Here is a 60,948-nt window from a genome sequence, read left to right as displayed (position 1 = left end):
TCTAATACCAACTCAAATTACAATGAATTTTGTTCTTGATGGAAGTGAAAGAAGAGAGTTGCTTTTAGTTTAAGGGTTTAATTTCCTAGGTAGGTATGGAAAACTATGCATCATTGGGTTCTAAAGTCAAGAGGGACGGATTTCGTCATATATCATGATAGGGTTGAATTCGTTGTGTCGCCTCAACAAGTTCCCGAAGAATAATGTAGACCTCATTGAATCAAAGATAATTTGATAAATTGTAGCTAACAGCTAGCTTAGTTTAGGAAGGAGAGTTAGGGTTTAGGGTTCGAAAGGCCAAGAACAAAACATCCAACACCTAGGAGTACTGACCGATTGGACTTTTAATGATGTCGGGGTACGAGAGAGAAGTCCTTGTGAGCAGGTGATTTCGACTTACAATCCCATGTACTTAATCGATCCCCTAGTGGTACGGCACGATATTACCTTATGTGAAGTCATGAGTTCGGACCCATTTGCCATAGCAATGCATGCATCTCACTTTGGTGAATGCAGTCTAAATCTCTAGCACATCGTTACAGGTGCAATGTCGTGACACATGTACCTCCAAACGACGAATCTCAAGTAATCCTAAGTGAAGACCTCTGCGCAGTTCTAAACCAAACATCTAATAGAGAGAGCTTTTGTTATACTCACCACAATGGGAGAAACAAATGCTCGCTAGTGAGGTTCACGGATTGGCTAGAAACATGCCATGTACCTCTTTTGAAAATCTTCTTAGTCAAATCAAATTAATTGACTCACCTTAACTATATTTGGTATATGCCATTAATTGCAGAGTTCTTGGCACAAGTTCGAGTTCAACTAGGAGTTTTTGAACTTGTAAGTCACACTGGAGGGTGGTCACAAGAATATTGCTCGACTGAAATTGTCGTAGTTATAGCAAAACCTAAGAAAAACCATGGGTAGAAAAAATTTGCACCCCAAAATCTCAAGGGTCGACGCGCAATTGCCGATATGATTGTTACAAATTTAAATAAGGATTCTATTAACAAATGCAACGATACGAGGAAATAATAGTTCGACCGAACAATTGACATTCCGACGGATTAATGGACAATTTTAGAGCTTAAGGTCGGACCTCTTCTGCCAGACACATGCATGATCAAGCAAAGCGTATCAAACAAAATGGGCAAAGTTACAAGGTGGAGAAAGCAGCATCCTTATGAATCATTAGACCAACAGACCAATGATTGACCGTCTTTATTGTTTGATCCAAGCTCTCAGTGATTGCGAGCCAGTGTACATTTTGCTTAAGAATCATACTGGACATATTAAACGGTAAATTGCAAACCAACTTTTGAATAAGTGAGTCATATTTAGTTCCGCACCACTAAAGATCCGTCACATCGGTTAAGAAACATTAATTTCGTAAGCTAGTTATATTCAGGTGAAACGTGTATAGGCCCAATAATGTTGAATAGGGTAATGTCTACCTTGCTAAGAAAAATCTTAGAATGAAAATTGATAAGATAAGAGTTCTAAACTCTAGGGCCATGCTAACCAAGATTGCCACAAATTCCAGCGCCAGGGTCACCCTAGTCGTCTTAGGCTCGCGGCAAACATCTATTCACATGCCTCATGATTCAGCCCACATCATTAACTATATTGGGGATTTGATTGAAGCGTCGGGCTGAAATTTTTACTTTTTCGTATTTCATTTCATTTTGCACGAATGCGTGTGTGACTCATTTAGATGAATCAAACGTAATGTGAAAAATCAGATAATTGTCTATTACAGTCGAGAAACATTTACGAAAACAAAATCTAAGAGTCAAATTTTAATCCCTAGAGTAAAAGCTGTCACTTGGATAGTTGAAGAACTAGAAGCACTATGAGTTGGAGAACCACAGTTAGGAAAACGATTTGGTCAAGTCTCGGTAGTATTGAGAGATCCAGCCCGAAATGATCTCGATCTCCTTCTTCCTCACATCTTGAAGCCACTCGGGATCTTCGCTAGTCGAGTATCGCAGGTCGACATGGTGAGCCCCTGTCATCGATAACTTACCAAGGTTAAAAATAACTTGTTGTATGTCCTAGAAAATCAATTTCATCACTTGTATCTAATGATGCGATTGTACGTATTGTGGACAGCCTAGCATTTATGTGAAGATAGTCCCTCACTTCTTGCATTGAAGGGATACACTAATATCCTTTCGTGGTATCGTTTAGTCATAAAATGAAGAGTCACTTATGCTAAGTTTCAGAGACGGTGAGCTGACCTTTTTCGGCCACTATTGCAACAATGCTCTTGGAAATGCTCTTCAACACCCTGCCATTTTTACCACTGAGACAGGATTATCAAATCATTGATTCCCACTATGAGAGAGAGAGAGAGAGAGAGAGAGAGAGAGAGAGAGAGAGAGAGAGAGAGAGAGAGAGAGAGAGAGACCCTCCACCACTCCAAGGGTCTCTTAAGCCATTGAAGAAGATGATGTTGCCCCCAAATCTCTTCAAGGTCCTCCTTATGTTCTGTTCATTTTTTAAGTAAACACAATCATGGACACAGAAATTCAGGTTAGATGGCAGGATAAACAGATTTTGAAATTCGCTAAGTAAGGATCTGGGAGATATAAAAACTTTTGTGAAACTTCCTAAATTATCATGTACACTCGTATAAAGTTACCCACGTGGCCGCCAAACTCGGTAGGGATCCAGGCTGGCCTGGGTACGACGCCGAATCGAGGTGCACAGTAGGCGACTCTATCATTGTAGTCATACTTGTGAGCTGGGAAGATGCTCATCTCTCGATTGCCCCCTGTTGGCAATATCATTTCCGTGCATGCCTGCGGGGAAAGAAAACGAATCACAACAACGGTCACAAGCGCTCGCATTAAAAATAGGTTGGAGACTATGAAATGGTACAAAAAGGACTCACCATTTCGACATTAATTGAGAGGATACCACAAAAGTATAGTTAATTACTTAAATTGATAAGACCCGCGAGATTTCGCGCATTTAGAATAGTGAGATTCACATTCAACTTTAACTTTGCATAACTCCCAGAGATCAAGCGAAAATAGCACTCTTGTCTTTGGGGGTGAAAAAAATAACACTAGCCGAGCTCTCCAATTTCGACACGTATGATTTGTGCTAGATTATATTGTGAAGATGGGCTATATATGATAATTAAGAAACTATTCTACCCCTGATGGCAACGTTAGAAGCGAAAAGACAAAAACCTAATTCAAGAAATCTTTGTTGATTTTAAACTTTTCATGGGCTGATTTTGATTGGGTTAGGCCCAACCTGCACATAGCTTCCATGGGTTTTGTTGGGCACGGTGGAAATGAGTGGGTGTCACCACAATAACACGAAAGAAAAACACATTAATATTTAAATTACATACACATTATAGTATATATATATATACACACACACGCATGAAATAGAGTGAGGTGTGTAAATCCAAATACATCATGATCCTTAAATTTGGTGATGTCTGCTTCTTACTTATTTCCAAGATCTATCATATTCTATGGTTCAAATAGATTCGGGGGTGCATGCACCTGATGGCATTTTGTTGTTTACATCTTTTTTAATCGTTGCATGCTGTAGCTTGGATTTCCTTAATCAAAATGGAATTAATAAATGAAAATTACTTTTTATAAAAAAAAATAAATCGAATTGACAATCTAAGATCCAAAGGACCTATAAGAACGTGGGAACAATAACCAGACACTGGATGCGTTTGGTAGCTACTTTCCCAAGGGTTTTAGGATGGGTAAAATATTAGAGTGTTTGGTGAATTTTTTTTTAAAACATTTTTGGGAAAATTTTGGTTTACCAAAGCTAAAAACCCTGGGAACTACTTTCCCAAGGGTTTTGGGACAGGAAAAAATTAGAGTGTTTGGTGAATTTTTTTAAACCATTATGGCAAAAAATTGGCTTTAGCAAAGTCAAAAACCCGAGTCAGGTGGGTATCTACCTTGGGCTTTCAGTATTTTTAGAAGACGGATTCCAAAGTTAATAAACCTTACTTTTTTTCCAAAATTGGCCTCTCAAATCTTTTCAGATTTTGATTTTGCCCTCGCTTGCCACTGTTCATTGTCGTAGATCTGGGTCGCCTATGAAGCTCCGCCGAAGGTTGGGAGAGGCCAATAGACAGTTGCGAATGGTGGCCAAGAATCAAATTTGTAATCAGCCCCAAATTGGAACGGATAGAAGTTGAAGTTTAGGTCGAAGCTCTGGAACTTGAAGTCGAAGCCCATGGTGGCCTTTTTGTCAATCACGAACTCGAAGCCCTCGGTGTTGATCAGCTTCACGGTCGCCTTGCCGAGGTCGTGCAACCTAGGCGTGGTGACACCAGGGTCGCACGACCCCAAGCGAGACAACCGCTGGGCTCATGCAACCTTGGCGCCGCCACGCCTAGGTCCCGAGACCCCAAGCGAGGCGAACTCTGGGGTATTTTGAATAAATACCAAAAATCACTAACCAAACGGTATTTATTTTGAATAAATACACCTTGAGCGAATCATTTTCGAGGAAATGATTCATTTCCTCAAAGTTTTGCCAAAGGCGGCCACTTTAGGCTCCTCTTGGATACTCTCTCCATTTGCTTTTTTTGGTAATTATTGGTCCTCCCCAAACGAAGCGAGCCCACTTTTTAATCCAAAAAGTAAAGATGCGAGGACATCTCATCACCAAAGAAGATTGAGACTTCACAAGTTAATTCACTTGCAATGGGGTTGCGCTCTCATCTTCTTTCCTCCACCTAGGACACAATGACTCAAAGCTACAAATTTGACGGAGAGCCATAGATATCTCATGGAAACTTCTTTCGATAAACCGAGTCATTTCTCAATAGTCAGAGAAAGAAGTTATAATGCTAATCGACCAGTAAATCGTATGATTATTAATTCTTGTCCTTCCTACCTTCTTAATTACTCAACCTACCAAAAAGAAAGAGCTCATGAACTAAATGGATTTACTAAATTTTAAGTTGGTATGCCCATCGAAGCACTCAACAAAAATTGGTCACATAATTTAGTAAACCCATTTCATATATGAGTCTTGCCATCTCTAGCATCATTGATATGATAATTTGCAAGCATCTTGGTTGATAAGGTTTTTAGTTGGAAACTCAAGCAACAAATAATTCGTACGGAGAAATTTTTCTTTTAAGAGAGTGAAAATTTGTGGGGTACCTGCCACGCCCAACCGCCGAGGCCATGAGGATCGGAATCATCCATTAGATCAAAGCACGAGACGCCACCGCTATAGTTGTAGTAGATGTTCGCCGCGCCATACAATTTCGCGAAATCATCATCTCCTTTGCTCGGATCATCTATCACCTTGCACATCTGCGCAAAATAAAAACAGAGAGCATAAACGTTCGTCTCGCGTCCAATTGCCTGTCCAGCCATTGAGCTGTTTAATTCCGAGACTCAATTAGTACTATATCTTGTAGAATTAACAGAAAAGCGTTTCCCAAAATGGTGCCATCACGCGTCAACATTGGTGCGACGGGGCGAGCTAACTAAGTTCTTGCGAACCGATTGTGAATTATCGGGACCAAGTCGCCTTATGCTGGAACAAAGTATGCGAATCCTTCGCTAGACTTGGTTAATCACGCGCGCGACAATACAATCCTTGAAGATCAGATCTGCTTCACAAATTGGTCATATACTACAATAATTCTTTCAGTTTTATTGTCGAGTTTACTAAGACTTGAGAAACAAGATTGGTTAATTCGAGAAGTAACTTTAATGCCCCCTTAAGATCAGATCCGTGTGCCCCAAAACAATGTGAATTTGACTTAGAAATGCTAGAAAGTATGATCTTGAAGATCTTGCTTATATTACACTGCTAATATAGGTTATTATTTGTTAAGCAAACTATACCTGTTTGACGGGGTAAGCAGGCAAGGGATTTAAGAAATTGGAAGGAGTTGGATAATCGGTCATGGCGGTGTAAACGAGAGCAGTTTCGAGCCAACTTTTGAGATAACCCGCATCCATGGAGTTCCTGCAAAGGGGTAAATACATAAACAAAGAACACTCCAAAAAGAATGAATTAAATCCATGAGAAGCTAATATTGTTTAGGCGTCATCTCTTACTTGCACAGTCCAAATGATTTTCGCAGGATCTGGAGTCCGCCACGTTGCTTCGCTGTATCTTCGATCTTCTGCCATGATCGCTTGATCACTTTGTAGCAATTCTCGCTCTCGCTCTGGATATTCACATCAATCGTGCTCTTAGACTCGCATGATTCTCGTATAGTTACGGATCACTTAAAATCTACATGATCGCGCGCCATCGAGAACACATACATTGGATTGATGGTGCATGTAAAATAAGTAGGTTACACGGTGTTATGGTGTACAAAAACGATAAGTTATAGGTCTGATAGAAATTCCATACATAATTGAACATACCAAATAGAATGAACAGTAACATTTGATATGTTTTAGAAAAAGAATTTGAATACATAGAATGATTCAAGATATTTAGTAAATCGAATTGTGTGGTTCTCCGGAATTCTTCTGAATTGCATATTGAAGAGTATGCAGTGGCTCTTATGGAATCTTTGACTAGAAAGTTGAGGGTAGTAGGACCATCTTCGGATTCGTTCTGTCATGCAAATTTTCTCACCGAACCTTATCCCTAATCCTCATCTCTGTAAAGTCTTTGCAATCCAAGAATAACCAAAAACAAACACAAAATGAGAAAGAGAGAGAGAGAGAGCGCACCCTGAAGTCTCGAGTGATGATGTCGTTGAAGCTATAAGGCGAGGTGATGTTGACAAAGTTGAGGATCGGAGAAGAAGAAGACAAAGCGCCAACTGCAATGTGCGGATACTTTAGCCTAAACCATGCTGCCAACACTGCAATATTTTCAATAAACAAAACCATTCATCAGAATAAGTTTTAACTCTATTTTCCTATTTCCCTATCAAACCAGAAACCTCCATGCACAACCAGCTATGTACATAATCCATTATAATAGGACAAACACATTAATTTATTAAATTAAGCTGTGAAGGGGCGAAAACCCAGCATTTGTTTTTCTCTATTAACAGTGTGAGAGAGAGGGAGACAGCAGCATACTTCCACCGTATGAACCTCCAAAAACCACCACAGGCGAATGCTCGGCTGTCAAGTTCTTCTTCAGATCGGTGATCAGCATCGCGTAGTCTGCCAATGCTTGCGTCGAAGAGAGATAGCCCAGCGTGCTTGCGTTGCTGGACGCCACCTCTTTGTTGCCCCCGAATGGATTCGATTTCCCGTAATACCGATGCTTCAAGGAAACCAACAAGGATGATAATCTCTATATCCTTCTTCTAATGTAATTGGCGACAGCAAAATAAAATGACACAAGTCCTATCCCCATGTCGCTTCTGTATATGATGCTACAGCTTAAGTATTTAGATCGGTTGGCAATATACCTCGATGAACACAAGAAGGGCATTGAAGCGGGGTGCAGTCTCGAACATGAAGCCCGTGTTCTGGGCGAACCACTCGATGTTGCCCTCGTTCCCAGTGTAGACAAAGATCGGGGCATTCCTCCGCGGGCCGCCCCAGAAGGTGGAGTTGATCAGGTACCTCTGCTGGAACGTCTGGTAGCTCTCGGGACGGAAGCCGAAGTGGTCGAGAGTTTGCGTGAAGTACCTGGACTGGTAGAGCCCATTGTTGCTGCTCTGGTCGTTAGAGAGCGATGGTTGTTGAGAATTTTCTGGATGAATGAGAGGAGAAGGAAAGCGAGGTATGATATTGCCAAATGGCGAGACAGCGAAAGAGCATCGAAAGATCAGAGAGAGACAGAGAACTATGCTCAATGGTAGTTGTGTTGTACTCATGATCTTCTGGTCTCTAGTGTTTGCAGTTGCAGAGGAAGTGAACGAGTGTGGAGTTTTCAGTTCAGAGAGAGAGAGAGAGAGAGAGCCTTTCTCCATGATTGTGTAAAAGATTGAAGGAGGTTGGGGTCTTGCCTAAAATGTTGGGTCAACTTATTTGGTGGACCATCATTGATTGTTATATATATAATCATTGATTGTTATATTAGCTGGCATTAGAAAGATATAGCATTATATTTATGAAGGTTTTTATTGAGGGTAAGGGAGATGATATGATTGCTAATTTTGAGTAGTAGCTCTTCCAAATTTAATGAGTGAAAAGCTATTCTTGAATTCCACTAAGTGCAATTGTTGGGGCGGTGTTCCGGGGGGCGCGGGGGCGAAACGCGTAGGTAAGCTTATTTGGCTTGGGCTTTTGGTGGTTCATTGATGGATTTGGGCCAAACTTACCCATTGGTCCTCCTAAATGGTCAACAGTCCATATGTCTAATCCTGATCCAAATCAACACCTATGGTTGCGTATGGTAATTCAGATTTGAATTGGGATACGATAAGATAAGGTGGGATGAGAAATTCTCTAAATATCTTTCGGATTGTAGAACATTTCATCATATGTTTGGTACAATCTAAGATAAAATTGAAAATCTTTGAAAATTCTCTTTCATGTCTAATTGCTTCGGCCATAGTCACACAAGCTTAAGCCAAAAGTAACGCCGCAAACAAGATTTTATGAAATATAAGAAGTTTGTGGTCATTCCACCACATCCATTTCAGATGCTATTTGGACATGAAAATTGTTTCCTCTTGTTACCACTTGGGAAGGTACAATACCTCAGTGAATTAATCTGGAAATGTCACAATATGGTATCAGAACCGGACCCCCTCTAGTAGGTGTGTTGTTCAGGGATGAACCAGGCGAAAGGTAATGGCCCTGTAGCAATCTAGTTCAATGAGGGCAAGGAGTGGTTGTCGGGGCTAAAGGGCGTGGACAAATAGCGACTCATAACAGATTTCTAGGATGGCAAAGGGAACAAAAATACACCGAACTGCACAATGAACACGGGGAGAGCGATCATGAGATATTTATGCGAAAACTTAAATTAACTCATGAAAGCGCCTTTTGACGTAACAGCAACGCTAGGAACACTTCCAGGATGGATGACTTCATGGGAATGTGTTCGCCTATATACCAAATGACAAAACCGTGAGGCTCGGATGGGACGGGCCAAAGTGGATAGTATCTCAGTGAGTTAATTCAGGGATGTGATACGACCAAAAACAAAAAAATTCAGGGATGTCGCACCTCCATTAATGATGATGGACAGAATAAAGATGCCAATATAAATTCCTAAACATAACAATCTCATCTCTCCTAAATCAAGCCATGACTAAATGTTGATGGCTAATTCTCTTCTTCTTCCAGAAACCTCCTGCGACTTCTCCCAGACAACCACAAATTGACACATCCAGCAGGAAAAACCTAACTGAGAAATAAATGACTGAGGAAAACAAACAGTAACAAGTAGATGGCCCTAGAGATAACCGAGAACAGATCGTTGGAGGCCATGAGGTCGAAGTCATAAGGGATGACGAGGGAATTGACAGTGAAGATGGAGAGGTTGTAAGGGACGGTCTTCTGGGCTCGAGCAGGGTGGCATTGGAGGGAGAGTAAAGGGTAGGGAAGGTTACCCAATCAGTTCAAAAACCTATTGTACAATGTCAATTCAGTCATAAACTTTCTAATTTTGCTAATTTGATCCGGTGAGGTCGACACTTGCTCAAGGGTGGCCCTCGCCTGTGGCTGGAGATCTTTGCTAGCCATCGACAAGGTCCGGCGGCATGCGAGAAAAAAGAAAAGAGAAAATAAAAGAAAAGAAAAAAGAAAAAATTCAGAAAAAAACTTTAAAAAAATTTATTTACGTCAACGCCGACCAAACCATATAGGATGGCAAGCGCTAAATGGACCGCCATATCAGCAATCCTAGTTAAAATTGGCCGGAAAAACTATATTGGCATAGCGTTAAAAGGTTTAAAATTAAATTTATTGAATTAACATCTATACAATAGATGTTAAAACTTTTTTGGTAAATTTTCCTGTAATAGCTCGACCAAATAATCAGCATTCTGACTTGGATTGATGGATGATTTTAGAGTTTCTGATCAGACCCTAACCTACATCCACGCGGTGGACAACACACATATCAGGTATATACGCACCAATTATGCTGTCATACTTACCGCATATAGTTAATAGAACGTGCATTCTCGCATGCACATGCATCGTTTAAACCAGGTCTTAAACGATATCCATTTTGCTTGTGGATCGACACGTGAAACTGATCAGCAAATCCATGGTTGTTTGGGTAAAGTACCAAGTATCCGTACACAAGCACTCCTAGCAGACACATGCATGATCAAGTCAAACATCTTGAATTAATGGAGCAAAAGTGACGAGGTCGGGCAAGCAATAAACTGACTAATGGTTTGACTGTCGTTAGTGTTAGATCCAAACTCAGAGTGTTCTTGAGGCCGTGTACATTTTGCTTAAACATTCGTAATGGATACATTAAGTTGCAAATTGCAAATGATTATTTGAGCAAGCGGGTCATATTCGCTCCCCGTCAGTAAGAGCCCGTGACATCAATTAGAAGTACTAATTTCATAAGCGAGTTTTAGCGTACCTACAAATTGCTCTTTTCACCGATGCTAGCTTTTATTAAAATTCTTGTTCGGTTGTATACGGTGGAAAATTTGAACGACCAAATGCAATCCGAAGTGCTTATAAGCTACTCTCGGTTAGCATGGGGAAAATTCAAAGGCAGCTCCCAAGAGACTAGTTAAAGATGGTTAAAAATAGGATTGCACAATATGGTCGGTCTTATTCTGACAGTACTATAACTATATAGGGGATCTGATCGAAATGTCAATTGTAGTATTTGCTATGTCATTTTTCATTCCATTTCGCATGAACAGGTATATGACTCATTTACATGATTTAAACTTAATATGACAAATTGGATAATCGTTTATTGATGTCGGGAATCATTTAAGAAAACAAAGTCTAAGAGCCAATTTCAATTCCAAGAGTACAAGTTTTCACTTGGATAGTTGAAGAACTAGAAGCATTATGAGTCACAAAACCGAAGTTAGGAAGACGATTTGGCCAGGTCGAGGTAGTATTGAGAGATCCAGCCTGAAATGATATTGATCTCCTTCTTTCTCACATCTTGAAGCCACTCGGGATCTTCGCTGGTCGAGTATCGCAAATCGACATGGTGAGCCCCTATCATCGATAACTTAAGATGGTTAAAACTAACTTCTTGTATCTCCTAGAAAATCAATTTCATCACTTGTATCTAAAACTGTGATTGCACATATTGTGGACGACCTAGCATTTATGTGAAGATAGACCCTCACTTCTTCCATTGAAGGGATACACTATTATCTTTTTGTGATATCGTTCATTCATAAAATGAAGAGTCACGTATGCGAAGTTTCAGAGAGGGTGAGCTGACCTTTTTTGGCCACTATTGCAACAATGCTCTTGGAAATGCTCTTCAAGACCCTGCCATTTTTACCACAGAGACAGGATTATCAAATGATTGATTCCCACTGTGAATGAGAGAGAGAGAGAGAGAGAGAGAGAGAGAGAGAGAGAGAGAGAGAGAGAGAGAGAGAGAGAGAGATACCCTCCACCACTCCAAGGGTCTCTTAAGCCATTGTAGAAGATGATATTGCTCCCAAATCTCCTCAAGGTCCTCCTAATGTCCTGTTCTTTTTCAAGTACACAACGAGGGACGCAAAAATTTTAAGTTAGGGTCGGGAAAAACAGATATTGCAATTCCCTAAGTAAGGATGTGCGAGATATAAAAAGTTATGAAACTTCGTAAATCATCATCATCATCATCATCATCATATATATATACTTGGATAAAGTTGCACCAAGCATAGAACGATGGAATACGGGTTACCCACATGGCCGCCGAACTCGGTAGGGATCCAGGTGGGCCTAGGGACGACGCCGAAGTAAGATGCACAGTTGGCAACTGTATCATTGTAGTTATACTTGTAAGCTGGGAATATGCTCGTCTCTCGATTGCCCTCTGTTGGCATTACCATTTCCGTGCATGCCTGCGAGGAAATGAATCACGCCCACTATGACATGCGTTCGCGCAAAATAAAACAGCTTAGAGACCATGAAATGATATAAAACGGGCTTACAACTTCGACATGAATTGGGATGATGCCACACAAGTATAGTTAATTATCTAGATTTGATCAGATGCGCAGGATTTCCCATCTCAAGAAACGTGACATTTCACATCCACTTTTTAACTTTAATTCCTGGACATCAAGCGGAAATATCACTCTTGTTCTCGGGGTGAAAAATATAAACTAGTCGAACTCTTTAATTTCGACACGGATAATTTGTGCTTGATTATGGTGTGACGAATGGGCGAAATATGATAATTAAGAAACTATACTACCACCGATGGCAACGTTAGAAGCGAAAAAACAAAAACCTAATTCACGAAATCATTGTTGATTATAAACTTTTCATGGGCTGCTTTTGATCGGTCTAGGCCCAAGCTGCACAATAGTTTCCATGGGTTTTGTTGGGCACAGTAGAAATGGTTGATGTCACCCCAATAACACGAAGAAAAAACATATTAGTATATAAAATAACAATTACTACGTACATACATGTATACATGTATGGATTAGATAGATTGAGGCAACTGGGTGTGTGCAACCAAATACATCAAGATCCTTAAATTTGATGAGGTCCACTTATTACTCACTTTGCAAATTATATATGCAAGATTTATCGTTTTAGATAATTTAAATAGATTCACAGTGTATACACTCAATCCATCCGATGTCATTTTGTCGTTTACAACCTTTTTTAACTATTGCTCGCTGTAGTATGTATTCCCTTAACCAAAATGGGGTTAATAAATGAAAACTATTTTCGGAAAAGAAAAAAAAACGAAGCAAATTGACAATTTAGGATCCAAAGGAAGGAACAGAACTTGGGAACGATGTATAACCCAGACATTTGAGGCTCCTCTTGGATGCTCTCTCCATCCGTTTTTTTATGGTAATTATTGGCTCCTCCATATGCGAAAGCTAGCCCACACTATTAAGTAAAAGAAGAGGACATATGATCACCAAAGAAGAAAGGGAGCTCACTAGTTAATTCCATCGCAAAGTTCCACCTGGCCAAAGGGTGATTTTCCAAGTTATAGATGCTATAACGAGAGATATACGAAAGATCTAATGAGGACTCCTTGACTACAAAGCTACAAATTTGGCAAAGAGCCACGGAGACCTCATGAAAACTTCTTTCGACGAACCGAGTCGTTTCTCAAGAGCCATAGAAAGAAGAAGGAACAATGCTAAACGACCAGTAAATAATATGACTATCAGTTCTAGTCCGTCCTTAACTTCTTCATTACTCCACCAACCAAATAGAAAGAGCTTAGGACCTTCACCTCATCACAAGTATTATCTCCACATTGGATCAATGTTCAAAGATATTAAGACTCATATACTAGATAGATTACTCAATTAAGTTAATATGCCCTTATAAATACTCAACAGTATTCTGCCACATCATTTAGTAAATCCATTTAGTATAAGAGTCTTTTCATCTCTAGCATTATTCGCGTGATAAATTACAAGCAGCTTGGTTGATAAGGTTTCAAGTTGAAACCAACATAACAGATAATTCTTCCGAGGCATTGCTTAGGAGAGTTTTTATTTTAAGAACGTGTGGGGGTACCTGCCATGCCCATCCATCGAGGCCGTGAGGATCGGAATCGTCCATTAGATCGAAGCACGAGACACTGCCGCTGTAGTTGTAGTAGATGTTCGCCGCGCTGTACAATTTGGAGAAATCATCATCCCCTTTGCTCGGATCATCTATCGCCTTGCACATCTGCAAAATTAAAGGGGAAAATTACCAAGAAAGTTCTAAACTTGTTGCACTTATACCAGTTCAGTCCTAAACCTTTCGATTTGGCCAATTAAGTCCTAAACATGTTGACGATTTGCCAATGTAGTTTAACTGGTCAATTTTAGCCGAAAATCACTGACGTTGATGATGGCCATTGTACATAATATGATCAGCGCTGATGTGGATGATTTTTAATGATTTTTTTGAGCTTTTTTTCCTTTTTTTCCCTTTTCTTTTTGCCAATGGTCGGTGAGGGTCGGCCTCGCTTGGGCGAGGGTCACCCTTTCTCGCCACAAGCGAGGGTCGGCCTCGCTAGATCTGGCAAGGGTGGCCTTCGCCTCAAATGAGGCCCGGCAAGGGTCGGCCTGGCCAAATCTGGCGAACGAGGCCCTTGCTGGCCATCAGCAAAAAGAAAAGTGTAAGAAAAAAATTAAGAAATTTTTTTAAAAAATTCCAAAATTATCCACGTCAGCGCCGGCTGTGCCGCGTAGGACGGCTAGCATATGCGTCAACGATTTCCGGCTAAAATTGGCCGAATAGACTACATTGATAAATTGTGAAAAGTTTATAACTAAATTGGTCAAATTGAAAAGTTTAGGACTGAATCGACACAAATACAATAGGTTTATGACTTTCTTTATAATTTTGCCAAATGAAAAGAGAGCATAAACGTTAGTCTCGCATCCGATTATCTTGAAGAATTAACGGAAAAGCGTTTTGCACAATGGCACCACCACGTCTCAATATCAGCGCAACGGAGCACTCTTAACTAAATTTTCGGGAATCGTTTATTAAGTATCGGGACTAAGTCGTCTTGTGCTGGAACAAAGCATGCCATCCTTCATTTAACTTGGTCAAACACACATGCCACGATACAGTCCTCCACCAAGATCAGATCTACCTCACAAATTGGTCATACACTACAAGAAGTCTTCCAGTTTTAATGCCGAGTCTACTTAGACTTTGAAAACAAGATTGGTTCCTTCGAGAAGTAACTTTATTTTCCCCCTTAAGACCAGATTTATGTGCCCCGAAATAATTTGAATTTTGACTTGAAATACTATAAAGTTTGATCTTGAAGATATTGCTTGGATTACACTGCTCATACAAGTTATTGTTTGTTAAGCAAACTATACCTGTTTGACTGGATAAGCAGGCAAGGGATTCAAGAAATTGGAAGGAGTTGGATAATCGGTCATGGCGGTGTAAACGAGAGCAGTTTCGAGCCAACCTTTGAGATAATCCGCATCCATGGAGTTCCTGCAAAGGGGTCATTACATAAACAAAGAACCCACCAAAAGGAATAAATCAAATGAATGAGAAGCTTATATTGTTTATGCGTCATGTCTTACTTGCATAGTCTGAATGATTTTCGCAGGATCTCAAGTCCGCCTTGTTGTTTCGCCGTATCATCGATCTTCTGCCATGATCGTTTGATCACTTTGTAGCAGTTCTCGCTCTCGCTCTAGACATTCACACCAATAGCGCTCTTAGACTTAAGTGATTTTCGTATAGTCACGACTCTAGTGAAATCTATATATATGGTCGGCATCAAGAACACAAATGTTGGATTGATGGTGCATGTAAAATACGTACGTCAATACCGTATCGTGGCGTTTATGAAGTTTTGACTAAAAAGTCGAGATAAGGACCATCTTCGGATTTGTTTACTCATGCAAATTACTCAATACAAATTCCAGTCCGTGGCCGAAGAAGACCTTTATTGTTATCGGGCCTATCGGCTGACCTTATTCCTAATTCCAATCTATCGTTAAAGTCCTTGTGATTCAAGAACAACCAAAAACAAAATAACAAAATTGCCGAGAGAGAGAGGAGAGAGAGAACCCTGAAGTCTCGAGTGACGATGTCGTTGAAGCTATAAGGAGAGGTGATGTTGACAAAGTTGAGGATTGGAGAAGAAGAAGACAAAGCGCCAATTGCAATGTGCGGATACTTCAGCCTAAACCATGCTGCCAACACTGCGAAATTTTCCATGAACATCTACATAAGTTTCAACTCCATCGTTGTCTTCGTTTTTCAAACAAGAAACCTCCATGCACAAACAGCCACGTAGTTAATCCATTATAAAGACAAACACAACAATTAATTAAATAAAGCTCTGAAGAGTGAAAACCCAGGATCTGTTTTTTTTTCTCTATTCACATATGAGAGGGAGACGGCAGCATACTTCCACCGTAAGAACCTCCAAAAACCACCACTGGCGAATGCTCGGCTGTCAAGTTCTTCTTCAGATCGGTGATCAGCGTTGCATAGTCCGCCAAGGCTTGCGTCGAAGAGAGATAGCCCAGCGTGCTCGCATTGCTGGACGCGAGCTCTTCGTTGCCCCCGAACGGAATCGATTTCCCGTAATACCGATGCTTCAAAGAAACAAATAAGAATGATGATCTCTATATCTTTTCGTAATGTACTTCGCAAAAGCAAACATAACGACCCAAGTCCTATCCTTTATTGCTTAAATATGATACTACAGCTTGAGTATTTGGATTAGTTGGCAGTATACCTCGATGAACACAAGAAGGGCATTGAAGCGGGGCGCCGTCTCGAACATGAAGCCGGTGTTCTGGGCGAACCACTCGATATCACCCTCATTCCCGGTGTAGACAAAGATTGGGGAATTCCTCCGCCGGTCGCCCCAGAAGGTGGAGTTGATCAAGTATTTCTGCTGGAACGTCTGGTAGCTCTCGGGACGGAAGCCGAAGTGGTCAAGGGTTTGCGTGAAATACCTGGTCTCGTAGAGCCCATTGTTGCTGCTCTGGTCGTTTGAGAGCGATGGTTGAGAATTTTCTGGATGAATGAGAGGAGAAGGAAAGCGAGGGATGATCTTGCCAAATGGTGAGACAGCGAATGAGCATTGAAAGATCAGAGAGAGACAGAGAAGAAGGTTCGATAGTAGTTGTGTTGTACTCATGATCTTTCGGGCTTGGTGTTTGCAGTTGCAGAGGAATTGAACGAGTGTGGAGTTTTCAGAGAGAGAGAGAGAGAGAGAGAGAGAGAGAGAGAGAGAGAGAGAGAGAGTCTTTGTAAAGAATACCAAGACTACGGTTCAATAACTGTGTACAGGATGGGAGGAAATCGGGTTCTTGCCTAAAATCTTGGGATAACTTATTTGGTGGACTATCATTGACAAAAATACACTGGTAGTATTAGAATATCCTATATGATATATGGTACATAGTATTTCTATATGGTATTCTAATTCTACCATATACCGTATAACATATAGGGCATTCATATAGGGAATTCTAATACTACCACCTAACCATATAGGGTATATCTACCATAGACCACATAGGGTATTCTGATACTACCACCATATACCATATACCATATTAAGTATTCTAATATTACCACTTTCTTAGCACACATATACATATAGCATTTACATAAATCAAAGTGGTAGTATTAGAATACCCGATATTCTAGTGCTGCGACCGATTTTCTAATACTGCCACTTTCTTAACACACGCATATGTATAGCATTTACACAAAAGGAAGTGGTAGTATTAGAATACCCTATATGGTTATTCAAATACTACTACTACTTTCTTAACACACCACATTTAGGGTATTCTAGTACTGCTACTTTCTTACCCTCTCCCTCCCCCCCACACACACACAAGGTCTTTCAAATTCCTTATTTATGTCTGTTGTTGCATTTGATAGGACTCAATTTGATAAGTGAAAAGCTATTCTTGAATTCCAGTAATTGCAATTAGAGGTGGCAAACGTGTAGGTAAGATTGGGCTTAGGCTTTGGTGGTTTTTTCATAGATTCAGACCATACTTACCTAATGGCGTCTAAAGCCCAGCAACCCCAACCACCCCGCCGCCCCCCGCCCCCTCCCGGTGTCTCTTTGTGACTTCGAAACTTCGAAGCTCATTAAGGCGTTAACCCTATAGAGCCATAGATTAAGTAAGGTGCGACTCTAAAACCGGATAAGTGGCTCATATATGGAATCGTTTACACTTGGTGTTACGTACGTTTAATTTACAAAAAAAAAAAAAAATCTCTTTCTTTTTCGCTCGCACGGGGAGAGAGAGAGAGAGAGCCAAGAAATTTCGTTATCTCAAATTAACAAAACGTATCACAAGGTCGATAGTAAAAAGATGTCACCAGGTCGATAAGTAAAGAGATGAATATTCAATGTAAACCCCACTTATAAATAAGATGGGAGAATTTGCTTTACAGTATAAAAGTTCCTTTTTTCATAATCTAACAAGTACTTCACCCATCCATGGGTAGCTCAGTTGATTAGGGCGTACTTGAGATTGTGTGGTTAGGCGTACTGGTCCTAAGTTCGATTCCCCAGCTAAGCACTTGTGATTTAAGTGGGGGGCCGTGGCGGTGGGTTGCTGTGCTAGTCTCCCCCGAGGAATAGTCGAGGTGCGCGCAAGCTGGCCCGGACACTTCGGTTACCCAAAAAAAAAAACAGGTACTTCAAGACATTTGTTGATAAAAGTTCTAAACATATATACACAGCCCTGTGACGTTAGAGTGCATGAAGATTGAAGCTGGTTCCTCCTATTGATTTGTGCTTAAAGGTTGCAGAATCTATGCGGGGAACCAAAGTAAATTCGTCGTGCCCTATGTTCTCCAAATATATAAGGCAATATAACTGGTGCATTAACTACTCCGGAATGCCATAGGAGCATTACTTAGGCTCCGTTCGTTTGGCGAAAAATATTTTTCAGGAAAATATTTTCCGCATTTTTCAGTGTTCGGGGGGCGGAAAATAACTTCCCACGGAAAACATTTTCCCTCCCATGGGCAATTTTGCCTTCACTTTGGGGGAAAATGATTTCCTCTTTTTCACAAAGAGGAAATCATTTTCCCCCAAAGTGAAGGCAAAATTGCCCACGGGAGAGAAAATGTTTTCCGTGGGAGAGGAAGTTGATCGCCGGTCACCGCCGTCGGTTGCCGGTTACCGCCGCCGGTCGCCGGCCGCCGCTGCCGGTTGCCGATCGCCGCCCGCCGTCGCCAACTGCCGCCGGTTGCCGATCGCCGCCGCCGCCGGTCGCCGCCGCCGGATCGGCAGTCGCCGAACACCAGAAAATATTTTCCAAAACTTTTTCAGATTTTAGCTGAACACCAGAAAATTGTGTTCCAGGAAAACATTTTTCAGGAAAATGACTTCCGGGAAAATATTTTCCAAAAGGAGAATATTTTCCGCCAAACGAACGGAGCCTTAGATTGGGAAGAGAATGCCTAGAAGTAGGAGTGTCAAAAAGACCCAAGCCGGCCCGGCCCGACCCGTGCCGGCCCGGCTCGGCCCGACCCGTGCCGGCCCGGCTCGGCCCTAAAATTTGGGGTATTTTGGGATTGGGCCTTAGCTTTTTTAGGGTAGGGCTTTTAGATATGGGTATTATTAAAATTAGGGTAGGGTCAAGCCCGACCCATTGACATTTCAGAACTCCCTTTTCTCCCTTTTCTCTCTCCTCCCTCTCTTTCTCTCTCCACGTAAAAATCCATTTCTCTGCCTTTTCTCTCTCCTCTCTCTCTCTCTACGTACAAACCCTAGAACTAGACAGAAGTTGCAGAACCACCAAACCCCACTCCCTCTCTCTCTCCTTCTCCCTCTCTAACCCTAGATCTAGACGAGGTTGTGGTCTGTCAAACGGCATGAAACCGGCGAGGAGGACGAAGAGGATGGCGCCGCAGACCGGCGTCGGCCTTGGAGCCATTGTGGCCGCGGCGGCGACCACCTCCGGGGGCAAGTGTCGGCGGGGTCCCGCAGGCCGTGTGGAGGAGCCCGTCCCGAGGCTGCTCAAGAAGTGCCGAGAGGCCGAAGTCGAGACCTTGAGCGCGCTGCAAGCATCCGGGAGTAGGTTCTATGGCTTGATGTCGCGGTGGAGAAGAGCTCGCCGTGGCCAGCGAGCTCCATGACAAGGTAGATCTTGGTCCGATCACCGCGGTAGCGCCGGGGGTTGGAGGAGGGGGAGCCGGCAGCGGGGACTCAGCTGACCACCGTCCAGGTCATGCCCTCCCGGAAGTTGGGAGCTGCTGGAAACGGCGGCGCGAGGCGGAGGGGCCGCCCCATCCATAGACCCTTCAAGCAAGAGAAAGGGGTGTCGGCGCCGGACAAAGACTGAGTAGGAGGATGTTTTGGCGTTGTGGCACCGGCACTGACCCGACCCTACCCGACCCATCTCCTGAGCTAAATGCTGAATAGGGTCTTGGTAGGGGCGGGGTGGGTCAAGCACGACCCTCTACGTTTCGGATCGGGTCGGGTATCAGGAAAGCCCGACCCGACCCGATCCGATCCATTGACACCCCTACCTAGAAGTTTCCAGCCTCTAATCATTGTCCCCAAAAATGCCCCAAACAACCACAACATCCGAACTGCCCCCTTCAATTGATAGAACTCAATAAATGGAGAACTGTTTCACGAGACATAAGGACCTCAAACCAATTCCACCTTCTAGTTTCCAATCATGTACCATTGTTATCCTTGTCTAGTAATCATATATGTCTGTTAAAATTCCTCTCGAGACGGGCCAAGGATATTGCTTTCCTTCAGCATTAAAAAGTATCTCTTCATAAGACTCGGAAAAAAAAATTGGAATAAGTGCGCTGAAAGTTTCAAACCTTATCACGAAAATATAATTGGGTCCTAAAACTTTCAAAAATGAAATCAAGTCCTAAAATTTATTACGAAAGTGCAATCGAATCATAAACATTTCAAAAAGAGCAATCAAATAAAGGACTTGATTGGATCAATATGACAAGTTTTAGGACTTGATTGCACTTGTTGAAAGTTTTAGGAGTCAATTGCACTTTTATGACAAGTTTTAGGACTTAATTCACTTTTTGAAAGTTTTAGGACTCGATTTTACTTTTACGATAAGTTTTAGGACTTTCAATATACTTATAAAAAAAAAAATTAATCATTCTTTATAGGATAATAGAATGTAAAAAGCCTTTATCTATGGAGATGAGATCCTCTAACCCGACAGGTACTGAGCAGGGTAGTTGATTCTTGCCCCTTCATCGCATGCAAGTGTCCGAGATGTCTCCTTTCGATTTTGTTAACTTTTGTCATCCAATTCTGCCCCGTTTGTTGAATTGGATATTGCACAGGAAAAGTCCATGGTGCAATTATTGGCTGGTGAACTTTTACATAATGTTTGGGAGAAAAATCAAAAGAGGAAACTAAATCGAAAGCATGAATTCGAGGCGCAAAAAATGATTGCCCCTCTATAAAGATACCTACATTTGAATACTCAAAAGCTATGAGACCGAAGCAGAATAACTTTTGATTGGGATTCAAATAATTTAATGTGTGTGGGACGGAATGATGCCTGCAGTCAATGAGAATTAGCCGGATGCTCAAAATACCCCTTACCCAATTTATATATAAAAAAGAATAATGAGAAGATTACCCGATTAGTTCTAAAAATACCCCTTACCCAATTTATATATAAAAAGAATAATGAGAAGATTATCCGATTAGTTCTAAACCTATCGTACGGATATCAATTCAGTTTTTAAAATTTTTCAATTTCGACAATTTAGTCATAAACCTTTACGCCGAATTCCAATGTAGTCCTTCCGATTAAGTTTTGCTGGCAAGCGCTAACGTGGCTGTTCAGCCATCCGACCGTCCTACATGGCACACTACTGCTTCGATGATTTTCAGCAAATTTTGTTCCGCGGAATTCCAATGTAGTCCTTCCGGTTAAGTATTGTACGGCGTACAATAGGTTAGTGGTAGTTCACCTTTATTAGTCATAACTTACTTGCAATATCAGTAACTTGTAGGCACGAATAAATGGTCTTTCACATATATGGACAGTAATTTGTCTATAGAGTTCGTCAAATGAAAATGCTAAGACTTAGTAATTACCAATAACATAGTCAAAAGCCTCACATTGTCGTAAGTGGTGGTAGCTGAGCTTAATAATTATCTTTCATTATTGTAATTTCCCTATAAGTCCCTACAAATGACAAGTTGGTGACCATCTAGTAATTTACTTTAAAGTCTCATAAAGTCAAATATCTTAATGCTCGTGACTTTCCGTGAAAAATCGTAATCAACCCCACTTTATCGAAATCATACTTTTCATGTTTACATTATCTTATTATCATGATTGTAATATTCTTTCACAGTTCGTCAATGTGAAAACCCTATCAGTGAGTAACTATCCTCTACATTATTATTTTCCTTAATTCATTCTTCCCTTTGGAAATTTTACATTCAGTAATTTTCCTAAAAATTCGTAAGTTAGTACCTTTTTAAAATCATCCCGTTATTAAAATTTTACTCCTTTTGATCCAATAGTCCTAATTACACATGAGATCGATCTCATGAATTAGGGGGTGTGCTTTGGCCCGGTCCAACCTAAGAACCAAACCGAACCGAACCGAATCGGCCGGTTTCAGTTGGTTCTTGAGAGAATGGGCCCGATTCCCGATTCCACATAGGAACCAGACTGATCCGATAGACTGGTTTAGATTTCTTTATTTTTTAATTTTATTCTGAAACAAAGTAAACCCTAATTTTTATATGGTTTCAATTCTCATTTCCTCTCTCTTTTTTGCCTCTCTCTCGATCTCATCTCACGCCCTAACGCTGGCGCTCTCACTCTCAGTCCACTCCTCCCTCTCTCGCGCAACTTTCTAGCCGCCAGCCCACCACCACGGTCTCGCCGGCTGGCTACCATCCACCACCCAAGGTACGCTCTCAAGTTCCGTCTCTATTGCACCCTCTCTCTTTTTTCATTCGATCACTGACTTGCTTTTGCCTTTGCATCTCTTTCGCCCTCTCATCTTTAGTTTGCTCGTGCTCTCAGTCCTCCCTCTCTCTCGCAACCACTACCACGGTCTTGCGTATCGCCGTCTGGTGGCCGTCCATCGCCCAAAATTCGCGCTCAAGGTACTACACCCGTTTTGCCCTCGATTTTCTTTGTGGGTTTGCCTCTTTTGATTTAGCCATGCTCCTCTCCTTTTCTCGGTTACAAGATTGTTTGTTCTCATTTGTGCAATTTTGGATCCTCATGATCCTCAACTGATTGTCGTTGTGTTGTTCGTATTTTTCTGGTTTTGTTTGGTAGCTGATGGGAGCTTTCAGCTTCCTTTTCTGTGCTTGCCTTGAAAGTGTAGTGGCAATGTACGATGATCACCGGTTCTGGGATCGACCTTGCAACTGGACTAATCCGATTCCAGAATTAGATGGGCCGATTCCCGATTCCAGGAGGTGAGAATCGATCGTGTTTGGTCCGGATACATCCCGAAAGCGATCACTAAACGAACTACGTATTTTTCCCCGGCAAAGTGACTATTTATTGCCATGCCACATGATTGGATGACATCATAATTACAGGATCTAAACATTCCCTTCTTTTACATTGCCAGCAATAATTCAAGCCGAAATTCCTCCATCTTTGACTTTTGAATTAAATAATTTAAATTAGCCAGAGATGCAAGGAATGTGCGACCATCAAAACCGATGTGTTAGGATGCGCATGGAATGCATTTCGGAATAAAAATTCTGTTTCGGAATGCATTCCGGAACAGAATGACGTTTGTTAAAAAATTTCCGGAATGCATTCTGGAGCGATTTTTGCATTCTGGAATAAAAATGCGTTTGTTAAAAATACTTGATTCCAGAATGCATTCTTGATTCCAGAATACATTTTTTATTCTGGAATGAGTTTTTGGCAAGAAAAAGAGAAGCTACTTTTTGTAGCTTCTTGATTCCGGAATGCATTCTTCCTATTTTCTCACAATTTTTTTTTTCAGAAAATGCATAAAAATTGAAAAATTCTAGAAAAATTCATAAAAATTTTCAGAAAATAAAAAAAAGTAAGATTTCGGGAAAATATGAAATTTGGTGAATTTTTTTTAAAAAAAAATCAAAAATTTTAAAACTTCACAGAATAGCTTAAAACACATGTGGCCACCCACTTTGAGTGAAATTTAAATTTTTTGAGGTGCCAAAAAAAAATCAAAAATTTCAAAACTTCACAAAATGGCTTAAAATACCTGTGGCTACCTATTTTGAGTGAAATTTAAATTTTTTGAGGTGCCCAAGAAAATGAAAAATAATAGAAAAATAAAAATTTTCAAAACTTCACAAAATGGCTTAAAATACCTGTGGCCACCCACTTTGAGTGAAATTTAAATTTTTTGAGGTGCCCAAAAAAATAAAAAAAATAAAAAATTTCAAAACTTCACAGAATGGCTTAGAATATCTGTAACTACCCACTTTGAGTAAAATTTAAATTTTTTGAGGTGCCAAAAAAAAAATTCAAAACTTCACAAAATGACTTAGAATACCCGTGGCCACCCACTTTGAGTGAAATTTAAATTTTTTTAGGTGCTAAAAAAATTAAAAAAAATCAAAAATTTCAAAACTTTACAGAATGGCTTATAATACATGTGGCCACCCACTTTGAGTAAAATTTTAATTTTTTTAGGTGCAAAAAAAATTAACAAATCAAAACAGATTTCTGTTCCAGAAATCAATTTCTGAAGCAGAATTAGTCATGTTTTACCAAATAGATTTCTCCTCCAGAAATTAATTTCTGGCAAGAATTCCAGAAATCAATTTCTGGCAAGAATTTGATTTCTGGAGCAGAATGGTTACTATTCGCACCCTTAGAGTTACCTGTCTCGGTCCTCCACCGGCCCATTATTTATTATTATTTTTTTCGGTCTTTTTGTTTAAATATTTTTAATCGCTTTTGACCCAAAAAAAAAATCTTTAATCCCCAATTTTTTAAATCCCCATATGGCGGCTCGCTGTCTCCACTCCTCTGCCGCGCGTCCACATCCTCCGTGGCAGAACCATTGGCCCTCGGCCCAGCCTGTCAAATCGGATAAGGTTCGCTAGGCTCTTCCCAACCAATCGCAGCCCAGGAGAAAACCAAGCTCACAGTTTCCTTTCATGGGCTCCGCCGCACCTGATCTCGGCCGAGCGATTCTTTCTCGTTGTCCAACGGCCCCCCTCTCTAAGTCACTTTAACTTAATAATTTTTTAATACGCTAATTCTACTGTAGTCATACGCAATCAAATACTTCGGATAGTTTCGTGCTTTTTTAAATATAAATGGTCCGAATCACTTCGTTAATACGCGGTGTCTCTCTTGTAAAGTAGAGAGCCGACACTATTTAACCCTGTCCATAAATTTGAAAGTGGCATAAAATTCGAAGTACGATGATATGTCCGAGGAAAATAAATTTGATGGGACTAGTATCATCGAAAATCTTAATTTGATAAATTCGTGCCATATTTATTCAAAAATAATTTTCGTGTCACGAGAAAGTCCAAACGGGTTCGTGCCAATTGTCGCATTTACTGCAAGCCAATTTTTATGTCACAAAAGATATCAGATAACCAAAATCTTCAATTATTGAGAAATCAGCCAATTTCCCCAAAAAGCTTCCTCAAGTTTCTGAAAAATAAGTCAGTTTTTTGCGGCACAAAAATTAAATTAAGGTAAATGCGACATGAATACACCGATTTGAGTTTTTTCGAGACTCGAAAATTAATGAGAGAGTAAACGTGGCACGAGTGTAACGGCTTGAAAATTTTGTGATAAAAAAAATAAATTTATGATACACATAGTGGTGAGTGTAATGATAGATGCGAGATAGGTATATCGATTAGAAATTTTTGATGATATATATATATATATTTCTTTTTTGAAGATTCGACTTGATACGAATGGGGTTGTATTTGCCCTTTTTTTTTTTTTCGCTTCACGAGATCATGATGTAGAGGTTGGTGATGCTGAATGAGTGTCTCCGGACTGGTCGACTCTTTCTCTCTCTCTCCCTCCTTCCCTCTCTCTCTCTCTCTGTCATCGTAAATCGTAGACGACGACGAAGAAGCCATCAGAGGAACACGAGAAAGCTCCCCGACATTTTTGTCTACCCCTTTAAGGTTTCGAGGCACTTGCCCTTTTCTGCATTTTTGCTGATAGCGCTCGGCTCCGCCTCAGCTCTTGTCCGATCCGAGCTCGTCCGCAAGCGCGCCGTCCCGAGCTGATCTTTGCACCCATGAACTGAAGAAAGAGAAGGTACGATCTTGAAACCGCAGATCTCGTTCGCATTGTGTTGCTGGTGCTTTTGGGTGATAGAAGGAGTACAAAAGATGATGACTTGTTTGTTTCCGTGGATAAATTTCATCTTTTTTCTTTTTTTTTTTGTTTCCCGTAGCTTCAAGGTTCTGTTTTTGTCTGCGCTTTTTCGTTGGAGGGATTTGGTTGGTTTTTGCGGGAGGTGAGCTCTTCTTTGGTTGCTGCGAAGCTGAGGAAATGCGAGGTGAATTGAGGGCATGAGTTCTTGTGCTCCGTGTTAGTGTTCAAGATGGAGTAAAGGAGAGAAAAAGAAGAAGAAGAAGAAGAGTATTTCCTTTTGAAACCCTTCTCTGCGCAAATCATTTCTGGGTTGGTCTCCGTAGCTTCTCTGCTTTTCGTTTTGGCTGTTGAGTGTTGGCCGCTACCGTGTTCTTGAATTTTGCTTCGGGGGAAAGCTCAGGGAAATCTGGGTTAGATTTTTTTCCTTTTTGGGCTCACAATTACTTGCTCACTATTGGTGCTTTTAGATTTGCCAGATCTAAATCAAGCCAAGTATATACAATGCCGAGAAGTAATCGAGCCATGGATACTCTAATCCCTGCTAAAGTTAGGAAACGCGGGTCTTCACCGGCCGCATCGTCCTCTTCATCTATAGTCCAGCATTATAGATTCAAGAGGGCCATTTTAATTGGTAAAAGGGGTGGTTCTACCACTCCGATGCCCACGTGGAGGCTAATGAGTTCCCGATCCCCATCTTTGGCTCAGCGGACCATGGAGTCCCCTCAGTTCTCGCCTTCTCGAAGTGGCAAAGGGAAGCTTCAGGAGCCGGTTTCGGCGAGGAAGCTGGCTGCCACTCTCTGGGAAATGAATGAGATGCCGTCGCCGAGAGTGAGGGAGGGATTGGAAGGAAGAAGGTTGAAGAAGGAGGGGAGAGGGAGAGAGAGGATTGCCAGTTCAGTGCGTTCAGGTTCTCTCCCTCCACATTTGTCCGATCCGTCTCACAGTCCTGTTTCAGAGGTAATCAGAAATTCCGTATGGATACCTTATTTAGCCAAAAATGAGATCAAGTAGGAAGCTTTGTTCTTCATCTTTGTTGTTGTGCTATTGCCTGGTTTTCCATGGATGAAGAGTCTCTTACGATAAAACTCTTGGGTTTTTTATTCCTAAAGTTGAGAATAGATCCAAATAGCACCTGTCCATTCAGTGCTATATGTCATCCTCGATTTACAGATGTGAGACAAGTATTTTCTTTTTAAGTTAGTTCGAGTGTTTATGTAGGCAGAGTTCTGATTTGTGGGTACTTTGGTTGTGAAAGGTTACCCTCAATGGCAGATCAACTTATTAGTTTACGCTTAATTGCAACAAGCATGATGAGTTTTGGAAGCTATTGTCTATCAGTCTCTCTATTTTTGTACATACATCATGACATTATATTTCCTCAATGTGTTGTGCATTAGCATGATTGTGTAAAGGGGAAACTGAGTCAGGAGTCTCCTATTATTGCACCCACCGTAGTTTCCCTAGTTCCCATTTCCAGCAAAGTCAATCCATCTGAACTTCAATTTCAACTAATGCATTTTCCTATTTTTGCAGAGGATGGATCGATCTGGAACAGGCAGTCACAGGAGAAGATCATCATCCTTTTCCCAAAGGCTTAGGGTGACAGAGCAGAATGTTGGCGCTCTTGGTTCTATTAGCAATGGCAGTTTAATGGAGGTAAATTAATTTAGGACTATCTCCATCCTTACAAAAAAAAGTTCACTTTCCTTTTTCTCGGCTCCTTCAAGTAGGATGAATTTACTTTTCCATAGAGTTTTTTTAATTTATCTTTCTGGTATGTTAATTTGATTGATAACCTGTCAGATTCTTTCCGATTTCTTGATTTCATGTCATCTGGAATAAGCAATACAACTTCCCATTCTTAAATTAGCTGTCTGTTACATCTTTATTATGAGTTTGATAGATACAATAGTCGAATTTGAGGACTGTAATGTAAAGATCTCTTCATTCAAAGTGCAGACAGAAAACAAATCTCAACCCCAGACACCTCATGGCCAGATTGTAGGAGTAAAGACTCGTCTGAAGGACGTTAGCAGTGCCTTAACCACATCAAAAGAGCTGCTAAAGATTATAAATCGCATGTGGGGCCCTGAAGATCGGCCCTCGTCAAGCATGTCTGTCATGTCAGCTTTGCATGCTGAACTTGAGAGGGCTCGCTTGATGATTAATCAAGTTATCCAGGAACAACGCTCAGAACAGAGCGAAATAAATTATCTGATGAAGTGTTTTGCCGAAGAAAAGGCAGCATGGCGAAGCAAAGAGCGGAAAGTGGTTGAGGCTGCCATTGAGTCTGTTGTTGGAGAACTTGAAGTAGAAAGGAAGTTGAGGGCACGGATTGAGAGCTTGAACAAGAAACTTGGAAAAGAACTAGCCGAGTCAAAGGCTTCTCTGCTTAAGGCTGTTCAGGAACTTGAGAGTGAGAAGAGAGCGAGAGAGATAATTGAACAAGTCTGTGATGAATTAGCTGGGACTGTCGGTGAAGAGAAAGATGAGGCAGAAGCCATGAGGAGGGAAACTCTGAAAATCCATGAAGAAATGGAGAAGGAAAGAGAGATAATACAATTAGCTGATGGGATACGAGAGGATAGGGTCCAGACGAAGCATTCTGAGGCTAGGTATCAAATTGAGGAGAAAAATGCCGCCATTGATAAATTGAGGAATCAACTTGAAGCTTCATTAGGAACCAAAAAGTCCAAAGAAAAAAGTCGACGTCCACCAAGTCATGCCAATAAGGTAGATATCTCAGACTACTTGAGTAGAAGTTGTCTCGGTGCTCGTTACAGTGAAGAAAAAGAGGACGATGGAGGAGACATAGAAGATGGGATCGAATGCAAAGAAGATTCTGCTGAAAGTGAACTTTATTCTATGCAATTTGATGTAAACCCCCATAACAAGAGCTACAAGTGGACCCACACTCACGTTGCTCCGCCAGCTGAAGAAGAGATGAAAGCAAGGAAGTCAACCTCTGGAAGAGCACCGAGGAGAAGTACTTCCCTGCAGAGGAGCATATCTGATGGAGTGGAATGGGGCATTCAAACAGAGAGGTTTCAAAATGGCGGAAACGAATTAGATTGGGAAAAGCTGCAGGTAGAAGGTTATGGAGATGAAATGCATGCATACAAGTTGGTAAAGGGTCTGAGGGATCGAATGCTGTATGGTCCTACCACTGGGTCTCCACGAGCTTTGGGTACTCCAACGAGACGACGGCAAGAGCCTGCAAATGATGTGGACAACATTGCTCAGGAGAGAACTGATCTGGTGCCCGGCTGTGTGGGGAAGTCAAGGCTAGCTGAGGCTCGAACTGATGTTTACAATGCCAGAAAATCTAGGCGGTGAGTACTTCTTCATTCATGACTTGTACATTTGTCGAAATCATCTAGAGCCACTTGACTTGGTGGCTATTGATGCTAAATGAAGGTTCAGTAATAATTAGTGGTCTATGAGATGAGAGAGAGCAGAGACGCCGAGCTGGCATGGCGGAAGTGATTTCCTACTTGCGGCTGCAATGAGATGAGCGGAGTGTGTGCGTGTTTCCCCTGCGAGGCAGAAGCATTAGCAGTATTTTCTATGAGGAGTTTTTGCGCTGTAGAGAGCTTTCGTTTTGTAACCGAGTGAAGTTCCTTATGTATAGGATTAACTATTATAAGCAAGAAAAATCCGGACCTTTTTTGTACCCGTATGCTTCTTATTTTCTCCGGCGTGGTTCTTTCGCATCAAACTTCTTATTCTCTCCAGAACGATTGCATTGCTCGACCTTTTTGTTATATTGCATAGCAGCACGATGGCGAGTCCATTTCAATTAGGGGTGAGCAAGATGGACCGCCCAAACCGGGACCGGACCGGACCGACCGGTTTGGTCCGGTTCTCAGGAATATCGGTCCGGTTCTCGGTTCCTAAAAGTGGAACCGGTTTCCGGGCGGTCCGGTTCCCGGTTCTAGGTTGGGAACCGGATCGGACTGACCGGACCGGACCGATAAATATATATATTTCTAATTTTTTCATATATATATTTATTTACTTTTTAAATATATATATTTAAATAACAAAAGAAGCATTTGATAGTTCATTTTTATTCGGTTCCAATGGGACCAACCCAAAAATGCTTTCATATATTGGTCCCGAAAATGCTTCCCGGTTCCTTCTTGTCTTTACCAATCGGTCCCATTGGAACCGGACCAGACCAGACCGGATTGACGGTCCAGTCCGGTTCACGGTCTCAAGATTAACTGGTCCGGTCTCCGGTCCTAGAAACTGGGAACCGGTCCTCTCGGTCCGGTTCCCGGTTCTTGAATTGGACCAGATCGGATCGGGAACCGCTCACCCATAATTTCAATGGTTATATGTAGTAACCAGTCTTGTGATTAGAGCTTTGCCATGAGTACTAATAGCAAAAAACTGAGGAGGCTGGAAGTACAAGCCTCACGAGATACACGAGATGCTACTCCTTTTACCCCTTGAAGCTAGCTGTCCCGGATGCGATCTGTCATTATCTGCTCTGCTTCGTAATTCTCTCCGGTTTGTCGACTATCTTCTCACCAATCATTTCATATCATAATCACAAATTGCGCAGTTGCCTCCCTAAACTTCCACTGCATTGACCCTTTTAAGTATGTGGGATGAACAAAAGAGATGCCATGCTTATTTGCTTACCATTGTACGGCTTTTGTCATGATGGACTGTAGAATTATCGTGATCTGATGGAAACAATGTTCCCATGTGGTTTGACTCGGATCAAGGTGAGCCGGGAAAAGTGCCAAAAAAGTCCTAAACCTTTTGTATTAGTGCCAATTTAGTCCTAAACCTTTTTTTGGTGCCAATTCAGTCCTAAACCTTTTGCATTGGTGCCAATTTAGTCATAAATCTTTTTTTGATGCCAATTAAGTCCTAAACCTTTAAATTGGTGTCAATTCAGTCCTAAACCTTTTGTTTTTGTGCCAATTTAGTCCTTCCGGCCAATTTAGACCGGAATTTGCCTACGTGGACGCCTGCCGGCCGGCGGCCGGTCACCGGCGCCGACGTGGACAACTTTAATATTTTTTAAATATTTTTTTGAATTTTTATTTTTTTCCTTTTTTTTTCTTTTTTTTTCCACTTTTTTTTTTGTTGTCTTCCTCCTTACTCTGGCCGGTCGCCGGTCCGGCGACCGCCGAGGCCGAGGCCGGCGAGGGCGAGCCTCGCCTTGGTCGGGCGAGGCTCGAGCCCTCGCCGGAGGCCGCGGCGAGGGCGAGCCTCGCCATGGTCGGGCGAGGCCGACGCTCGACCTCGCCAGATCCGGCGAGGTCGGGCCTCGCCCGACCAAGGCAAGGCTCGAGCCCTCGCCGCGGCGAGCCTCGCCATGGTCGGGCGAGGCCCGACCTCGCCGCGGCCTCCGGCGAGGGCTCGAGCCTTGCCTTGGTCGGGCGAGGCTCGCCCTCGCCGCGGCCTCCGGCGAGGTCGGGCCTCGCCATGGTCGGGCGAGGCTCGCCCTCGCCGCGCCTCCGGCGAGGGCTCGAGCCTCGCCATGGTCGGGCGAGGCCCGACCTCGCCGGCGGCTGGGCGAGGCTCGACCTTGCCAGATCCGGCGAGGTCGAGCTCGCCGGCCACTGGCCTCTGGCCGGTCGCCGGACCGGCGACCGGCCAGATGAAGAAGAAACCAAAAAAAAAGTGAAAAAAAAAAAAAAAGGAAAAAATAAAAATTCAAAAAATATGAAAATATTATTTAATTTGTCCACGTCGGGCACGTCGCGCCGGTGATCGGCCCGGCCGGCGCCCACGTCGGAAATTCCGGTCAAAATTGACCTGGAATGACTAAATTGGCACAAAAATAAAAGGTTTAGGACTGAATTGGCACCAATTTAAAAGGTTTAGGACTTAATTGGCACCAAAAAAAGGTTTAGGACTAAATTGGCACCAATGCAAAAGGTTTAGGACTGAATTGGCACCAAAAAAAGGTTTAGGACTAAATTGGCACTAATGCAAAAGGTTTAGGACTTTTTTGGCACTTTTCCCAGCCTATCCACAAATTCCTCGCAGACGTATGGACACATCATCAAGTTTGGATACTAATGGCTAATCATTAATGGCTAATTGAGCAACCAAATCTCATAATGCAAGTCTTAGAGATCCTAGTTCTTTATCACATTCTTTTTAGCTTCATCCATGAATGCGTACATCTCGTGAAATTGTATAATGGATCCAAAAAAGAGGAAAGGAAAAAACAGTGAAAAGATTATGTGTTCATCAATAGAGTGGCCAAAACTCTTGGAAAATTTAAATCGTGTAATTGATGCCAGGGATGGCAACTGAACTAGTTTCCGACGATTAAATATACACAAAAGCTCGAAATGTATATGATTACTAATTTGTATTCACCTTGAGAATATTGCTATATCAAAAACAAATAGTATACCGATCTAATATATGTGTCTACCTTTTTTTTTTTTGTCTTTCAGTGAGATTATTGTTAATGGAAAAAAAAAATTATGGATACATTCAGTGTTGGATGAATGATTTGTGTGTTTAAAGTTAATTTCATGTCTCCAACGTCCAACGATTTCGCATAGTTTACATTGATAAAGAACCTAATAAAAACACTTTCAATGTAGTCCTTGAACTTGAATTGATGGAAGGATTACATTGAACATTTTCATATAGTTTATGGGGAAAAAATCACCAAAAACCCCAAACTTTATCATTTGTGACACATTTACCCCGAACTTTTTTTTTGTGCCAAGAAAAACCCCAAACTATGCAACTTGTGACACATTTACCCCAATATACTGTAACCTAGGGCATTTTAGTCTTTTTCCCCTTTTCTATTTTTTTTTTTCTGTTTTTTTTCTTTTTTCCGGCGGGGGCTGAGGTTGCCGGCGAGGTCTCCGGCGATCTCGCCGGCGAGGGCGAGGGACACTCGCCCCGCCCGGTGCGAGGGCCGCCTCGCCGGCGTTAAGCGAGCGGCCCTCGCCTCGCCGAGTCGGGCGAGGGACCCTCGCCCGCCCGGCGAGCGAGGCGCCACTCGCCTCGCCCGGCGTCGGGCGAGGGACCCTCGCCACACCCGAGCGAGGCAATGGGCGCCCTCGCACAGGCGAAGATGGGTTGTTGCCGGCGTCGGGCGAGGGCTTCCACTCGCCCGCCCGGCGAGTCGCCCTCGCCCTCGCTGAGGCGGGGCGAGGGTTTGCAGGCCAGCCACTCGCTGGGCGGGGCGAGGGAAGCCCTCGCCCGACGCCGGCGAGGGCAGCCCACTCCCCGCCCAGGCGAGGGCGAGGGTCCCTCGCCCTCGCCGGCGAGGGTAGCCCCTGCCGGAAAAAAGAAAAAAAAAGCAGAAAAAAAATAGAAAAAGGGAAAAAGACTAAAATGCCCTATGCTATAGTATATTGGGGTAAATGTGTCACAAGTTGCATAGTTTGGGGTTTTTCATGACACAAAAAAAAGTTCGGGGTAAATGTATCACAAGTGATAAAGTTTGGGGTTTTTGGTAGTTTTTTCCCTAGTTTATGGACTAAATTGAACATGTACCAAAAGTTTATAAATGACATTGACTATTTTGAATATTGGGTCAAAATTTATGGACTATTTATGTCATTTTCCCAAAAGAAAATCGAGGACCGGTGTCATTTAGTTTTATCCCGCATTTGCCTCGCACATCATATGCGGGAAAAAGGCTAAAAACGTCCCCGAGAAATGGCTTAGCCTTTTTAGCAAACTGCACACGCAATGCCTTCTCAATTCTCATGCCTTTCCATCCTTCGCTGACTCGCGCCCCTGCCTCCGACAAGCTGCCGTCCATCGTCACCCTCCTCAAGTCCTGCAAGAACTCCGCCCACATCCACCAGCTGCACGCCCAGATCATCGTCATGGGGCTCGAGCAGGACCAGTTCGTGGCTTCCCACTTCGTCTGCCTCTCCTACTCCCTCTCTTCTCTCGCCTACTGCTCTCGCTTCTTCGGCGGCATCCTCGACCCGAGCCCCGTCCTTTGGAACTCGCTCGTCAAAGGGTACTGCGAGAGAGCCTCCTGGGTCGAGACGCTCTCGGTTTTCGGGCGCATGAGGAGAGCCGGAGCCGTGCCCGACAAGTTCACGTACCCGTCGGTCTTGAAATCTTGTGCCGGCGGGTCGAGGGTGAGAGAAGGGAGGGCGGTTCACGGGGGTGTCGTGAAGAGTGGTCTCGACGGGGATGTGTTCGTGGGCACGAGTTTGGTTGATTTGTACGGCAAGTGTGGCGAGATAGTGTGCGCGCGGAAGGTGTTTGATGCAATGCCCCAGCGAAGTGTGGTTTCTTGGACGGCTATGGTGGTCGGTTACATCGGTGCTGGGGATTTGGTTGAGGCGAGGAGACTTTTTCGGGAAATGCCGCTGAGAAATGTGAAGTCTTGGAATGCGATGATCACTGGGCTTGCCAGAGTGGGTGATCTGAGGAGTGCTAGGGAACTTTTCGAGGAAATGCCTGAGAGGAACGTGGTTACTTTCACTGCAATGATTGACGGGTATGCAAAGGCTGGGGATATGGTGTCGGCAAGGGCTTTGTTTGAGCAAGCGCCTGTGAGGGATATGTTCGCTTGGTCGTCAATGATATCGGGATATGCACAAAATGGTCTACCAAATGAAGCTGTGAAGGTTTTTGTTGAGATGGTGTCAAAGAATATCAAGCCTGATGAGTTCACGTTGGTTGGCCTGATGTCGGCTTGTTCCCAAGTGGGTTGTGGGAAGTTAGCCAAGTGGGTCGATTCTTATTTAAGCGAGAGTTCAATTGCTCTCGAGACAGCTCATGTTGTTGCAGCTCTAATAGACATGAATGCAAAATGTGGGAACATTGAGAGAGCTACAGAATTGTTCGAAACATTGCCTAAACGAGACATCATTTCCTACTGTTCCATGATACAGGGGCTATCGATGCATGGATGCGGGGTATTGGCAGTGAACCTCTTCACTAGGATGCTCCAGGAAGATATTAATCCTGATGAGGTGGCCTTCACGGTTATTTTAACTGCTTGTAGCCGTGCTGCACTGGTAGATGAGGGTTTGCAATTCTTTGAGATGATGAAAAATGAGTACTCCATAGTCCCCTCCCCTGATCATTTTGCAATCATGGTCGACCTCCTTAGTCGGTCAGGACGGCTAAATGCAGCTTACGAGCTATTGAACACAATGCCCATGGAGCCCAATGCTTGCGCATGGGGTGCACTTCTCGGGGCCAGTAAGTTGCATGGTGACCTTGAGTTAGGGGAGGTGGTTGCTCGGAGACTTTTTGAGCTTGAGCCCCAAAATGGTGGAAACTATGTGCTTCTCTCCAACATATACGCCGCTGCGGATCGGTGGGTGGATGTTTCTCTTCTCCGGAATCAAATGAAGGAGAGGGGAGTTAGAAAAGTCCCTGGCTGCAGCTGGATTTCTTAGTAACCAATTTCACCATTACATCACTTAAGCATGTCATGCCTTCTAAAATTTGGTGCATGGCATTTCGGATTTGAGAAGAATTACACAGTGGAGTTAGGGTCTAGGTGTTCAACTCATATTGGAGAAAGTGAGCTTAGATGCATTAGTTCAGTATTCTTCGCAATCTGATGTCTAAAACCACTTCGGTTTGCAGGGAAGTGAAAGTCATACAGTTGGGAAACTACTAATGTTTACTTGATTGTTTTGAAACCTGTCTCTGTTCAAAACACTTTTGAGTTCATCTCAGTAGCAACTCTCATTTTTTTTTAACTGTTGAGTGTTCGCCACTACCGTGTTCTTGAATTTTGCTTCAAGAGAAAGTTGAGGAAACTCTAAATATATTTATTTTTATCACATTTTCTTGCTCACTGTTGGTACTTTTAGATTTGCCAGATCTAAATCAAGCCAAGTACATGCTGAGTAATCGAGCAATGGATTTTTTTGATCCCTGCTAAAATTGGAAAATGTGGGTCTTCCCTGGTTACGCCGTACTTGTCATCCATAGTCCACAACGACAGACTCAAGAGAGCCAATTTAACTGGAAAAGGGGCGGGTTTGGCCACTCTGATGCCCACGGAGAGTCTATTGAGCTCATGATACCCATCATTGGCACAAAGGATTGTTGAGTCCTGTAAGTACTCACCTTCTCGAAGTAGCAAAGGGAAAACCAGTTTCAGTGGGGTAGCTGGCTGCTATTCTTTGGGAAATGAATGAGATACCATCGCCAAGAGTGAAGGAGGAATCAGAAGAAAGAAGGTTGAAGAAGGAGGGAAGCGGGAGAGAGAGGATTGTCAGCTCTGTGCAATAAGGTTTTTACCCTCCACATTCATCCGATCCATCTCACAGTCCTTTTTCAGAAGTGAATTAGAAATTGTCACGTGGATATATTATTTTGCTAACAAAGAGATGTAGTAGGAAACTTTGTTCTTGATCTTTGTTGTTTGCTGCCGTCTGGCTTTTCTTTGAACAAGAGTCTCTTATAATATAGACGTATAGCATTTATTGCTAAAGTTGAGATCAAATTGCTCGTTTTCATTGATTACTACACCTCATCTTTAATCAATGTATGTCAAAAGGTACTGTAGCAGCTAGGTCAGGATTCCTTTTGCTAGCCTCACGATAATTTCATTACCCTCACATGCAAGACCATGTCCCTCATTACAAGCTTGACACAGATATATTTGATTTATGGTTACTTTGATTTATCACGAAACCCTAGTCTCACTAGTTCAACTTATTGATTTATGCATATTTACATGCAAGACGAGGTCTCGAAGTTATGTTGTCTGTTATCTATTTGTCTGTCAATATTTAAAATGCATTTGTCAGTCTATTTTTGGCATGTATTGTGGTATTACATTTGCTCAGATGTGTTGTACATTAACATGTTGGTGGAAAGGAGAAATTAAGTGAGGAGTCTCCTATTCCAGTGCACGTATTAGTTATTGATTCACCATTTCTGGCACAGTCAATTCAGCTGAACTTCAATTTCAACTAATGCATTTTCCAATATTTAGGGGATGGATCGATCTGGAAGAGGCAGTCACAGGAGAATATTACCATCCTTTTCCCAAAGGCTTAGGGTGACAGAGCAAAATGGTGGCGCTCTTGGTTCTATTAGCAACAGCAGTTTAATGGAGGTAAATCCATTTAGGACTATCTCCATCCTTACAAAAAAAAAAAAGATCACTTTCCTTTCTTTCGGCTCCTCCAAGCAAGATTAATTAATTTACCCCTGAGAGACATGGCATCTTCTCGATTAAGTTCTCTTGATATATTTAGTTGATTGATAACCTGTCAGATTCTTTCTGATATCTTTATATCTTTTAGTCATTCAGAATAAGCAATTTAACTTTTAATTTCCCGTACTTAAATTAGCTCCATTACATATTTGATTATGAGTTTGATAGATGTCACGTCTGAATACTTTTAGGTAAAGATCTCTTCTTCGAAAGTGCTGACAGAAAACAAATCTCGAGCCCAGACACCTCGTGGTCAGATTGTAGGAGTAAAGACTCGTTTTAAGGATGTCAGCTATGCTTTGACCACATCAAAGAGCAGCTGAAGATTATATGTTTCAAGTGGGCCCATGAAGATTGGCAGTCATCAACATGTCCATTGTGTCAGCTTTGCATGCTGAACTTCAGGGGGCTCTTTCAACCAAAAAAAAAATCATTTGATTGACTAATGAACTTATCCAGGAACAACGCTCAGAACAGAGTGGAATAAATTATCCGATGAACTTGAGAGTGAGAGGAGAGCAAGAGAGATAATTGATCAAGTTTGTGATGAATTAACTGGCAACATGGGGGAAGAGAAAGATGAGGAGAGAAGAGAATCTCCGAAAATTCGTGAAGAAATGGAGAAGGAAATGGAGATGATGCAATTAGCTGATGTATACGAGAAGATAGGGTCCAGATGAAACATTCGGAGGCTAGATATCGGCTTGAGGATAAAAATGCTTGTCATTGAGGAATCAACTTTAAGCTTGTGTAGGGACAAAAAAATCGAAAGAGCAAAGTTGACCTCCTTCATGCCAACAGAGAAGATATCACAGACTACTTGAGCAGAAGTTAGTCGCGATGCTCGTTACATTGAAGAGAAGGAGGATGACAGAGGAGAATTGAAGATGGGATCGAATGCAAAGAGAACTCTGCTGAAATATGGAATGGGCAATGATGTCTTCTTTGCTTAATGATGGAGTGTTTGGGGGTCTTCTAGTATTCGACTAAATTGCCTCTTTTGAGTGTTACAGAACTTTTTCCATGCATGACGGGTAAATGAAGGAGCATGTAGATATGTCTCCATATGATTGTGAGAGAATGCATTAGAAATGGACAGGGATACAGTACGAGTGTAGTTTACAAAATTCATGATTTGTGCGATCTGTTTCTTTTAACTCCTTTCTTGCATATCAAGTTATCTACTATTTTTTTTTTTTATCAATCAAGTCATTTCATCAATCTTTGATATCGACATCTTCAAATTGCTAATGGCTGACGAAGTGTATATGGACATGTCATGCCAAATAAGCTCCATCAGTGGCCGGGGGGGTCTGGTGACCCTGTCGTGCTCGAGCAAGGGCCATTGAATCATCTTGTCAGGCTCGGGGGTGCAGGGTCTAGGAGGTGCTTCGGGAGTCGCACATGGATCGAAGGCGCTGAGATCAAAGTAGAAGTAGTCCACATTGCACATTGATAGATATGAGCAGCCCTAGAACACTAATTTGGGAGATTCATTATACTTGATAATGTCTAAGGAGTGCTATGAAGGTAACTTACATAACGATAGGAAAGAAAAGGAAAAGCTTTCAAAATATCAATTGCACGCCTTAAAAAGCAAATCAAAATAATTAGAAATTGAAAATTTTTTTAGATGTTAAAAGATGAAAAAATAGTACCAAAAAAGTCTTAAACTTATTGTACGACGGTCAATTTAGTCATAAACATTTCAATTGTGCTAATTTAATCCTAAGCCTTTTGACGATTTGTCAATATAGTCCTTTCAGTCAATTATGGCCGGAAAATCATTGACGTGGACATTGGCTGTCCTACGTAGCAAGGAAGGACGGCCGACGTTGATGATAATTTTTGCAATTTTTTTTAAATTCTTTTCTTTTCTTTCTTTTTCTCCCGTTTGACGATAATTTTTGCAATTTTTTTAAATTCTTTTCTTTTCTTTCTTTTTCTCCCGTTTCTTTTCCTTTTTCTGGCTGACCATAGGTGAGGGGTGCGCTCACCAGCCATAGGTGAGCTTGGGCGAGGGCCGCAACGCTCTCACCCAAATCTACGAGGTTGATAATTGCCTAGGTGTCATGTAAACTCGCTACGACTCCTAGGCGACCATCACGCTTACCGGCTCTGGCTAGGGCGAGTGTCGACGAGGGCTACTCTCCACTGGGCGATCGTGGCCCTAGTCGGCCACCCATTGCCTAGGCTTGCCTGTGGTAGGCAAGGGTGACCCTCACCTGCAATTGGCGAGTGCGGCCGCCGTTGGCCACAGGGAAAAAGGAAAAGAAAGGAGAGAAGAAGAAAATTTAAAAAAATTTAAAAAATTGTCCAATCGATGCCGATCTTCCGCGGGCCATGTTAGGACAGACGGAGTCTACATCAGCAATTTTCAGTCAAAATTAGTCGGAATGACTATATTGGTAAATCGTCAAAATATATAAAACTAAATTGATAAAATTGAAAAGTTTAAAACTGAATTGGTCGTCATATAATAGGTTTAAAACTTTTTTGGTAATTCTTCCCTTAACAATACTAGAGCACACTTTGTTTGACAAATAAAGATGAGCCTAACCGAAGGTGGGCACCGACTCTATTCTATAAAATTATAATCACCCCAAAGGAGTTGGTTCAATGCATAGAAATAATGGAGCCCGTTAAAGAGGTAGAGATGGGGGGATCCATTTCCACTGAGGAAGAGGAAGATGCCTTGACAATCTGACATGTGACCTTACAACAGGAGCATCAACAAAACAAAGTAAAGATCGACCATAAGTATAGGTTGATTAATAGAACATGTAGGGCTTTAACAAGGAAGGAGTAAACGGTACGTTAAACATCACATGTGATCAGATATTGACTGTGGATAAAGTCGAAAGTCGATGTCAATTGAGTTGAGAAGAATTAACACCATCTCACGAGATTTGTCTGAAATCAAATCGATTGCCAGGATAAATAATAAATATAGCAAAAACAATTATTGCAATCGAACTTCCGAGGGAGAACAGTTATTCAGAGGTATCGACAGACATTTATAATCAAGAAGCTATTTTTTATGAGTCAAGTACTTATTGCGATCAAGCTCCGTAGGCGGGAACGCTTATAACCATAAAAAATGAAGTCGAAATTTGATTTCAATGGGCAAGAACGATTAATGGGAGAGCTGTCGCGACCTCCCCGAACCGGCCCCGGCCGCCTAAGGGATTAGGCTAATGGATTACTAAGTTAAACCTAGCTCGAGCTCTCCCAAGCTCATACCAATTCGCGACTTAGGTTCAAATCATTAACATGCAAATCAATTTTATCTAGGAGTCGCCACTAATCAGTTTTCGGTGGGTCGATTAGACACCCTAGTAAAGCATGGGAGAAATGCTGTACTTTTACGAACTAGAGATTCAATGAGTACGGGGACTTGATTACACTAATTGACTAATTAGTGCCCTTTCGGTACCTAATCTTGTTCAATTCACCACCTAACGTGTTTACACTAATCGGGAGTCTAAAAAATTCATTCCTAACCAAGCTAAGGGAGGCAACAATCACTACATGAACCTAACATGCATAATCAATCACATGCAAGGTTAAATTAAACGCACAATTCAAGTGTGTGAACCAAGCAACGTGCGGTCGAATATGGCACTAATATCACACAATAGGCCCAAAAAAAAAACCAATTCCAAAGTCCAAATATATTTTCTGGTTTTTCGAAATGTTTTTAAATTTTTTTGAATTTTTTGAAATTTTTTTAAAATTTAATTAAATTTTTTTAATAAAATTTTTCGATTTTTTTTAAAAAATAAAATAACATAACCGGGTCGGATCTCCACATCCGACCCGGATAAAAAAAAATTTAAAGTTTTTTTAAAATTAAATATTGAAATAATAAAATAATATTTAAAATAATATAAAAACGGATCTGGGTCGGATCTCCACATCCGACCCGGACCGGGACTGACCCGGGCGCGCTGGCCCGGGTCCACGATCGGACCGGGTTCATTTGTTGAGCCCGGTTCGACAAATTTAAAAGAAAGAAAAAGGGCCCAGCCCGAATTTTTTATTTAGAAAAATAATAAAGGCCCAAAGCCCACTGGAAATAAAAAGACAAAACAAGGCAATTTAGCCCAAATCCCAATTTCGGCCCACCCGCGAAAGGCCCAAGACCTAATGAAACCCACTCTAATTCTGAAATAAAAAAAGGCCCAAAACCTAATAAAAACCTAATAAACCTAAAACCAAGCCCAACACCAAAACCCTACCCGGTTAGACCCGTGCGCCCGACCCGGGGTTCGGCCACCGACCCGACTCACGGCCGCCAATCTGATTCGCGGTCACTGCCTCGACGAGGGGCGGCCACCGCGACGATCGGCGACCGGAGATTCTCTACCCGTGGCCACTGCCCCGACGAGGGGCGGCCACCGCGTCACATCGGCGTCTTCGCCGCGAAGACCGGCGATCGACCGGGACTGCCCAGACCCCGACGAGGGGATGGCCGACTGCGGACCAGCCAAACCCCGACGAGGGACAGGCTGACCAGCTCCGCACGCGGTCACGCCCGAACCGCCGCTCGGACCGCGAGACTCCTCCGCCACCTAAGCCACCAGTTGACGACTGGGCCGAACTGACCAAGCCCCGACGAGGGACCGGACAACCATGCACCGGCCAAGGCCCGGCGAGGCTCTGCTCGCGCCCAACAGACGTTCCTCGTTCGTCGGTAAAAACAGCAACGACTCGACCGACCGAAAACCAACGGGCTGAGCCTCTACCACACGCCCGGCGACGCACCCGAGACATCACAAGTGAAGAGAGGGACACCCAGGCTCCGGAATGCATCACGCACAAACGAAAAGAAAGGAATCTCATTCAAGCATAACATCGAACGGTTGGAGCGCGCAACGAAAACGGGAGATTTTAGGTTCGATTAGGGCTCAAACGTGTCCGGGATTCACACAGAAAGACGCATCAACAGGCAGGATCAAGCACGTGGTATCACGGGCCGGAACTCGCACGAGCCGGACGACCGCAAGCTCCGGCCAGTGAACTTGAAAAACAGGGGACACCGACCAGCAGACCAAAAATAGGGGAAGGAGGGGCGGCCTTTGTGGCGCTCCCTATCCGACTCAGGGGCGGCGAGCGGGGACGACTATAGATCGGACTTTGTCCGGTCGTCTCGCACGTCTCCGAGCCGAAATCCTCGGGTCTCTCTCTCGCTCTGTGGAACTCTCTCTCTCTCCGATTTCTGTTCTCCCCCGACCCCCTTTCTGACGTGCACTCCCTGAGAGAAAGCAGATGGCCTTCCCCTCTTTTGTCTCTTCTCTCTTTTGTTTTTTTCTTCTTTACTTTCTTTTTTTTAAATTAATTAATTAACTAATTTTTTTAATTTAATTTTTGAAAATAAACATGGAAAATATGTTCTAATAGGCCCTATAAATGCAAATGCACATATTGTCTACATGCCATGCAATTTAAAGAAAATATTTTTGGTTTAGGGGTTAAAAAATTAAACCCTAATTTTTTTGCGATAAAACCATAAATGAATAGGCAAAAATTTAGGTGTCAACAGCTGCCCCTCTTTGAAGGGGAGCTCGAAGAGGTTCCCTTCAAAGACAAAAGACACCTAAATTTGTCAGCGGAAGGCAAGCGAAAGTTGGCTTTACGCAAGAGAAAATAAAATAAAATAAAATAAAATAAAACAAAATAAGATGAGAATAAAATAAGTAAAATAAAATAAGATGAATAAAGTGTGGTTTAAAGTTGGACCACAAACTTTTGGAAATTGTGATTTAAGGTGGGACCACAAACCTTCGAAGCGTGGTTTAAGGTTGGACCACAAACCTTTGAAGCGTACCTGGGTTTACATACCTGTAAGTTGGATCGGATTGCTCAGAGGCTTTTTGCCAGCGAGGCTTGAAAAGATTCAGTGAATGAGCACTCGGGGTTCCTCACCCGAGGATTTGATGGATTGTCTGATGGGTCCTCGCTAGCAGGGCTTGAATAGACTCAAAGAATGAGCACCTAGGGTTCCTTACCCGAGGATTTGATAGATTGTGCCTAAGTTTTTCACGAAGGACTTGACGTGCCTAAATTTCTCACAAAGGGTTTGACATAAGGAGCATGGCTTAGGGACATACCTGTGAAGGCCTCATTTTTTTTCTTCTCTTCTCTTCTTCTCCTTTTTATTTTTGTTTATTTTTAAAGAGGGTAAAAATACTTACCTGATGTTCACAAGAGAAATAAAGAAAACTCCGGGCTGCAAAAGCTCACCATGCAAGGAAGAAGACTTTGGGCTGCGAAAGCTCGCCAGATCGATTGGGTGTTCCGGGCTATAAAAGCTCACCGTGCAAAGAAAAAGACTCTGGGCTGCGAAAGCTTGCCAGGTCGAAGGGGTGCTCCGGGCTGCAAAAGCTCACCGTACAAAGAAAAAGACTCTGGGCTGTGAAAGCTCGCCAGATCGATTGGGTGCTCCGGGCTGCGAAAGCTCATAGTGCAAAGAAAAAGACTCTGGGCTGCGAAAGCTCTCCAGGTCGAAGGGGTGCTCCGGGCTGCAAAAGCTCACCGTGCAAAGAAAAAGACTCTAGGCTGCAAAAGCTCGCCAGGTTGAAGGGGTGCTCCGGGCTGCAAAAGCTCACCGTGCCAAGAAAAAGACTCTGGATTGACATTTAGGGACTAAAACCCTGCAAACGTCGAAAATTCCACCTAGGGATTAAAATCCTATGAGCAGCTAAGATCCCGTCTAGGGACTAAAACCCTATGAACGGCAATAGGAGCAACACCTTGAAGGAACGCCTAGGGACTAAAACCCTATGAACGTCGAAGATTTAGCTTAGGGACTAAAACCCTGTGAATAGCTAAGATCCCGCTTAGGGGCTAAAACCCTATGAACAGCAATAGGAACAACACCTTGAAGGAACGCCTAGGGATTAAAACCCTATGAACGTCTAAAATTCTGTTTAGGGACTAAAACCCTATGAATAGCTATGATCCCGCCTAGGGACTAAAACCCTATGAACGGCAAATTGCACTCAAGATTTTGAAATACCTAATGTTTTTCACTCAGGATTTTAATGTGCCTAAGGTTTTCACTTAGGACTTTATGTTGTAAAAAACATGGTTTAAAGACAGACCTGTGAACCTTTTGAAATCGGGGTTTAAGGGAAGACCCAGAACCTTTTGAAATCAGGGTTTCAGGAAAGACCCGGAACCTTTTGAAAACGGGGTTTAAGGAAAGACCCGGAACCTTTTGAAATCGGGGTTTAAGGAAAGACCCGGAACCTTTTGAAATCGAGGTTTTAGGAAAGACCCGGAACCTTTTGAAATCGGGATTTAAGGAAAACCCGGAACCTTTGGAAATCAGGGTTTCAAGAAAGACCCGAAACCTTGTGAAATCAGAGTGTTATGCAATAAATGCACAAACCTTTGCATTGTGTGATTTAAGGACAAACGCACAAACCTTCAGAAAGCACGATCTCACGTGGGGAAGACTTCTCATGTAAGAATGGTTTCGGGCTGTTAGAGCTTGCCGTTCCTGTCGATCAAAAGATTCCAAAATGGATACTGCACATTTAATGGAATGTGTTATACCAAATGCTCTGGTAATGAAGGCATACCAGGCGAGATCAATGTCATTTGATTACATGTCATGAGAGACAATATCAAAAGGGTATCATCCATGAGAAAATATTGATCGTATGAGCAATTCAGGATGGATTCAATTGTTTGGAAAGCATTCAACATTCTTCAATATCGCAAAATTGCCTTTAGGCTTGAAAGACGTCATTAATCGTCAAATTTCCTTAGGAGAAAGTCTTTTGTCAAAATGATCTTAACTCATGAAAAGGGCTTGTTAAGTATGCCAAATGAGAACTCCTTAGTCGGAAAGGACTTCTTACATACTCTTCTAGGAGGCAGCTCGATCCCATCCATTAACGTGGGAAGTAAATCTAATCTCTCTGTATACCTCACATTATTAGTGTCGGAGGCTTCGAGAATCATTCGCAATAAGCACACATTGACCAATCCAAGAGGTCTTTTGTAAGGACTATAATGCAGGCTTGGTCATGGTTTCAACAACGGATAAGCATTGACGGCTAAGAAATGAAATAATCTTTGATCATCATTTTCGCCAGGTTTACAAGTCAAGAAACTTTAAGATGAGATAAGATAACCTTGCACCCACTTCTTCAAGTGGTAGCTTCTTTGGAAGTCCAAATTTCTGCTTGAACCATCCTAATCAGAAGAGACTTTGGAAAGGGTTGTAATGTTGGTTTGATGAAAGGCTCGAAAGGCTCAAGTTTTTCAAAAGAGATTTAAGAGTTGGTGATTATCATGACATCATTACCATATCATCCGATTTTTTTCAAAGGCAATTGATTTTTGAAATCCAACTTGTCTTGAAAGTCCATCGGCTAATCATTTCAACATAAGAGCTTTGCTCTTTTCTCTAATGGCGTTTGCACTTGCCATGATCTTTCTTTCTTTCTTTGTTTTGTAAGCATTTTGCTTTTGACACATTTTTTTTTACAAGCGAACTTTTCTCTAGATGTGACTATATTTTTTTTTGGTGTGGGCATTAGCCTTGCTTTTACCAGGCATACTGCTTTTCATGCCCCCTAACTTTCATTTGATTTTTGCTCATTTGAACATTTTGAGCTCCTAAGACTTTCAAGATTTTTTTTTATATACTCTATCACATAAGCACCAATTGCCTTGGTAAATCACGTGCTCCGCCCCAGTATAGGGAGATAATCACCACTTGAGCTTTAGAAATGAATATTCAGGCTCAACTTGGCTGAACAAAGGGTATGAATGTTTGGTTAGAGAAATGAATGATCTTCTTCACTTTGGGATGCTTCGAGCTTCCATAAGGATTCACCTGAACTTACCATCAAAAGATTGATGCAAGTGAGAGCAAAGAAATCTTTCTCATCTTTTTCACCAAACAGTGTCAACCAAAATCTCCAAATCTGCCCCATTGTGGAGTGGTTCTTGACAGGGGTATTTTGTGAATTCTTCACATTTAAAGGCTCAAATGGGCTTAACTATGATCATCAGTAGTGTATAGGATAGACGAAAGAAATGCCTCTTTTCACTTTGATCTATGTACTACTCGCGAATGAATCTCTTGTCCTTAAACAACACATGTTTTCTTTTCCGCTCAACTCTCAAAGTGTTTATGGGACGTGTTTGGGAATAGCTTGCCTTTCCTCATTCTAAGTATTTCTCACTTGGCATGATTAACGTCTCCCTTTCATTTTGTCGAGATCATCACGGATTGATTAATCTCCACAGGGAATTTTGATGCAAAATGAATGATCCGTCAAACACCAAGGCAATTTTTGGATAAAGACAATATTCAAAATTTTTTTGAAAAGTTTGCTTTCACAATTCTATTTTTGTGCTATTTCTCAAATACATCATAAACTCCCCCATTTTTTCATGAAGAAAATTTTCATTTGATTTTTATTTGAATTTTGGAAGAAGGGTACTTACCTGCAGCATAGCGACTTGGCAACCCTGTAAAGAATTAGAAAGAATGTGTTAGTGCATGAATCTTTATATATCGAAAGATTGGAAACGACACATCATTACACTTCACTTGCATTTGTCCTTCGGGTCTTTGATGCTTCCTATCAAAGGAAGAAAGAATCATGTCAAGAATGGAATCAAAATGGACAATTGGAAACGATACAATTTACCCTCATTTGAATTCGTCTTCCTAGGTGTTTGACAACTCCCTTCATTTGAATTTGCTTCCATGTATGTTTGGCAACTCCCTTCATCCGCTTTCTTCCACCTTGACTTTTCGGCATTGTTAAAAAGAAATACACACATAAAGGATGTATGCAATATATTCATAATACAAATCACCTAAAGTGACTCGAATTGCATGAAAATTGGCCTTGCGGCCCTTATTTCATTCACGGGATAATTCACAAAATTCAATTCCTATTATTTTCATATGAAGTTTAAAAAATATAAATGAGGATCATTATTTCCAAGTTATCTATTGGCCTTTCCAATGCCATCGAATTCACTAAGTCTAAGTGAATGTCAGAGACTAAAGAGAAGGATACTCCCTGCTTTGACGTTTGAGGGCATTGCTTCATGGATGCTTTCCCCCATACATTCCTCTATCTGCAAAATGAGAGATGACCCAAGTCATTTCCATTCTCGGTTGAGCTAATTTAGGAACGATACAACTCCTTTTATGCCGATGTGGATGATTCTGCCTCCTCACGTTTTCTTAGTTGGAAACGTCGTCACCATGATCAAACACATTTTTTATTCCATTTCATCATACTTCATGAATGGTAGTTGTTGCCCCTTGAGTGATTTGCTCCAATCATCCCTCTGCGAGAAAAGAAAGTGGGATGTGTTAACTCCATACTCAATTGGACTCAATTTAGGAATGATACATCCTTTCGCGCTAAATTGGATGTCTTGTTGTGATTTGTTGGCGAGAGACGTTCTACATATGATGCCCCATTATGCCTGCTTGGTGGAGAAGAGAGAGATTTGTCCCAGCAATTGGGTGCTCCACATTGAGTCAAATGACTTGGCCATATGCAGTTTCATCCTGTTTGGTCAGCGGGTCTTCAATCGCTCTCCAAACTCTTTTTGTGCTGAAGTGAACGCTTCGATCATGTTCTCTTGGTGAGAGGTGCTGCCCTCATGCCGAATCAAGTTTCCTCGACACATGTTGCTTCTGCCATGCTTGCCTGCGGGTTCTTGTTTGGAGTCTAACTTTTTTCAAAGTCAAGCGATTTGGCATCCTATCATATCTTCGCGGAGGAAAGGGAGAATGTGCGCCTTTGTCTTGTTGTGATTTGTTGGCAAGAGATGTTGCCCTGTGACGCACTCAATTGGTGATTAGGCCATGTTGCATTTGACTCGGGTTCTAAGTGCTTATACTTTTGTCTTTAGAGGAGGTGAATGTCGGACAAGTCATTCATTTTACCTATTTGACAAAAATGGATGGACGAGTTAGTTGTTGCACGAGAAATTCCTATTGGAACGATTACAACCTTACCATCTCAAAGTATCATCTTGCGGTCCCAACTGAGAAAATGACCAAGCAAAGAAATATAAAACCTTAAGCAAGTCCCCTTTTTTTTTGTTTTCGAAAAATTTTGAAAGTAAGGCATAAAAGCCTAACCCAAGGGCTTAGTTTGAAATATTCCAAGTACTTTCAAAGAACAATGCTACAAATTAGAATCTCACTACTCAAAGACGTGAGTTGCATAATTTTCAAAAACATCGATTGGGTTCACATTAAAATCCAAAATGGAAAACGCAGTTCCCAATGATAATAGAAGGATGAAGTTCGAGAAACTTTTGAATAGATGAGTGTAAACAAACAATTCACGTTCTAACTCTAAACTCCGCTCCCTGCATGACTAAGCAAGAGAATTCTAAGGAACGACTGTTACGCATAACCTGCAAAAGAAAGACAACATTAGTATGTGAATGAAAAAGTGGTCTTTCATTGATGCCGCCTCTTACGACGAAAGTGAGGCAACAATAAATGCCCCTATGGTTCCTATTTGTGGGCATTTGGTATTTCACCAAGATTTCATCGTAAGAGGAGACATCCTTAAAAGATTAAATCGCGGCTATCAATCAAACGGCCCTTTTATTCTAAAAGTTTCATCGCAAAATGCGGCCTATCAAATTTGAAAGACTGATTTGCGATTTCATTTTTGCAAAAATGAGGTGATTCCTATTTTAAAAAAATTAATACACAAAAAGTGATTTGAATTTTGATTCCGAAATGTGAACAAAAAAGAATTTTATTGAAAATGCGATTTCAATTTTATGCCCCAAGATGCAATCTTGACTTGAAAGAATTTCTGCACAAAAAATGTGATTTTAAGCCTATAACTGAAAGTTTAGACAAAACCATCTGTTTTGGTAGGGCCAAATCAAAGGTGTTTGAGATTTATGCTCAAGGTTCACTGTCAAGAGTAATTGCCTGAAATTTTCAATTATAAGCTTAGATCACTTAGGGCATTCGATTGATTTCCATGAATTTCAAAGATGAAAGTTTCAACCAAAAGTAAACAAGTAAAAAGAGAAACCATACTTACAGTGGATGACAAACTTTCAATCACATAAACATGCGAATGTAATGTGCGGCTCGACTTCTACTCTAGATGGCTTAACAAATTGGAGTTACGAGGGTGGGATGACTAGTCACGGCCTCGCGCACTAAGCATTCTCGACACCAAGAAAGAAGCTTTCGGGATTGAGTTGGGCAACCTCTACTACGCGGCCTCGCGGTTGAAGTCGTATCCAACACAATACCATCCTAAACATTCCTAGTGCGGCCCAGGACTGGCGGCAGGTTGTGTGTGCCATAGTGTAGTGCTAATATAACAAAGGCATACACAACAATTCATATGCAATCAATACTTCAAAAGTTCAAAAACAAACATTCATTCCCAAACTCCAAACCTGTAAAACAAGGGGTTAACAATCACTCATCACCTTATAACTCCCAACTGCAAGAACATTTCACACAACATTAACGGACTTACCTTAGCCTTCACGATACCTTGCCACAAGACCATGTTAGTTAACAAGCAATCAAGCTATACTAGGCCTAAGTCCTCAAGTCCCCAGCGGAGTCGCCAAGCTGTCGCGACCTCCTCGAACCGGCCCCGGCCGCCTAAGGGGTAAGGCTAATGGATTACTAAGTTAAACCTAGCTCGAGCTCTCCCAAGCCTATACTAATTCGCGACTTAGGTTCAAATCATTAACATGCAAATCAATTTTATCTAGGAGTCGCCACTAATCAGTTTTCGGTGGGTCGATTAGACACCCTAGTAAAGCATGGGAGAAATGTTGTACTTCTACGAACCAGAGATTCAATGGGTACGGGGACTTAATTACACTAATTGACTAATTAGTGCCCTTTCGGTACCTAATCTTGTTCAATTCACCACCTAACGTGTTCACACTAATTGGGAGTCTCAAAAATTCATTCCTAACCAAGCTAAGGGAGGCAACAATCACTATATGAACCTAACATGCATAATCAATCACATGCAAGGTTAAATTAAACGCACAATTCAAGTGTGTGAACCAAGCAACGTGCGGTCGAATATGGCACTAATATCACACAATAGGGCAAAAAAAAATCAATTCCAAAGTCCAAATATATTTTCTGGTTTTTCAAAATGTTTTTAAATTTTTTTGAATTTTTTGAAATTTTTTTTTAAATTTTTTTTAAAATTTTTCGATTTTTTTAAAAATAAAATAACATAAAACAGACCGGGTCAGATGTGGAGATCCGACCCGGACAAAAAAAATGTAAAGTTTTTTTTTAAAATTAAATATTGAAAATAATAAAAAACGGATCTGGGTCGGATCTCCACATCCGACCCGGACCGAGACTGACCCGGGTGCGCCGGCCCGGGTCCACGACCGGACTGGGTTCATTTGTTGAGCCCGGTCCGACAAATTTAAAAGAAAGAAAAAGGGCCCAGCCCGAATTTTTTATTTAGAAAAACAATAAAGGCCCAAAGCCCACTGGAAATAAAAAGACAAAACAAGGCAATTTAGCCCAAATCCCAATTTCGGCCCACCCGCGAAAGGCCCAAGACCTAATGAAACCCACTCTAATTCTGAAATAAAAAAAAGGCCCAAAACCTAATAAAAACCTAATAAACCTAAAACCAAGCCCAACACCAAAACCCTATCCGGTTAGACTCGTGCGCCCGACCCGGGGTCCGGCTGCCGACCCGACTCACGACCGCCAATCTGATTCGCGGTCATTGCCCCGACAAGGGGCGGCGACCGCGACGATCGGCGACCGGCGATTCTCTACCCGCGGCCACTGCCCCGACGAGGGGCGGCCACCGTGTCACATCGGCGTCTTCGCCGTGAAGACTGGCGACCGGCCGGGACTGCCCAGACCCCGACGAGGGGATGGCCGACCGCGGACCAGCCAAGCCCCGACGAGGGACAGGCTGACCAGCTCCACACGCGGTCACGCCCGAACCGCCGCTCGGACCGCGAGACTCCTTCGCCACCTGAGCCACCAGCTGACGACTGGGCCGAACTGACCAAGCCCCGACGAGGGACCGGACAACCACGCACCGGCCAAGCCCCGGCGAGGCTCTGCTCGCGCCCAACAGACGTTCCTCGTTCGTCGGCAAAAACAGCAACGACTTGACCGACCGAAAACTAACGAGCTGAGCCTCTACCACATGCCCGGCGACGCACCCGAGACATCACAAGTGAAGAGAGGGACACCCAGGCTCCGGAATGCATCACGCACAAACGAAAAGAAAGGGATCTCATTCAAGCATAACATCGAACGGTTGGAGCGCGCAACGAAAACGGGAGATTTTAGGTTCGATCAGGGCTCAAATGTGTCCGGGATTCACACAGAAAGACGCATCAACAGGCAGGATCAAGCACGTGGTATCATGGGCCGGAACTCGCGTGAGCCGGACGACCGCGAGCTCCGGCTAGTGAACCTGAAAAACAGGGGACGCCGACCAGCAGACCAAAAACAGGGGAAGGAGGGGCGACCTTTGTGGCGCTCCCTATCCGACTCGGGGGCGGCGAGCGGGGACGACTACAGATCGGACTTTGTCCGGTCGTCCCGCACGTCTCCGAGCCGAAATCCTCGGGTCTCTCTCTCGCTATGTGGAACTCTCTCTCTCTCTCTCCGATTTCTGTTCTCCCCCGACCCCCTTTCTGACGTGCACTCCCTGAGAGAAAGCAGATGGCCTTCCCTCTTTTGTCTCTTCTCTCTTTTGTTTTTTTCTTCTTTACTTTCTTTTTTTTAATTAATTAATTAACTAATTTTTTTTAATTTAATTTTTGAAAATAAACGTGGAAAATATGTTCTAATAGGCCATATTAATGCAAATGCACCTATTGTCTACATGCCACGCAATTTAAAGAAAATATTTTTGGTTTAGTGGTTAAAAAATTAAACCCTAATTTTTATGCGATAAAACCCTAAATGAATAGGCAAAAATTTAGGTGTCAACAGGAGAGGTCAGGCACTCATGGACTAGAAAAGAAGCGCATTTGAAGAGGATAAGGCAAACACAAATACTTAGAAGACAAAATTTTTACTTCTGTCAATGCCCTTTAGTTCCTTGCAATTTATTATAAGTCATATCCACTAGCATTCATTGCCTTGGAACGTGGGAATGTTGTGAAAATAATGCGGATGCTAACAAATCCTACAATTTATGCTTAACCAGAGAAATCAATGAGGAACCTTAAAGAACACCAAAGTTTGACGTGGTTCACAATTCAATTATTAGTATCCACTTCACGGGGAGAGCCAGCCACAAGAAATTCAATATGAATTTAGAGAATACAGAGTTTGCAAGAGCTCAGTCGTTGAAGTATTTCCCAACCGTATACTACACCCAAAGCAAACTCACAACTATTATCTCATAATCTCTCATAAAGGACTCACTTAGAAAACTCACATAGAGAAATCTAATATGTTTTGTTGTATCTGATATCATAGTAGAATTTTATCTTTATATAATGTTCCTATCCATTATTGAAAACTTGTTTTGGAAAACATACTCAAATTCGAAACATATTCTCAATAATTTTGTTAGAAACGCGTAGTAGAAATCTGATATCTTTCACCTGGGAGATCGCCAAGATGGAGTATAAGTTCGAGTCCATCAACATATTTAGTTGAATTCACCTTCGCTCAAAATTTTAAGCCAATGAATTATAGGTTAATTAGAATATATTAACTACTTCATACAACATCAAATTTTCTATATATAACTTTTTTAACACAACTCACACATGTATCTCAATAATAATCCTCTCACGTGTGATCTCAATGTTAAGTCTACTTAAATCGAGTATCCTTCTGCATCTCAGCTAGAATTTCCACTATGTTGCATGTGGCGACTGTAACAACAACAACAACACCCACCTTCATCCTCTAGACAGAACCATGAACATTGCATTGCTACATCATAATGCCCACCTTCATCCCTAGTGTTTTTCTCCTCTAGACCAAACCCTGAAGACTGCGTTGCTACACCACAACGCCCACCTTCACTCCCAGTCTCTTATGCCAGACTGAACCATAAAGGCTTGCCTAGAAAGGTGTTGGTCACAAGATTCATTCTTTAAGATATTCACCCAAAACCATATATATTGGGAGTGACCACTAATAAGCTCTTGGCTCTGATACTATTTGTTAGGAGCGCGATACCTTTCACCTGGGGAGATTGTCAAGAGGGAGTTTTAGTTCGAGCCCATCGACATATTTAGTAGGGCCCATCTTCATTCAAAAGATCAAGCAATGAGTTATGGGCCAATTAGAATGTATTTTTTTTTTTTTGATGACCCAGGGAACCCCCGCACGGCCGACAGCCAGGAGGTAAACCCTGTGGGCGACACGTGCTAGCCACCACACACGTGCACCGGTTAAGTCACCCTGCGGCACCCGGGATTCGAACACTCAACCTTTTGCGAGAGGAAGAGTGCGCGCTCCAGCAGCGCCAATTAGAATGTATTAACTACTCATTACCACATTAATTTTTCGATGTGAGATTTTTTTAACACAGATTATGCGAGCATCTCAACAGGAACAATGTAGCTGCTCGTATAGTCGCATCAGAAGAAATTGGCTCTTGAGATGAAGAGATGTTATGTTTGTCGCGGAATGTTTTCAGCCGCATTGGCTTGGAAAAGAAACGATTCCGTTGGCTTGGAGCTGAATGATTCCCGGGTCATCTCTCTTGTCCTGTTCGAGCGTTCGCTCCACAATTTTGACAGAGTTCCTTTTGGAATCTCATAACCTCCTCCAATATTTTTTTTAATTTTCTTTCTAAGGCCGCCTTTGTTTTATTTTTTCATTCATTTGGGAAGCAGAACCATACGTGCAGTTAGCCAGAGTATTGCCAGATTTATTCATATAAATACATTTTCATTGCACGAATCGCATGACTTATGAGCTGTCGCGACGTTGCTTTCGAGTCCAAAAACCTATTCATCCTTAAATTTGATAACATCGTCTTGATGAATCCTGATGTCGTTATTGCTAGTGATCGAAATTTTCGTAATTTCTCCGGTCAATTGTTCAGTGCTCACTACGTGTCACTGTTAAGCAGTGATTGGACTAATGTTTTGACAACCTTAAAGTTCGTGCGTTTAAAGTATGGATTATACATCATAGATCATCGTGTGTCCAATGATGATGCTTAAGAGCACTGAGCATCAAGCATTAGTTACATGACACGTGGATCGAGGACCGAAGCAAAAGTTGTCCACATTGCAGAAAGAACGATGAGCAGCACTAGAACACTAATTTCAAGAGAGTCAATTGTTACTTGATAATGTTTAAGGAGCATTATAATCCATGAAGGGTACTCATTAGACATATTTTTTATTTTTGGTCGAACACTAGACATATTTTAACGAGTCAAAAACTTTCCAAACATCAATTACATGTGTTACAAGCAAACCTAAATAATTATAAATAGAATAATTTTCTCTTTATACGCTTAACGATGTGATGGAGACGCTTTGTTTATATATAAAGATGAGCACAAGCGAAGTGGGCATGTGGACTGACTCTTATTTCGATCAAGTTATGGTTAGTTGCGAGTAAGTCGGCTCGATGCATAGGAATAATGGAGACCCTTAAAGAGGTAGAGATGGAGGGATCTATCCGAATTGAGGAAGAGGAAGATGCCTTTTGTTTTGATTGGGCAAGCCTACTAATTTTGTAGTAAGCATTGGCTCTTCATTACAACATAGGCTTTCCTTTTGTTTTAATTGAGAAAAATATATGTAAATTGGATCCTTATTCACATCTTTTTCTCGATGCCGCCATCTAAGATACTTGGAATATTGCCGTCCATTCCGCATATATTTACTGATCAATTACATCATTTCTTTAATTTCTTTATTTATTTATTGCTCATCGTATTAACAGGATCTCAACTACACCGCTCGATAACGACATGTATTTCAAATAAAATCATCCGAAAAATTTCCAATTAGCCGCCCCAAGGAAGGGAACCTTCCCACATGGAGCTCCAACAGTCTTATATTTTACAATCAGTAACTGTGAATTATGTGCTTAATTGTCCTATATAAGAAACTCCATTCCATCTCTCTTCCTCATTAGATATACCATATGCAAGAACAACAACAACAAGAGTCTTCTTCTACCCTTTATGTGCAACAATGGCGGGCTCTTCATTCATCTCCGCAGTCATTAAGAGGTTAGTGATTCCTGTATCATTGCCTTTTCAATCTCTTTTTCTGTTTCCGGTTTTATGGGTTTTTTTAATCGTTTTAGTGAAATTATTTTTCGCGAAAGTATTTTCCGAAAATGAGATTTTGCCACTCTAGTCGGTAATTTCACTTTGAGTGAAAAGCCAGAGTCTTTAACATGCTAAACAACTTTCATATTTAATGCATTTCTCATATTTCACAGGCTAGAGGGCAAGGTTGCGCTGATCACCGGAGGAGCCAGCGGGATCGGCGAGATCACGGCGAGAGTCTTTGCCCACCACGGCGCCAAGGTCGTCATCGCTGACGTCAACGACACGCTCGGACACTCCATCCGCGACTCCCTCGGCCAGGACACCGCCTCCTATGTCCACTGCGACGTCACCGATGAGTCCCAAATCAAGGCCGCCGTCGCCGAGGCCGTCTCCACCTACGGCAAGCTTGACGTCATGTTCAACAATGCCGGGATCGCCGACCCGAACAAGAACCGCATCATCGAAAACGACAAGGCCGACTTCGAGCGAGTCCTCGCTGTGAACGTCACCGGCGTCTTCCTCGGGGTGAAGCACGCGGCGCAGGCCATGATCCCGGCGCGGCGCGGCTGCATCATCAACACCGCTAGCATCAGCTCCGGCATTGGCGGCGCCGCCTCGCACGCCTACACGTGCGCGAAGCACGGGGTGCTGGGGCTGACGAGGAACGCCGCCGTGGAGCTGGGGCAGTTCGGGATCCGGGTCAACTGCCTGTCACCGTACGCCTGCGTGACGCCGCTGGCGACCAAGTTCGTGGGCGTGGGCGCCGCGGAGCTGGAGGCGGCGATGGACGCGGTGTCGAACCTGAAGGGGGTGACACTGAAGGCAGAGGACGTGGCGAACGCCGCCCTGTTCTTGGCGGGCGACGAGGCGAGGTACATGAGCGGGCACAACCTGTTCATCGACGGCGGCTTCAGCGTCGTCAACCCATCGTTCCAAATGTTCCAGTATCCCCCCGAGGAGGCCTGATCGGGCCGAGTCGGTTCGGTCGACCCGATTCAATTGTGGCCTCATGGTGACATTGATCAAGCTGAAAAAGGAGGAAGAGTTCATTTTCATTTTTTTCAGATATAGACATCTTATGTGTCTAGCACAATTGTACCCTATCTAATGGTAACAATAATAATAAGAAAAAAAAGAGGCTAAATATACAAGGGGCATGCTATACTAATCTAGTTAAAATTTTTGGTAAGTGTTGATTTCGGGACTCGCAATTCGAAGAACTAAACAAACACGACGATATTTTAGGACCGTATTCGTTAGCAAGTGGCTTATAATACATTTTCAGGGAAAATTACCGAAAAAGTCATAAACTTATTGTATTTATGCCCATTTGATCTTAATACTTTGATATGTCCAATTTTATGGGTCGAAACTAATTTGTTCAATTTAGTCCTAAAACTTTTGATGATTTTGCTAATTCAGTCCATCCGGCTGATTTTGATCAAAATTCGCTGACGTGGACGCCGGTCGTCTTATGTACACTACTGGTGCCGATGTTGACAATTTTTATAATGTTTTTTAAAATTTTAAAATTTTCTTTTTCTTTTTTTCTTTTTCTTTTCTATTTTCTTTTTTTTCATTGTGGCCCGCAAGCCCTCACCAGCCGCTGGTGATAGTCGCGACCCTCACCCATGCTATTGCTGGCCTCAGGCGAGGGCTACCACACCCTTGCCTAGGTGAGCCATTACGGCCTTGCCCGTCTGCAGGAGTCAAGCCCTCGCCAAATCTAGTTAGGGCGGCCCCCGTTTATGCCACGAGGGCTCCATCCCAGCAACCGAGTGAGGGCTCACTTGGGCGAGGCCTGCGACCATGGCCAGAGGCCGGTGATGGCTTGCAGGGCTCTCGCCCAATGGCCCTCCAGGGTCATATACGACCTCGCTGGCCACAATAAAAAAAAATAAAAAGAATTTTTTTTTTTTTATAAAACTTATCAAAAGTTTTAAGATTTAATTGCACCTTTTGAAAGTTATAAGACTCAATTGTACTTTCGTGATAAGTTTTAAAACTTTTAAAATATTTATCCCGATGAAATATATGGACACAAACGTATTCCCCGTTAAGAGTTTTCTTGTCTTTGCATATGTTTTCCGCCGCATTAGCTTTGAAAAGAAACGGTTCCGTTCGCCAGGAGCTGAATAATTCCAGGGTGCTCCATCTTGTCCTTGTGCGAGGGTCATTTCATGATTACAATAGAGTTCCTCTTGGAATCTCTACCTCCTCCAATTTTGTGTCATTTTCTTTATAAGGCCTTCTTTGTTTATTTGTTATCATTTCAATCATTTGGTGTTGACACCTAAATTTCGGGGCATCATTTAGTGATTAATTGCATAGAAAATTAAAGATTAAATTTTAATCCCTGAACAAAAATATTACAAATCGCATAGCATAAAGTTTAGGTTCATATAGATTAACTGCATTTCGCATCGGATCGGCGATGGTAAGCGAGCTTAAAATTCATCACGTAAATCGAGCTCGGGCACCGAACGAGATTCGGCTCACTCGGAAAGCATGGGCCGAAAATCACACACAAAAGGGCTTGGTTGTCTTAATTTGAGCTTAAATTAGCCCATTATGCTTAATTAAAGAAAAGCCCAAATTAATTCAGCCCATTTAGAATTAAATTAAAGCCTAAACCTAAGCCTATTAGGACTAGAAAGCCCGGCTAATTGACCTAGGTTTACATTATAAATATATGTTTATGTCTCATAGTTAGGGAGGGGGGCTCTCAGAATTTTTCAGATCGGATTTTTAGAGAGACATACGAGAGAATTTTGAGAAGAGTGAGAGAGAGAGAGAGAGAGAAGGAGACCGACCGCCGCACCGCACTGCACGCCTGCCTCGCCACCGCCTGCCGTACTACGCCGGAGCTGCTCCGCCCCTCAGCCACTGCACGCCTGCCGTGCCACCGACCGCCTGCGCTGCCTCCTGCCGCGCGCTGCCGTCTCCCGCCGTGTGCCACCGCCGCTGCACGCCTGCCTGCCGCTGCCTCGTCGCACACCACCGCCGCGCCGGTGCCACCGCCACGCCTGTGCCACCGTCACCTGGACATCCCAGCTCCGCCCGTCTGTGTCGCCGCTACTCGCTGCACAGCCGCCGGAGAGGCCCGCCCGCCCGCCGCTCGCCCCGAGCCGCCCTCGCACCGCCAGTTAGCCCACCGCTGTCTTTGCCGCTTCGTTACTGCCCGCCCACCGGAGAGTCGCCCGTCCCCGCCTGTTGGCCGCTGCCCGGAGACGTCCGCCGCGCCGCCGTTCCCGTCGTGTCACCGTCGCTAGCCGCCACTGTTCCTGACGTCACACCGCCGCTCCCGACGCACCGCCGATCCGCAATTCCGATCCGCTACAGATTCAAATTAGGAAAGAAATCTGCAAATCAGGTAATTATCATATCTCGATTTGATTCGAATATTTGGTTGCCTAATTTATGCTTATTGATATCTAATTTTGCATATTTGGATAATAAGCATTATTTCAATTAGGATTTTATTTCCTTTTTTAAAATCTTGGATATCTATTACTTTTCAAATTTGGATAGAATTTAGAATTTTCAAAATCTTTTGAATATATCCAAGATATTTAAGATATCTAATTTTTTTCAAGATGTGATCGATTAGGAAAATTTCCTAATCCGCAACCGCACACGTGGAAATAAATCTATCTATCAGGCTTTAGATAGAGTTATTTCCATAGCGGGTATTTCGAATTTTAGGATCGATCTGTCAGGCTTCAGATCGAAACTTAATTCGAAAGATTTAGCGGTTATATTTTTTACTTGATTTTAATTTCGAATTTTGATAAAAAATGCCAAAAAGATTACTCTAGAATAGGTTAATTTCTTTAGTTTAAAATTGCATGTTTAGATAATTGGCATTTTTAATTCCGAATTTCATTAAAGAAAAAATACAAAAAAAAAATAATATGCCTGTCATTAGAAATAGATCACGTCGTCGCATGACATATAGTTTGCATGTTAGGTTGCATTAATCACATGTCAATTTTTGCACGTCATTACATATAGGTTCGCTTTCATTTAAATAAATAAAAAATCAAAAAAGAAAATTTCTGCACCTTTGAACTCTAAGTCAGGATTTATCAAAATTGTCCAATTGAGTATTTCTCTTGAAATTGGTACCGAAAGGGCGTTAGGGAATATAGCGTAACCAAGTCCCCGAATTTATAATTTCTGGTTCGCAGAAATAAAATAGTACTCCCGCTATTTTATTTAGGTTTCTAATCAACCTACCTTAAATGATTAGTGGCGACTCCCATTGAAAATATTTGCATGCTCACAATTGGACCTAAGTTGCGATTTGGTAGAGTTTGGGAGAACTCGAGCTAGGTTAGTTAATTTAATTGATCTAGTAATCCATTAGCCTAAAATCGAAAACCCGATTTTTTTTTAAGTCGCGACATTTGGGAAGCAGGATTACATGAGCAGTGGGTGTGCGGAAATAATACATCATATACTAGTTCTTTATCATTGCACTGAGTCGCATGACTTATGAGCCATCTCGACGTTATGTTCCTAAAAGTTCAAGAACCTTACCCTCCTTAAATTCGATCAAACCGTCGTGATAATGAATCCCGAATTCTTAGTGACGGTAGGAAATTATCCAGGACCCTAATCGGATGATCATATGCTATTCGCCTTTTATCAATTGGGATTTTCGTCGACGCTAACTTGAAATTCCACGAGACAGCGGTCGATCTTATGGAAAATTACTAAAAAAGTCATAAATCTATTATAATTATATCAATTCAGTAACAAACATCTTTTTTTTGTTTGTCAATTGAGTTATAAACCTTTTTCATTTGTGTCAATTTAGTTTATCAGGCTAATTTTGGCAAGTTGGCACTGGCATGGATGTCGACCGTCCTATATGGCGCTGATATGGACAATTTTTAATGATGATTTAATATTTTTGAATTTTTATCTCTCTTTTTTCTTTTTCTTTTTCTTTTCTTTTCTTTTTCCTTTTTTTCTTTTCTTTCTCTTTCTTTTGCTTTTTTCTTTCCTTTTTCATCTGGCCTCTCGATGCACATCGGCGACCGGCTAGAGGCTAGGGTTGACAAGGTCCTCGCTGACCGCTGGTGAGGGTGACCTCGCTATCTCTGGGCGAGGTCGAGCCTTGCTCGCCCTAACCGGCCAGAGGAAGAAGGAAAGAAAAAATTCAATAAAATATTAAAATATTATTAAAAATTGTCCAAGTCAGTGTACATGTACGACGGCTAGCCAAAATTGGCCAGATCAACTGAATTGACACAAATGTAAAAGGATTAGGACTCAATTAGTGAAAAAAAAGTTTATGGCTGAATTAATACAATTGTAATAGGTTTATAACTTTTTTGGTAATTTTTCCGTCGATCTTATGTTTTGACAACCTTAGAGTTTGTGCATTCACAACATTGTTTATACAAAAAGATTAGGACTCAATTAGCCAAAATATGACCAAAAAAAAAATTAGCCAAAAAAAAATTATGATTGAATCGGCACAATTGTAATAGGTTTATAATTTTTTTGGTAATTTTTCTGTCGATCTTATGTTTTGACAACCTTAGAGTTTGTGCATTCACAACATTGTTTATACACCATAGACCATCGTGTGTCCTATGGAAAATGCGTTAGAGCACGGAGCATTCGTTAAGCGACGCATGAATCGAGGG

At 42.2% G+C, this 60,948-nt stretch overlaps 5 protein-coding genes across 11 annotated transcripts; 3 read left to right on the top strand and 2 right to left on the bottom strand.

Moving 5' to 3' along the window:
* Window positions 1-1,718: 1,718 nt before the first annotated feature.
* Window positions 1,719-7,969, bottom strand: LOC115671382 (uncharacterized). The gene is made up of 10 exons (XM_030592926.2): window positions 7,409-7,969; window positions 7,071-7,260; window positions 6,714-6,847; window positions 6,081-6,193; window positions 5,865-5,988; window positions 5,169-5,324; window positions 2,652-2,807; window positions 2,414-2,493; window positions 2,244-2,293; window positions 1,719-2,011 (listed from the first exon to the last, which is right to left on the bottom strand). Exons 1-10 carry the CDS (start codon window positions 7,913-7,915, stop codon window positions 1,875-1,877), a joined length of 1,647 nt encoding a protein of 548 aa, XP_030448786.1. The 5' UTR covers window positions 7,916-7,969; the 3' UTR covers window positions 1,719-1,874.
* Window positions 7,970-10,962: 2,993 nt separating this feature from the next.
* Window positions 10,963-16,768, bottom strand: LOC115671383 (uncharacterized). The gene is made up of 10 exons (XM_030592927.2): window positions 16,297-16,768; window positions 15,964-16,153; window positions 15,621-15,754; window positions 15,128-15,240; window positions 14,912-15,035; window positions 13,602-13,757; window positions 11,792-11,947; window positions 11,506-11,585; window positions 11,332-11,381; window positions 10,963-11,099 (listed from the first exon to the last, which is right to left on the bottom strand). The coding sequence occupies exons 1-10, from the start codon at window positions 16,702-16,704 to the stop codon at window positions 10,963-10,965; spliced, it is 1,548 nt and encodes a 515-aa protein (XP_030448787.1). The 5' UTR covers window positions 16,705-16,768.
* Window positions 16,769-25,536: 8,768 nt separating this feature from the next.
* On the top strand, window positions 25,537-29,549 carry LOC115664750 (uncharacterized protein At5g41620). Of its 4 annotated transcripts, none has more exons than XM_056302851.1 (6): window positions 25,537-25,816; window positions 25,956-26,185; window positions 26,353-26,833; window positions 27,410-27,532; window positions 27,836-29,208; window positions 29,294-29,549. In XM_056302851.1, exons 3-6 carry the CDS (start codon window positions 26,378-26,380, stop codon window positions 29,307-29,309), a joined length of 1,968 nt encoding a protein of 655 aa, XP_056158826.1. In that variant the 5' UTR covers window positions 25,537-25,816; window positions 25,956-26,185; window positions 26,353-26,377; the 3' UTR covers window positions 29,310-29,549. The 4 variants fall into 4 exon arrangements, with proteins under 4 accessions (XP_056158826.1, XP_056158827.1, XP_056158828.1 ...); XM_056302852.1 differs by having other exon boundaries at window positions 26,344-26,833; XM_056302853.1 differs by lacking the exon at window positions 25,956-26,185.
* Window positions 29,550-33,469: 3,920 nt separating this feature from the next.
* On the top strand, window positions 33,470-37,437 carry LOC115671660 (putative pentatricopeptide repeat-containing protein At5g37570). Of its 4 annotated transcripts, none has more exons than XM_056303034.1 (4): window positions 33,470-35,299; window positions 35,671-36,145; window positions 36,804-36,926; window positions 37,220-37,437. In XM_056303034.1, the coding sequence occupies exon 1, from the start codon at window positions 33,586-33,588 to the stop codon at window positions 35,245-35,247; it is 1,662 nt and encodes a 553-aa protein (XP_056159009.1). In that variant the 5' UTR covers window positions 33,470-33,585; the 3' UTR covers window positions 35,248-35,299; window positions 35,671-36,145; window positions 36,804-36,926; window positions 37,220-37,437. The 4 variants fall into 4 exon arrangements, with proteins under 4 accessions (XP_056159009.1, XP_056159007.1, XP_056159008.1 ...); XM_056303032.1 differs by having other exon boundaries at window positions 33,470-35,374; XM_056303033.1 differs by having other exon boundaries at window positions 33,470-36,095.
* Window positions 37,438-55,094: 17,657 nt separating this feature from the next.
* Window positions 55,095-56,477, top strand: LOC115671661 (secoisolariciresinol dehydrogenase-like). The gene is made up of 2 exons (XM_030593279.2): window positions 55,095-55,243; window positions 55,459-56,477. Exons 1-2 carry the CDS (start codon window positions 55,206-55,208, stop codon window positions 56,252-56,254), a joined length of 834 nt encoding a protein of 277 aa, XP_030449139.1. The 5' UTR covers window positions 55,095-55,205; the 3' UTR covers window positions 56,255-56,477.
* Window positions 56,478-60,948: the final 4,471 nt, after the last annotated feature.

This window comes from Syzygium oleosum, unplaced genomic scaffold (assembly GCF_021117445.2).
Source record: "Syzygium oleosum isolate NSW1041296 unplaced genomic scaffold, Sole_v2.1 Sole_v2.25, whole genome shotgun sequence".
Lineage (NCBI taxonomy): Eukaryota > Viridiplantae > Streptophyta > Magnoliopsida > Myrtales > Myrtaceae > Syzygium > Syzygium oleosum.
Note: the sequence above shows the minus strand (reverse complement) of the source record. Positions and strands in the feature narration are given on the sequence as shown.

Excerpts from the sequence above, each read along its gene's own strand:
- LOC115671382 (XM_030592926.2), bottom strand. The coding sequence starts at position 7,915 with ATGGAGAAAGGCTCTCTCTCTCTCTCTCTCTCTGAACTGAAAACTCCA. Across the intron at positions 2,808-5,168 it reads TCGGCGGTTGGGCGTGGCAG|GCATGCACGGAAATGATATT; the intron begins GTACCCCACAAA and ends CTTTCCCCGCAG. Across the intron at positions 2,494-2,651 it reads CTACCGAGTTTGGCGGCCAC|AACATAAGGAGGACCTTGAA; the intron begins GTGGGTAACTTT and ends AAAAATGAACAG.
- LOC115671383 (XM_030592927.2), bottom strand. The coding sequence starts at position 16,704 with ATGAGTACAACACAACTACTATCGAACCTTCTTCTCTGTCTCTCTCTG. Across the intron at positions 15,755-15,963 it reads TGGAGGTTCTTACGGTGGAA|TGTTGGCAGCATGGTTTAGG; the intron begins GTATGCTGCCGT and ends AAAATTTCGCAG. Across the intron at positions 11,586-11,791 it reads CTACCGAGTTCGGCGGCCAT|GACATTAGGAGGACCTTGAG; the intron begins GTGGGTAACCCG and ends GAAAAAGAACAG.
- LOC115664750 (XM_056302853.1), top strand. The coding sequence starts at position 26,378 with ATGCCGAGAAGTAATCGAGCCATGGATACTCTAATCCCTGCTAAAGTT. Across the intron at positions 26,834-27,409 it reads CTCACAGTCCTGTTTCAGAG|AGGATGGATCGATCTGGAAC; the intron begins GTAATCAGAAAT and ends CTATTTTTGCAG. Across the intron at positions 27,533-27,835 it reads GCAATGGCAGTTTAATGGAG|ACAGAAAACAAATCTCAACC; the intron begins GTAAATTAATTT and ends TTCAAAGTGCAG.
- LOC115671660 (XM_056303034.1), top strand. The coding sequence starts at position 33,586 with ATGCCTTTCCATCCTTCGCTGACTCGCGCCCCTGCCTCCGACAAGCTG.
- LOC115671661 (XM_030593279.2), top strand. The coding sequence starts at position 55,206 with ATGGCGGGCTCTTCATTCATCTCCGCAGTCATTAAGAG. Across the intron at positions 55,244-55,458 it reads ATCTCCGCAGTCATTAAGAG|GCTAGAGGGCAAGGTTGCGC; the intron begins GTTAGTGATTCC and ends CATATTTCACAG.